The 72,089-nt window shown below is 41.3% G+C and overlaps 3 protein-coding genes across 3 annotated transcripts; 1 reads left to right on the plus strand and 2 right to left on the minus strand.

Annotated features, from left to right (window-relative positions):
• The first annotated feature begins 13,827 nt into the window (after positions 1–13,827).
• Positions 13,828–44,072, plus strand: LOC117483399 (monocarboxylate transporter 1-like). Its single transcript, XM_034131731.1, has 5 exons — positions 13,828–14,021; positions 30,060–30,337; positions 40,033–40,176; positions 40,870–41,685; positions 42,666–44,072. The coding sequence occupies exons 2-5, from the start codon at positions 30,121–30,123 to the stop codon at positions 42,950–42,952; spliced, it is 1,464 nt and encodes a 487-aa protein (XP_033987622.1). The 5' UTR covers positions 13,828–14,021; positions 30,060–30,120; the 3' UTR covers positions 42,953–44,072.
• A 3,305-nt stretch (positions 44,073–47,377) lies between these two features.
• Positions 47,378–58,345, minus strand: LOC117483470 (vasopressin V2 receptor-like). Its single transcript, XM_034131831.1, has 7 exons — positions 58,178–58,345; positions 53,525–53,793; positions 53,155–53,400; positions 51,360–51,506; positions 50,795–51,050; positions 49,756–50,049; positions 47,378–48,423 (listed from the first exon to the last, which is right to left on the minus strand). Exons 2-7 carry the CDS (start codon positions 53,786–53,788, stop codon positions 48,236–48,238), a joined length of 1,395 nt encoding a protein of 464 aa, XP_033987722.1. The 5' UTR covers positions 53,789–53,793; positions 58,178–58,345; the 3' UTR covers positions 47,378–48,235.
• A 2,383-nt stretch (positions 58,346–60,728) lies between these two features.
• Positions 60,729–71,352, minus strand: LOC117483481 (isocitrate dehydrogenase [NAD] subunit gamma, mitochondrial-like). The gene is made up of 12 exons (XM_034131840.1): positions 71,229–71,352; positions 69,653–69,700; positions 68,440–68,445; positions 68,171–68,268; positions 67,821–67,936; positions 67,605–67,665; positions 66,297–66,429; positions 66,059–66,192; positions 65,868–65,970; positions 63,692–63,838; positions 62,788–62,943; positions 60,729–61,186 (listed from the first exon to the last, which is right to left on the minus strand). Exons 1-12 carry the CDS (start codon positions 71,295–71,297, stop codon positions 61,085–61,087), a joined length of 1,173 nt encoding a protein of 390 aa, XP_033987731.1. The 5' UTR covers positions 71,298–71,352; the 3' UTR covers positions 60,729–61,084.
• Between the last annotated feature and the right edge of the window lie 737 nt (positions 71,353–72,089).

Consider the following 72,089-nt stretch of genomic DNA (forward strand, 5'->3'; position numbering starts at 1 on the left):
TAGAGGTTTCTGATTAAAGTCTCAGTCTGAAAAAAGTAATCAGGGTTATCTCGGCTTGAATGTCAGGGTCTAACATGAAGATATTGACACCACTAATTCACTGGAGTGCCACATTTAAAACAGAGTTTATTGCCAAGTCAGCAGCTATGTGAGGTTTCAGCTCATCACCAAGAAAACCAAACTGTTCAAGCTGAGGTTCAATATATTTATGAACTAGACAGTACATAAGAATAACTGTCTTGGTTATACATCTTAGTGTATTAGGTCGTAGAGTATAAAATGGAAATGGATACTTGAGTTGCTGTACTTTACAGGCGGATCATTACATGAGCTCGCAGACAGGTTGTCCTCCAGACTGTGAGACAGGTACTGCTCAGGTGAACTCTGACTCACCATCTTGACTCGACAGGAAGGAGCTGAACTATGATCGATCTTGTTAACACATGTTTCCTCAATTACTTCATTTTTGCACAATTATATGACATCATTGTTAATACTCACCTGAACTGCGACAGGTAGTCTATCAGAACTCACTCACCTCAGACAGTTCATATTCAGCTGTGATTAACTGCAATAATGTATCCTTTTCAATTGAGAGTTGAACTGTATCCCTATGGCAGGTGGTTTTCCGTTAGCGCACCAATACCTTATCCTGCAATTTGCTCATATTTTCTAGATGTTTCATTTATAAAATACAATTCTTGAAGAAATGCATCTAATATTACATTAAAACGTTTCTCCATTCACAGATTCTGCATTAATTTGTAGAATACGTAGGAAACAAGACTAGATTTTATGTGCAAAGGTTTGTAGAAGTGTTTTTTGACCGTTTGTATTCCAAATAATCGAGACACATTTTGAGAGGGCTTTGGTTGAGTGCAGGTAAACACTGTCCATGTGCTAAAGGGGCAGAGAAGGCAGAAAGGCGTGAAATGCAATCTCTGAATCGGCTTTTGTCTGATTGGCTATTGTCTACGATGATTTTGCTTTTTATTATCTTAAAATATGCTACTGTTGGAGCTGTTGTTGTTTTTTTACTCTGACTTCTAATATCCAACTTCCACATTTATCAGAACTTAGCTTTTTTGGTGTATTAAGGTTAACAACATAGTATAGCCTACTTTTCATGTTTTTCTTTTTAATGTGTATGAACTTTAATATCTGATCATGAACAGTTTATGGCAAAGATAGTCAACAAACGGTCAAGTGCCCGGAGTGTGGGAAAACAACAACACGCATGACCAAAGTAGTTTGGTCTGCTGTAATCTGATTGGCTGTGTGTCGATTACTGTTGTCTTTCTTGCAGGGTTCGAGTTATAATCGGAGTTTTATGTTTTGTTTTTTTAAACTAACGTGTGCGTGCAGCAGCAGCCCTCTACTTGCTACAAACTTAAATATGAAAAGGTTCAAATACGCACACACACATCATCTCGGTTTGCGCAGCACGCTCACAGGCATTGCCCAATCATTTATTGCGCAATGCGCACCTTGGAGGTGAAGTGCAGGCATATTGTCATTCAAGAGAGAATACGATGCGTAGTTCTTTTGGAAAACATGATTTTATTTTAGCCTGTATCTCGTTAACATTGACACATGCATTATTTGTGATTAAAATAATGGTTGTTGTTGTTGGTCATGTATTAGCGACCCCCACAGATGTATAATTTCATTGCTTTCATAGGAGCTCAGACCCCTCCTTATGGGAGCTCAGCTCCCATTGGCTCCCACATAACTCGAACCTGCTTTCTTCTTGGCTGGTAGCCGTTGTAAAAAATATAGATTTGGCCATCACGAACAATGTGTATTATCTAGCACACATTTAAAAATCAGTTTTTTTTTTACACCTTGGCTTTCACCAGCTGCAGGATATTTTTATAAATAAACACTTTGGTAAAACATAGTCGCAATTAGTAAAGTGGTAATCCAGGAAACAAGCTAACGGTTCACGTCTGATCTAGCTTCACTACCACATTAGCATGTCCGTAGCTTCATTGCTAAATTAGCATGTCATTAGCTTCACTGCTAAATTAGCATGTCAGAGAAAAACTATGTTTATATTGCCGTTATTCAGAGTAGACGCTACTTGTTCAACGAACATGGCTTTCAGGACACAAACCATCTTTCTGAGAGCAATACCGAGCATGAAACACCAGGACAACAAGATATTTAACCTAGCTAACTGGCTAACAAACTGACAGTCATACCAATGGGGCAGTGACGTCAATGGCAGGCCGAGAAACCAGGTAAGTGTATCTATCACCTGTTATAAAACGGACAAGTCAAATCAAGCAATCTGATCTACTATTTTTTAAATCAATAAATAATTTTCTAAATCTATAAAAGCATTTCAATTAATATTGGGAGTCATATCGTTACTTCGTTGAGAATGTGGCCATGTAATAAGCGGGATATTACATGGCAGATCAAGATCCCACCGCTTCGCGTCTGGATCCTGATCTGCCTGTCAGGTGTTCTTTTACCCATAATGACCAAGTCGCTGCACATTATCCCTTACTGATTAACTGTTTGGGAAATGTGAAATAAATGCATTATGTAAAATTATAGTATATATTTTTTTCAAATTATCATAATTTAGTATAACAACAAAAGACATACCTTCATTTACAAATGGCATACAGTACCAGCTCTTAACTCATTATGGTCACTTTTCTAAAATAAATATTTACCTTTTGTTTTTTACTTATTGTGTTATTAATAACGTGTGCACACTTAATAATGTATATTTCCCCGTTGCGGGACAAATAAAAGATTTCTGATCTGAATTTGCATATTCATGTAACTCCAGTAGGAGGCTTTGTGGCAACAAGATAAAGTTTATATGACGTCGATAATGTAATGTTAGTTCAATGCCACTAGATGGCAGACGATAGCTTCCTTTTATTTTGTGTGCTATCTATCTATCTATCTATCTATCTATCTATCTATCTATCTATCTATCTATCTATCTATCTATCTATCTATCTATCTATCTATCTATCTATAAGCTGTCTTTGGCTCTTTTCTGCTGAAACAATGTAAATGTCCCCTCTGTGGGGTTAATAAAGGTATTCTGATATCTATCTATCTATCTAGTATACAGCTTCCCATTGCACAGTATATTTTAAAGGTCTCCTATTATGCAAAATCTACCTTTTCCTGTCTTTTATACATAAACATGTGTGTCGCTCACCTTTTGTCCTGATCCATTTATATTAAAACCTGTCTGAAAATGAGCTGATCAGATTTTGGCCACTTTATGATGTCATAACGATTATTTGGCTTGTGTAACCATTAGCCAATAACCAACCAAGGTAACCCCCCCACCTTATCACCTGAATCTCCTCCTAGAGCACCATTGTGTTCTTTTTAACCAAATATCTCTCAGAGGGGCGTGGGGAGGGGCTCCTTATTTTCATCTAAAGTAACAGACAGAGAATCAGCACTTTTGAAACAGGGCTGAAACAGAGGGGATTATGGGATGCTGCAATGATCTGTTTGGTGTTTGGAGCCAAACACTTCAGAGACATGTTTTGTATATATCTGAGACCTATAATAAAGTAATGAAAAACAGTATAATAGGGGACCTTTAAGATTATATTGGCTTGTACTCTATTGTTCCACACACATGGTAACCTAAAAACCTACATACTTACATATGTATGTGTGTCCTGCAGCTGCACTTTACTACCACTATATAATGAACCCTTGCAGGTAACGTTTTCACAAGCAGTAACCATATACCAACATTTCAGAGGAGGAGACATGAGCAGTGAAAAAAAGAATGCCCCCAAATTTATGGAAGGGAAATATATAAAACAAAAACTTGCTTTAGAAACAGAGAAAAGACAATGAAAGAGACATGTCACTGTTTTAAAATGCATGCATCCAAATAATACAAATAGATAAGGATTCAATCCCATTTAGTTTATTGTCTAGGATTCTGGTATTATACATGCTTGCTCATTGTCACCAGGTATCTCCCAGATCAACGCTGCATTAGTTGTATTAAATGTAACTCCGTCTGATATTGTTATATCTTTCAAACCAAAACATTTAAAGTAATTACTTAGGACATTTAGAAACTGGATAGGAAATTTTTTATTATTTCTTGACATTTTAGAAACTAACCTATTATTTAATATATTCTGGAAAATCATCGGCAGATTAATCATCAATAAAATGAATCATTAGTTGCAGCCCTTGTAACAGTACAAACATGTTCAGCAGTTGCAATAGAGGAAGTATTGTGAACACGTATGAGTATGATTAGACAGTCATAAAAATGTGTATGGGTATGTACATATTTACATTGCCTTTCATGTTACTGTTTTTTCATGTGGTTTTTCTTTCACTGCAGGACATTCATGAGCAGATGGTAAACAAGAGTTGCATGGCTGCTGGAGATGAAAACACCCTAAATGAAGGTCAGACATATTTGTGGGACGTGAGGTTAAGGAGTCTAAACGTTTTTTTTGCAGCAGGAATTTCACACATTCGCATGTGTGGGGGAATGCACACGAGTCCTTACATTAGACCAGGGGTCGGCAACCCCTGGCACGCGTGCCACCATTGGCACGCGTGCCACCATTGGCACGCGGCACCGTAACCAGTGGCACACTAGGAATAAGTGGAATAAGTGTGCAAAATATTTAAATTTGATTTTCGGATCCTGAACGAGACCACCGCCAGAGCGCGTCTCCCCGTTACCTGCAGAAGGAAGCCATGCACGCTTCGCAGCCCCGCTCTCTTTAACTCCAGGCGACTTTCTGCCGCTTTCCTCCGTAATGCAGTGCTGATATTTTCACCACAGAGGAAAGCACTTCACAAATTGCAGTACCCATAAGGAGCTGTAAAAATGCCGCAGTTTTTGCGTGGCGATCGATATCGGCCGATACTCACTCTCTGCCGATCGATCGGTGCTCTCTAAAAATGCCGATCGCGAGACGTAAAATACATGACACTTTTCTCTGTGTGCGGCAAAACAAGCTCGCCAAAATGGCTTCACCAGTCTGGCAGTATTTTAAGGTGTCCGAAAATGACAATAAAATAGCGGTGCAACGTGTGTGAAGCAGAAATCCTGCAGCTCCACCCGCTGTGACGGACCGGTGAGCGGAGCAAAACACACAAGAGTTAGACCTAACACACTTAGCTATTTGATCTACCTCTGGAACTAGTTATAAATATATGTATTCTTCACTGTCGGGTCACTCATTACTGGATCAGTGAGCTGCATGAGATACTGACAGGCTGTCAGGAGAGAGAGAGAGGGGGAGAGAGGAAAAGAGAGCGCTTCAGCTAATTTCTCCCGTGTTATTATCCAAAGTTAATGTAAACTTGAATAATGTAAGCTACTTCATTTGAATGTAACAATTATGTTGGTTGTTGTTTGTGGAAGCGCCAGTGAATGAGCCCCATTAACTGAGTTTTAAACATTTCTTTAAAGGGGACCTATCATGCAAAATGCACTTTTGTACGTCTTTTATACATGAATATGTGTCCCCGGTGTTCCAGGGAACTCACCAAGTGTCAGAAAACACAACCCTCTCTATTTTCCTCCATACCCAAATCTCTAAAAAAGGGGCTGCAACGGATCTGATAAAAACTGATCCAGATTTGAACACTGTCCTGACGTCAGGACGGTGGCGCTACGGCTATTGGGCCAACTCTCCACCTATCAGGGGAATGTGGGGTTGGGCCACGGCCGGCCATTGCCGCTCGAAAGCGCTGGAGACGCTGTAGTACATATGCCAGGCCTGTAAGTGGCGCTGTAGTCTGCCACAAAAGCAGCGAAGAAGACTTCCCGCCCATAGTTACCATGGTTACCCTTCTGTTTATTCTCCGCTGTGGCTTTTTTTCTCCCTCCCCGAGGCAAGCGTTTGCTCCCGCTGCTTTAATTCAATGCAATCCCTCCCCGTCGAGGCAAGCACGGTAATTCTCTCCGGTTAGTCCACCAGCAGATGACAAACACCCACCTCTCCGCCTCTTCCAAGGAACGAGGGGACCGTGCGGCAGAGTTTCAGTTGCAGTTACTTTCGCCGGTCAAGATGTCCGTTAAAGTTTAAATCTTCCGGACAAAATTAGAAAAGTGCCGGTCAAAGGTCTTCTTTGTTATTTATTGAGCTTTAAAACAAATGAATAACGACTCTATATAATAAAACACGGAGGACGGAGATCTCTTTTTCTCCCCCTCTTCTGACAGGCCAGCAGCTGATCAGAGCACGGCTCACCTCTGCTGCAGGGGGGCGTGGTCAGCAGAATCAGACCCGTAGACAGCAAACAGCACATAGAGCGAAATGAGGCATGGCTAAAATGCATGATCTGTTTGGTATTTTGAAAACAGAAACGTATAAATATACCTTATATAGGTATGGCCCTACAATATATCATTTAAATATAGCATGATAGGTCCACTTTAAATGGAAGATCCCCATAGGACCCGCCCACTCGATCGGATCGGCGATCGGAGCATCCCTAATGTAAGTTGCGCTGACAGGTCCACACACTGCGAGGCTCCCCCGCCCTCCTGTTGATAATTCACGATCGTCGGCACGCTGATAACATTTTTTTTTGAATGGCACTTCTTATCAAAAAGGTTGCCGACCCCTGCATTAGACTAAACTCCACAGAGGTAAATCACAGTTAAAGGTCACCTATTATGCAAAATCCACTTTTTCATGTCTTTTATACATCAACATGTGTCCCCTCTGTGTAAAGAGATTCTGAAAGTTTCAGGAAAAAAGATTCTCTCTCTTTTCTCCTGATCCATTTATATAAAAACCTGTCTGAAAATGAGCTGATCAGATTTTGGCCACCTTATGATGTAATAATGATGTTTTGGCTTGTGTAACCATTAGCCAATCACCAACCAACGCAACCCCCCCCCCCCCACCTTATCACCTGAATCTCCTCCTAGAGCACCATTGTGTTCTTTTTAACCAAATATCTCTCAGAGGGGCGTGGGGAGGGGCTCCTTATTTTCATCTAAAGTAACAGACAGAGAATCAGCACTTTTGAAACAGGGCTGAAACAGAGGGGATTATGGGATGCTGCAATGATCTGTTTGGTGTTTGGAGCCAAACACTTCAGAGACATGTTTTGTATAAATCTGAGACCTATAATATATTGATGAAAAACAGTACAATTGGGGACCTTTAAGATATGTAACCTGCAGCAATTTAGAAACCATCTTTATTCCTAATGTTGTCCACCAGAGAGCACTGCTACAAAATGTCCCCCTCTGTTGGAATTCAAGAGGTTTTTTTACAATAGGAAAATAAACAACATTTATTTATTTATTTCACAAATAACATATAATATTATTTATTTATTTATATGTTTTAATGAATAAACAAATCTCTCAATGATTAAATAAATAAAATAGTAAAAATATACATAAAAACTGAAATGTATTTATTTGATAAATAAGCCACTACTACTGTATTAAATTAGTAAGTCAGAAATCCATATCCGAAATCCTTTATTATTTATTTTAACTGCAGCTCTCATAGGGCACTGTTACACACTACGTGGTGCAGTCTGAATATGCCTGCGTGAGATAACATTAGCACATCTGTGTTCAAATATGGAATTCATATGTGTGCTGTTATGTGCACGTGCAGAGTATACATTTGAAAGCGCACATACAAATAACCTTGACATTAAAGGTCTTGTAATGTCCACATATAGACAGGAAAGACATGCGACCGACTCACATGCACACACACACATGTTCCCACACGGTGCAGTCGCTTTTCACACTGACGTCCTAGTTGGGGGGGGGGGGGAGTTACAGCTCCACCTCTCCTGTGATTTAAGGAATCTGCACATGGCTTTATTTAGTATGGAGTTTGGTCTCTCTTTTTCAGGGTGCAGGAATCATACTCAGTCAGTGAAGCTGAGGGTTAAATGAAATAGAAAGACAGTTTGTACCCTGTGTTAATTCACAGCAGCCCGAGTTGATTACTATACCCTTTTATGAATTGTGTGGCCTGATGTGCACAACATGTCCTCGGCAAACCACGTTCTCATCTGGTTTTGGTTAAGCTTGAAGTTTTTTCACTTCCAACTTTCTGCATCATAACCAGTGTTGACACAATTTCTTCTGCTTATCTTCATTCATTATCAGATAAAGTAGTGAAATAAATTATCCTTTAAGGTACTAATACCACACAAAGTATTGCATTCAAAACCTTACTTAGCATTTAAGTATTTATAGCAGGGGTGTCAAACTCAATTTCATCGCGGGCCACATTAGCATTATGGTTGCACTCAAAGAGCCAGTTGTAACTTTAAGACTATATAAATATAGAATATATATAAAATAATGTATTATATTACATTATTGCCTCTGCATTGGATTATTATCGGATAGGGTAATAACTTCATAATTAACTACGTCTGAAGGCAAAAGTCTAGGGCAAATAATTGCATGTCTCTTCAGTGCGCATGTCACAAAAGGAGATGCATTGTGGGACATGTAGTTTATTGGCAACGTGCTTCTGTAAAGCGGCATGTAACTGTATAATAAACTTATTATATTATTTGCAAGCTCTTGCAGGGCCACATCAAATGAAGTCGCAGGCCGGATTTGGCCCCCGGGCCTTGAGTTTGACACCCCTGATTTATAGCAATATAAGGATTGCTCAAGTTGCGGAAAAAAAGTGTTGATTTGTGCTGTACAATGTTTACTACTATGTGTTGTGTTTGGGTTAATATTACAGCGGCTTTAATGGGTATTTTGCTGTAGATGGTTAAGGTGTGCTTCCATCTACAGCTACGTATCTAATTATATATAATTTTTTGAAGATGTGCATGCTTTCTTTTGAGAAACTTGTATCTCTAAAAAGTCATGGCTTTTTTTTGTTACGAGTTTATTCAAAAAACAGCCCTGTCTTCAGCTTTGTGACTCGGTTTTCTTTTTTGCTGATCCAAGAGGGATTTAAAATAATTTATTCAGGTTAAGATGAAGGAGAAATGTTGTAACTGAGAAAGGAACACTCAAGTTTATCATAAATATTCAATATACACATATGTGGAGATAAATTGGTTTTACTGGACAGCAAAGCAAGTATATTGGAATACAAGTAAAATGTTCACACCTGCATTGTATTGGAGCATGAAGTATCAGACAAATGTAAATACTCAAGTACTTTTGTTTGTACTTAAAACCAGAACTTGATTAAATGTGCTTTCGTGCATTACACCACTACTTTAAATAAACATGTGTGACATATAGAGACAGGAAAAGAGAACGTATAGGTCAAAGAGATTGGGTTTAAAAAACTCCCTGAGCTCATTCTGGACTCTGTACATTCAGGCATGAAAGCACACTGTCATCACTGTACCAAACAAAGCAGTGAACTAAACAAAACAACACACTTACCACTGCATTCCTGTTTTTCTCTCTTTTTTTCCCCTACATTTTTGTATCTGCCCTCCTGAAAAGAGTCCCAACAATCTGCAGCCTGCTCATCACACTTACACTCAAAATACCTATACTGGAAGTTTGACAGTTCATATTTTAATGCTTCTGTCAAGATATTGATTTATTTGAAGTAATTTCATTAGGAATCTGACTTTTATTTAACCAGTAAGGACTTTGAAATAGAGGTAGACGTGTACAAGAAAAAGGGAGAGTGGAAAAGGACGCTGAGTTTAAAAGAAAGTGGAGATGGAGAGTCTCTGGTGTCTGCTGTTTGACACATGGCATTTATATATGTTGGTTGCACATGCATAGATAGATTGGTATGTGGTGCTCAATAATTGAATGGCTAAGTGATCCCGAGTGAACACATGCTCTTCTGCCGTATGGTTAGGAGCTTGTGTTCTTAATGACAAATCTGAGGCAATACGTTCCTTACTGTAAGTATATTCATTTTATGTTACTTTATACTTCTACTCTACTGCATCCAAGAGGGAAATGTTGTACATTTTCCTCTACTACATTTGTCTGACATCTTTGGGTTCTATTTTTGTATGTCTTTCCCATCAACTGTTAAATATAAACTGAAGGATGAAGTGTTCGTTTACTGGCTGAGAAGATATTCCTACCACTTAAGCTAAATCAACTCCCTCTTGGATGGAAAAGACATTGTCTCAAATCGGAAAAAAAAAGTAAGTAAGGTTGTTTTTCTGAGCTCATGAATAGTGCACTTTTGCATGGTTCACGGCAAAAACACTGACAAGAAACATTTGACTACACAATGGGTACTTTAAATCTTACAAGGACTTTTACTGGTAGTGGAATATGTTCAAAGTGTGCTATTGCTACTTACCTTGCAGAACACAGTTGCTGGTCTACCGCTGCCTCGATCAGTAAGTTTGTTTGTTTTATTGTGTGACTTAAGTGTTTAAATTCACTTATGTTAGTGTTCGGATTCACCAAAGCCACACAATAACACAAACTAAGTGATTGAGGCAGCAAAATACCAGCAAGTCCAGTTTCCTGAAGGGTAAACTGATGAGCTTTGTCGAAGAAGTCTGGTGGTTGAAGAGAGCATATATTACAGCTTCAGTTCCCCATTGGAAAGGGCTGTCTGACAGTGAGATTAAGCTGTGAACATTTCTAAATATAGCGTGCTGGTACTTCTGTCTGCTTCTACAAACTGGGGGGCGTGCCGATTCCAATCTACTGTAAAACATTGACTATCTCTAAAAACCTAATACAGCCCAATTCAAACACTCGATGTCCTTTAAATGGAGTTGGATTCATACAGAGTGTACGAGGGGGACAGTGACAGACTGTGTACAATGCAAAGGGGGACAAAGGTAAGAGGACAGAGACAAAGGTTAGGGGAGTCAAAGGGTTCAGCGGAGACACACAGATCAATAATGGGAGTTTAACCAGTTATCAGACCTCCCTAATCTCTCTCACTGTGGACGACACAACTTTTTGGATCCAAATTGTACACATCAAAACCAACATTACAGTGAGTTTACAGTTCAACGCAAAACTGACTGCATTTTGTCCTCTTAAAAAGGAATTGTTCAAGATTTGTTTGTATGCTTTTAAGGAAATGTATATTGTGTAAAGCTTTAACTTCATTCAGTTATGGAAAAAGTGCTTTTACATTAAAAGAAAATAGCAATATTGCCTTTTAAAAGTCTTATATTCAAGATGTATGTGCACCTGTAAAGGGTGTGGACTACAGTACATATGCACTGGGATAATGCAAAAGACCTGAAAAGACAAACATCAGCAAAAGGCAAAAGTCAGGAAAGACATACATGACCAGTGAGAGGGGGATCTTATCTGAGTGTGTCCTACACAGTGGACTCGGCACATCGGCAGGTTTTATGGTCTCAAAGTTTTTCACTTACAATGCGGGTATTGTTCTCAGTGTGCCTATGACTGTAGCAGGAACTGACACACAAGTACTGTTATCGCTCACAGCAAGCATCCATTACGCCCCAAAAATCTCCTGCTGAACCCTCCCCAAAATCTGTTTCTCATTCTCAGTTTTTGCAGCTCCCTTCCCCCTCCTCACCCTTACTGTTTTTCACCCTAAGCCCTCCCAATAATTTCTTTTGTTTTTCTCTCTCCCCCTCTGGGATGAAGCAACACAACCGGAGTGTGAGTGTGTAGCTCCCTTGAACTGTTTGTTGTTTTAGTGAGCCCTATGAACAGAGAGGCACCCATCAGGCAAACAGTGTTGGACATCCTGCTTGTTGCGGAATACGAGGTCAGACAAACATTGGGGAGAAAAGGAGCGCCTGGTGGGAGAGAGTCCAACCGGAGCCTCCTCAAAGTACATTCACACATGTGCTGTCCTGTATCCGACCTTACTTGACTCTTTTCTTTTTGTGTTTTCTTCTTCTCCACTGCAATTCAGAGGAAAGAATTATACTTTTGATCCACTACATTTTTTTTTGTTACTTCACAAAAAGTGATGTGTAAATTGTACAGTAAATACAGTACAGTTGTCATCGATGTAATAAATCAGTTAAATTAAAATGATTTTTTTGCACCATTGTTTTGATCAGTTGTTTTTGTAACATGGGTAAAGATGGCCTTCTCCAACCAAGGCTGTTTGGTTCCAAAATTGGTCAAAAATAAACTTCACGTCGGATGTGCTCATCTATTTTAATTAAAATGGCTCCAACTATTTACTTTTCTTTTTTATTCAACAAGCAATTTGTTGTATTTCAAGCCTACTGAATACAGCAAAACAGACTGAACTGATTACAGATCATTGATTTATCTTTAAGCAGTATATCATCGCATATTACCCTCTATTCTGCTCCCATATTTAGTGTTAATATTGCAATTAAGGAGAGTTTGAACTTCTAACAGACAAAGGTGTCCGCTCTCTCTTTAATTTCCTTTATCAAAACTCGGACACTGTCCTCTTTCCTTTTTATTCCTCCTCCTCATTAGCAGAAACAGTATAAATATTCCAATTAGGCACTGTCACATTGCAATGCCAAAAGCATCTTCACATTCTGTCAGCTGGAAAACTCGACAGTAGATTGGTGATGGTTGCATTAATCAAACAAAAGCACATCCAGGAGGTGGAGAATTCCCAAGCTTGGAGCAAACAGGTCATGGTTTTTTTCTGACAGTATTGGGTGTCCAATTGCATTTACTGTGACAAGGTTAGGAGCATGTGGTCTCTATTTTTTGTGAAGGAATGTTAATTTAATGAACTGTGCTTTTGCTTGACAGTGGTTTTGTTGTTGTTGTGTGCAGTGGGAGTGTACAGCAGGGGCAACGAAATTACTTACATACAAAATTGCCTGTACATACATTTTCTGGTGAAGATCAGGGTCACTACACTACTTGGGCTTTACGTTGTGAAATATATCTACACAGTTTATACATACCTATCTTTAGTGCTCTTGATGATAAAAGCCACAGATATTAGTGATACAAAGGTCCAGAGAGCAGGGTATAGGGGGACGTCACTTTCTTATCTTCTGGTCTGAAGTAGCAAGAAATGCTTTCAAATCTGTGTCGTCCTGCAACAAATTTCAACAAATACTTAGAAAATGTGTTGACCTTGCATGCAAGGGTGGAATGCAATTTTTTTTTTTTAAAGCACAAGAAAATAACCCAATTCAATCATTTAACTAAAGACAGCTACTTGTCATGTGCTCATCACTTTCTGAGACCCTTTAAATACTTCTACTCTTCTTATTGATTCAGATTTTAAATACAATGGTCTTAGGGATTAATAGACTTTGGAATGACTTGATAGCATGCGTTGTCTGACTTTCTTTATTTATTTAAGAACAATGGGATTTAATGCAGGGTTTAATCAGTAATGTGTAACAAAACCAAAGAAGGGTGATGAGGAAGCTATGAATATGGTTAATGTCAACAAGAATAAACAACAGAAAACAAATCTGGGCCAAATTTTTGGGAAGAACTTTCTGAATGTGCTTCCACATATAGGACTATCATGCACATTGGTAGCTGAGTGGTTAAAGCTAATGAGTTATGATCATAATGTAAAGGTTTGATTCCAGCTTTTGGACCTTTGTTTCATATAATCTTACCCCACTCTCTCTCCCCCCATGTGTACACTTTGTCAAACAGAGGTAAAAAGGCCAAAAGGGGGTTATATCTCTTAATTTTCCTGTGTATCTGTATATATATATAACCCATGTGTAATGCAACATGCTGCTATTACAAAAAATACATCTTATCTAATCTAAGAGGTTTGCAGGACTTTTAATTGTACCAGTTCTGCACTACTGTATCAGAGGCCTCTCCTTTATCTAAATTATCTGAGTACTTCCACTAGCAGTTTGACGCCTCTCCCTCATACGCACGTGCTGACTTTTTTCAGATACCTCCGCTGCCACTCACGCTCGTGCGCATGCGTGGTGCCTACAGTGTCATCATCACCATTCCAGAAGTTGTCCAGTCTGTGGTCTATGGTGATACCCCGAGCTGCTGCTGCTGCTGCTGTTGGAGGACCGACGTTCAGCCAGTCAATATCAAGGACACCCCGGGACTCGCCCACTCACAGCCGAACCGAGCCCCACCGGGTCCGGCCGAACCCCCGAACACAGCCCCGGTGAGTGAACGGACCAACCGTCGAGACAAAGAGGCAACCGCTGAATAAAACGGCTCTTTTTTGGGGGTGGGGGGGTTATGTTCAACTTGTGCTGAACGACTAGTTGTGTAAATTAGCTAGCTCCGCTCCTCCATTCGCTTAACCAGTGCATCCTTCTGCTTTCGTTACCGTTTCCTCATTGCGAGGCATGATCTAAAGAGCGTGCTTCAACCTTCAACCGACGTGGTTACATTCATCGGTGCCGTGATGCTGGCGCTATTCTTTTTACATTCATTTAAGTGAAGTCAGGGAGGCTGGCCGGGTGTTTGACAGCCCGGTGCTGCGGGTCACGGGTCGGCCCAGTGCCAGAACCGACAGCTTATGGACTCAAACACGCACACGCACACGCACACACACACACACACACACACACACACACACACACACACACACACACACACACACACACACACACACAGACGAGGTTTGATTCGCAGTCCATTTGACCGCAGCCCTTTTACGTGTTATCTGTATCCTGAGCTGAATGAGCTTCACATGCTGGATCTTTCGAGGGGCTCATCTCAATGGAGAGATCACATGCGCTGCCCACCATTCATCCCCATTGTCTACTGTCTTTTACTGTAGAGGAAAATAATGCACTGTATTTAAGTGCAATATAGTGCTATTTGTACAGTTCTTGAGTAATTTATGGTTTTTATACACTACAATTTAGAGGGTGTGCTTTTTACTGCATTACTGTAATTTTAGAGCTTGTGTTAAAAGCTATTATTAAAACGAAATGTGATCAAAGAAGCATTAACTCAAGTATTTTGAGTTATATGTATGTCCAGTGCTTAAATCTTGGAATTAAAAATAAAACATGATCAATTAAATGTAATATAGAGCACTTTTATACTCTACTTACACTAAGCAGTTCTCAAAAAGAAACTCCAATTCTTTAGATCATGATCTAAAGAATTGGAGTTTCTTTTTGTGTGATTGATTAAAAAAACTCAGTACCAACAGAATTCACACTGTACACGGTAGTTAATAGAACAGGACTAAATACAATGATATTCAAAGCCAACATGAAATGGTGGATCTTCACTAAGTGTAATGAAGTATCATTATAGATAATTATTAGATACTGTGCGTCATATCAAGTAGTTTAAATAGGCTCCACCTTTTGTAAGTGATACACACATTACTACATCAATAGTTATAATCCAATCCTATTATATACATTATTCTGAGATTTGCAAAGTCAGAACTTTTACTTTTAGCACTTTTAGTGCTTGCTTCTTTTTAACAATAACTGTGAAAGCAACTCAGAAACTTGCCATATGATTTTCCATTTTAGGGGTGACCTGCAGAAAGTCAAATCACAGGAGCTGGATTCATGCACTGCTTTCTCTGTGCACGGATGTTCCAGCTCTGGGTGGTTATCCACTGAACTTTGAGTTCTCTGGAAGACTTGCAGTTGAATATTTCCCTCTTGCATTGAGTCATTTCTTTAGACTTTTTGAATTATAGTATAGTGTATTTGAATGTTTCTGTTCTCAGGAATCTGCTGATCAGGTTACTTCTGCTGCTTTTCCAAAACTAACTTACGCAGTTGTGGTTTTCCTCGCGCTAACCTACTAAGGACATTTTCTGGCAGCCAAGGTTAACTGTAGACAGGACATGTACCTTCATTGTGCAATCTTTATGGTTATGTGTTATCATTATTGCTATGACCTGCCAGGAAAAATGTTAAATGCTTATTCAAACTTTAGCGTGTATTCAAATTCTGACTTGTTGCTTAGCTTATTACTGTCTTGGTGATTGTTGGCAGGTATCCATAGAAGGGTGAATATGGGAAGTGGTGAATCACATTAGCAGTTTCAACATCAGAGGAACCTAATGGCGCATTTCCACTACACGGTCGGCCTCGGCCACACTCGGTACGGCTCGGTACGGCTTGGCCGCGTTGGGCCTTAACAGGGCCGACTCACTTCATGCTGCGCTTCCATTACAGTTTAGGAACTGGGGTAGTTACTATAGTAACGCAGTGTAGGCGGAGCCGTGACGTCATCTTCAATGAGAAATCCAGAAACACAACACAACCGTTAGCTGTTAGCACTCAGAGCTCACAGCTCCTTATATATGTTCAGAAACTCGACAAAAGTTAAACAAGTACAAACCACAGACTGCCTGTGTCATGGTGAATACAGTCGCTGCTTTATTTATGTCTGTATAGGCCGTTGTTGTGAGTGTGGACGGTCGGGGCATATACTGCGTTAGCTTAGCCAATCTCCATCTAGAAAAACAAGCATTTTAAAAGGTTTTTCCCCTGCCGTCTGTCTGCAGACTTGACAAAGCATTAATTCATGGTTTTTACTAACCAGTATCAGTATGTTGTTACTTCGGCATCATTTTGAAACGTGTATTACAATTAAATCACGGTCAAATATGTCCATCTTGTTGTAGTTCTAGCCCTCTTGCCAGCGCTCCTCTCTCTAGTTTAGCATACTCAGCCCGACTCAGCCCTGTTTGTTGGCCCCGATAGAACCACAATTTTCTAGGGCCAGAAAAGAGGGGAAAAAGTGGCCCCGCGCCGTGCCGCGCCGGAACGAGGCCTAGTGGAAGCACAACCAAAAAAGGGGACGGCACGACACGGCACGCTTAAAGCGAGCTACGCGCTGCAATGGAAATGCGCCATTAGTGAATGATAGACGTGGTTTGTTGATGATTTACATAAAAAAACTATATCTATTTAGTTATCAGGCTAATGAATGAGGAATGTTGTTTTAGCCTGAGGCTTAATGAGTGGAGACTTGTCAGTTCTGGTTGCTGTTCTTTCTGACCGCATAATGTGAGAAAGACAATCGGGTTGGTTAGGAGGGAAAGCCACAATTGGGACTGGATGTGGATCGAGCTTATGCCTGAGGTTATTATTCATTTGTAGCCCTCGAAAATTCCCAAGTTGAATGGGCTGCAAACAACGATTACTTTCACTATCCATTAAGTCAATAATGGTTTTGTCCGTCCAAAACACAAAGATGTATTCAGTTTCATATGATATAAAATAGAGAACAGCAAGAACACATTCATATACAAAGGGGTTGAAATGGCATCTTTTGAAATGTTTGCATGAAAACTAACTAATGATTAATGGATTATCAACATTTGTTGATTATTTTACGATGAAATATTTTTTTATTGGTGTTACGTTTCCTCCAAATCTAGGGGTACCAAGGGAAGTAAGAAAACACAACGTTGACCAGGCACGAGGAAAAAGAGAGGAAACCGTTCTCTGGAGTCACGAACAGGCCTTTTAATAGTCAAGAAAAGAACACGGGCTGCTCACCAGCTAACTTGCACATTACACTAGTGTCCCATATCCAGGAGCACATCTCTTATTGATCTACAGAACACAGGTTGTACGCATGCAGCCAGAGAAGGAAAAATGGGGAATCACTGCAGTCTTCCTCCGGTCCTATATGGAGGCCCTGATTGGGAATTTGGAGCACCTGGGGAGAGGCTGCACCTGGGGAATCAGAGGGAGAGCAAGAAAGACACACACACACACACACACACACACACACACACACACACACAAACACTACGGCACGTAACAATTGGACTAATCATTGCAGCTCTATTCACCGGCCACATTCAAACATTTCACAGCAATTGCGTATGGGGAGAAGGAAAGAGCCTTCAAACTGAAGTGTTTACTAATGCCCCTTTCACACCGGCGCTTTTCCAGCTCCGGCTCGGAGCTGGAGCTGAAAAAGCGCCGGTTTTTCCTGTTCACACCGCAGCGGCGCCGCGTCATAGCTCCGGAATGCGGTTCACTTCCAGCTCCAAAAAATTGTCGGTCTAGAGGCAAGAGCTTCGGAGCTATGACGCGGCGTCGCTTACGTCTCTCTTACGTCGAGGCGTGCAGGAAACCTTACTTTGACCATCCGTTCGCTGTTATTGATCATTGTGGAGAGCAGGCAGACGTTTTGTTTGTTATTATAGCAGCTATCGGATGGAATCAATACATGGGCTGCACAGGTTGTCATGTCCGACTATCACAAGTAGAATCATAATGAAAAATACGTCGGTAAAATGTGCCTGTAGAAAACGGCTTAGCAAGTAGTCAGTTTAGCTTCGGTTGCTATGCTAACATCACCCATGTTATACCAGAGAAACTTTCATAACAGCGTTGTGATGCCAAACAGCGTCAATTCAGACTGACACACATTTACTTAAGGGGAACTGGGGATATGTACCAGCTGCTTGTGTGACAGTCAGACAGTGAATACTTTAGAGCCGTGTGAGCTAACCCGGAGCTAACGGGAAAATAAACTCCCGTTGAAGAGCAGCCAGCACTGCAGCGGTCGGTAAATGCCGCTGAAACACATTAATAAACAATGAACCACGGCACTCTGGAGAAAAGTATAAGGTTGGAGAAGTCGTTATTTAATTTAATCTGGCTTTGTATGATTAAAAGCAACACGATCATCGACCCGACGCAGTCCCCCCCCCCGTTGTTGTTGTGAGCTCCGTCGGGGAGAAAATCAGCGATGTAAACGGTGACGTCATGACACAGCAGCGGCAGCTGGGCGGTGTGAACAGAGCGGGAGCTGAAAAGGGAAACCGGAGCTGAACCAGAAAAGCTCTAGCTAGGAGCTAGAAAGGGAAAAGCGCTGGTGTGAAAGCCGCATAAGAGACTGGATGATAAAACAATGAAAACACCTGTTGTGGGCAGGGGCCAGTTTAAATGCAAAATCTAGAAATAATAATGGATGCACACTTACACACACTTTTGGATGCACCTGTTGTCCACATCGTCACATGGAAAAAACAATTAAACCTGTGCACTGTGTCCTTGAGCTGTGTGTGTGTGTGTGTGTGTGTGTGTGTGTGTGTGTGTGTGTGTGTGTGTGTGTGTGTGTGTGTGTGTGTGTGTGTGTGTGTGTGTGTGTGTGTGTGTGTGTGTGTGTGTGTGTGTGTGTGTGTGTGGTGTGTGTGTGTGTGTGTGTGTGTGTGTGTGTGTGTGTGTGTGTGTGTGTGTGTGTGTGTGTGTGTGTGTGTGTGTGTGTGTGTGTGTGTGTGTGTGTGTGTGTGTGTGTACCGTGCACCGTGCATAGACCGTGCACACATGTTAGAGTACGCTGAATGAGGATGTATGACATGGGAAAAATACTGAAATAATCACATCCTGTCTCTCAAATGCTTTGGACAAGGTTCAACACTGGCTGAACAACATTTGCTTACAATTAAATGCAAAAAAAACAGTGTGCATGGTGTTCAGTAAACGGCCAGTCAAAATTGAAGGATCCAATGTGTTTTTAAACGGAGCAGAATTAGAACTAGTCCCCCACTTCAAGTATCTTGGAGTCATAATGGACTCGAACTTGACTTTTAAGAAACATATTAAGAAAGTATCCAATACCGTTAAATTCAACTTGCAAAATGTTAAACAAATCAGACCTTTCTTAACTGTCAAGGCTGCAAAGTCATACCTCCACTGTATGATTCTATCCCACATTGAATACTGTTTTACAAACTGGTCGTTTTCTTGTGCCACAAACCTGAAACCTATAGAACAGCTGTACAAGAGAGCTATCAAGGTGTTTGACAGAAAGCCAAATTCATACCACCACTGTACCATCCTTGAAAAACACAATTTCTTGAGTTTTGACAATTTAAAGTCTTTTAAAAGTATATGTTTTTTTTATAAATGTTTACATGGACTGCCCCCCCTCCCTTAGGGGAATTCATCCACAGAAAACACACTGGACGCTGCACTAGGTCAGAAACCAGAGGAGACTGTGAAGTCCACCGCAGACGGACCACTTTTGGACAAAATGTCCTTTCCGTTAAAGGCAGCTCATTCTGGAATAGCCTCCCAACTGAGATACGGGATTGTCCCACTCTCAATAGTTCTAAAGGTCAACTCAAAGAATGGTTGAGAAACAACCAGATGTGCAATCACCGCTAAATGCACTTTAACACAGGGGTATCTCCTCTTGCACTTTATGCATCTCTTGTATCTTATCTTGCACTGTATATGTCGTTGCTGCTACATTGTACTGCCACGTGGTAAATACTTGTGTGTGCTGCTCTTGCTATTTTGCACTTCTTGCATATCATGTATTTATTTTTTGCTATGTTTACAAATGTCATGTTCTTATATGTTATATGTTGTATGTCAGGGACTACGGATGGAAATTAGCTCAAAGCTAAATTCCGGCATATTTACACTTGAAGCATTATTTGTCTAAAGTGTTCATTAAAGGTAGGGTAGGTAAGTTTGAGAAACCGGCTCGAGATCGCTAGAATTTGAAAATACACAAAAATCTGCCACTTCCTTACAGAGCCCCTCCTCCAACACACACAAACGCGCACATGACCAATGAGGGCACGTAATAAGTTTGTGCACAGATGGAAGGCTGACAGGCAGGTAGGCCATCCAGTTATTTTAGCCGGGCCGGCTAAAGTGATTGGTCGTGCTTTTTACAGTACTACGGCTTCCACAGATGAATTTTTTTAATGGATTTTTTGTCAAAGCACTTAAGATATTCATTGCTATCGGGATATTAAAACCTGTTTCACACCTTCCCCCCGGTACCGGGCGGATAAACGCGTCATTTGCAGGAAACAACGTCTAAGGAATCTTAATATTGAATAAAACTATGAATGTGTTATATCCATGTAACGGGAAGAAACTCAGCTAACTGATCTTTTTAATTTTTTTTTTCAAAAAAACCCCACAATGCTAGCACTCAGCCTCTGAATTAGCCTCGATCGAAAAAACGGGACCTACAAAGGCACTTAAACTCACTCATAACTCCCTTATTACTTATCCTAGATGCACAGCCAACCACTCTTTTTTGGTGTCCTGGAGACACTGAATCTACCGGTGCCCACCTCAACACTCAGTGATAAACATTCGCGACGCTATCAACGAAAGCGTACATCATCACATGTGGAGCTAAGAAGCTAAACACGTAAATATGGCTTACCTTGGTCAAAAGTGGTCTTCAATGGCATTAAAACGATAAAAAAACGATGCTGCAGTTAATCCATAGGTTCATCCTATGTGTCTGTGCCTTCTTTGAAATTATTTCTGATAATCCATAAGCAATACAACTGCGTTTTAGTTTCCAAACTCCAGAAGGAGACATTCCTCCAGTTTGGTTTCGTTTTCCACACGCGAAGCGCCCACATTTTTTCTTTACAGCTTGTGTGGGTGTTGTCCTCCCCCTTCGATTCTATTGGCTCTAACGGTCACAAGGGTATGTCAACCAACCAAATCGAGCAAGGGGGGCCAGAGATAGGTCAAATCCACCCAAATGACCCCAGATGGCCCAGTTTTTGGCTAAATCTCTCTAAAAAGGTCAAATTTCATTTGTTTTGCATCAATCTTGATACAGGGTACTTATTATATGTTGTACTTTGGATTCCTAAAGCTTTTAGTCTACTAACCCATCATCCAAGGGTAGTTTTCACTATCTGTAAAAAATAATTTTTGGACGGACACTATAATTTACAGTTTTTTACTATGTAAATCTGAATTTTCTTTAAAATAAAAAACATTTATATTGATTCTGACACTTCTACATCCAACTCACAGGTTTATCATTACTTTGAGAAAAAAGATTATTAATTTAACCCTTTTAGAAGGGAAGATATGGTCATTTGTTCTGGGAATGTCATTTTCGAGCCTGAGACCTGAAAAACAGGCTCAGAGTGGAACAGGTTAAGAGCATTCCATGGAATATAACAAAAAGTGTATCTCGAGCCGGTTTCTCAAACTTACCTACCCTACCTTTAATGTGCATTGTCCCTATTCAAATAAACAATTAAATAAAATGAAAATGATTTATTTGGAGTGCACTCAGAAGTGTTTGAGAGAAGGATATATGAGGCAACAATCATATTAGTTAATGTCTTTGATAATTAAGTGGTCATTAGTTCCACAGAACAGATATATAATGCTTGGTAAAGGCACGTAATGTGTATCAGTTGTCTTGTTTGAGACTGTGTGTAAAACAGGCTTTATGTTACGTTCTCTAAGTAACCCTTGTGTCATTTATTTATGAGTGTTTTAGAGTTTAGTCAAATAAATAGAGATATTCCGTACAGTCACGATGACTTAAAATGTCACTAACTCATACAGGAAAGGATTGAAAAGTACCCTTGCTACCCCCCCTTCTTCCTTCCTTCCCTTCACACTTCACAGTTTTCTAAGAGTTGCTTTAGTATCCTGTCTTTTGTGTGCGCTACATAGAGAATTTCGGAAACCAGATTAGACAGCATCTTAATCATCATTTTCATTTGTCCTGAAGTTGAACCGTGTGATGTTTGGGTCAAGTCAGTTATCCAAAAACCCGGCTTTAGCACATATAGGTTATTTCTAACTTAGCGTCTGCTGAAACTATTATTTGTTATTTAAGTGATTTCCAGGTAACTTCAGGCCCTCAACAGCTTCCAGGAAAGGGAGAGTTTGTAACTGCAGAATTAATGGCCCCATTTATAACTCCTTGAGGAGTTGTCCTGCTTTACTGGTGCACACCCACACAACAAACACACACACACACACACACACATTCACACACCTAACTAACTCCAGCACAGCGCTAGGATCTCAGGAGACAGAGAAACATAAATCCATGAATCCCAGATGCCTGCTTCCTATTAAATCCAGGCTTACAACTGGTTGTATCACATTCCTCCTCCGTTTTTGTTCCATTTTAACATTTGATGTGGGTCCTGGTTGCGACGTAAAAGATCTTCAACAAAGTTTCTTGCTGTTGCCGAAGCTAAGTTCACAATACATGTCTTTCTAAGTGATCAGATCTCTGTACTGTTCACACTACACAACTTGCTGGCTTGAAGGTGTTGTGTTTTCACACGACATCACCAGGGGTTCACACACTACATGCTTTCTCACCAGGAGGAATCCCCACAATGAGTGTCCCCAAAATGTACTGGGAGAAGTACAATTGACTTGGTAAATGACATAATACCATGTGCATGCTTGTTGATGCACACATGGTCACAAAACAGTTTCCACATGTCTACGATTTATCCATTAACCTCCAGATGCAACAACAACTAGTCTGTTTTGGGCAACACATGGCACACACAATTACAGACAGCTCCGCCACCCATTCCTTGCACTTTGATTGGCTGTAGCTCCCTGACAGTCCGCAGATATCTAGCCTGCTAGATATCTGGAATGCGTCTAGGCTTTAAAACGACATAAACACGTGAAGAGAGCCAGGGGGGAATACAGAGTGAGACTGGAGATGTGATAGTGCAAATAGTCACGGTATTATGGGTATTAAGTTGATCTCATAAGTGGGATTTATTGCAGAATGATCCTAATAATATATGGTCCATTTGACTGCTTTGAAGTGTAGACAGGAACATGGTTATATGAAAAAATCATTTTTTACATTTTGATTAACTGATTGATTGACAAGAGTCAAGACAGATAGACTGTTTGTGATCTCTCTATACTAATGTTCTTGTACAACAACACATGCAACACATGTAACAAGGGCTAGTAAAACATGTTAACATGCAACGTTAAATAAACCTGTTTGTGTGTATGCCCTATTTCTTTGTGACCTAAAAAGAGGTCGCATGAATGTGCGTGATCAGACCACTGAGAGCAGCAGTGACGTTGCTTCTTTAGGCTGTCACAGCTCAGGGGGGATTCAGAGAGAGAGAGAGAGACCATGCAATATTTAAAGTCATTTAAACATCGGAAACTAGAGCCGAACAAGTAGTCTTATTGTTTTGCATGCTGAAAATGTCTTTTTAAGTTCCTCTATCGTCACTCTTCCCATTTCCCTCTGGCTCAAGTTGTGTTGTTATTATGAATGATCTATATGCAGATTAATTTATAGAGATATTTTATTTAAAATTGACAGCACATACAATTTAGAAGCTGTCATCTGTGAATGCCTTGTGTTTCTGCTTTTACAAATGACTAACTCATCAACATTTCAAAATATTTGCATATTAGTTTCCTGTTGATGGACTAAGCTAGGGCTGAACGATTAATCGATTTTAAATCGAAATCGCGATTTAAAATGATGCGATTATTAAATCGCAAAGACTGCGATTTTTTTGAACATTCTTTTTTTTCTTTTTGTGTGTCAGTCATCCACACCAATCAGAAGTGCTGTGCTCCACATGTACCAGCCATTGTTAAGCAATCAGAAGTGGCCCATGATAGAAGGTGATAGACAGATTGATCACCTGCCAAGTATTTTTTAAAGTGCCTGCTCTTTTCCAAATGGCTTCCAATGGAGCTCTCCTAGATGGTTTGGTGAAACAAACCATCTGAGTCAGGTTAGTGATGCTCCATCACATGTTTTACATCTATTACAGGGTGAACCTTAAACTGAAGCTTGACTTTAAAGCAACCCAACAGAAGTTTCATGTAAGTTTAGTTCTTTCACTCGTAGCTCGGGCTGCGGGGGTGCTAGAGACGGGAGCACGTTGATGCAACCTTCCCAGCCAGAGATATGGCCGCATTTTACAATAAACCTCCGTTGGGTCGCTTAAAAACAAATATCGCAAATCGAATCGCAATCGCAATATTTGTCAGAAAAATCACAATTAGATTTTTTCCAAAAATCGTGCAGCCCTAAGCAGCCACATTTTTTACTGATCCATGGAATCTAAATTGGTACCACTTCCAAAGGTTTGTTTTCTTTTGAAGTCAATGCAGTCTGGTCCTAAGTGTTTCATGTGAGAACTGAAGGAGGTCTGACTGCAACGATCCTCCTGCAGTCATCACATTCCTCCTCAGCGCAGGAAGGCTGCAGCGCAGGTCAGGACCCGATGCTTAGTTTACTGCTGGTTCAGTTAGCTCTGATGTGTGTGTCACGGCCACTTTGGGACTTGTTTTTGTCTGTAGATGTGCTCTGAAGAGAAGCACATTTAGTTCAGGATAAGTTGGATTTCCCTGAAAAACAATGTATAGTCTGTACTGTTGTCCTGGCGATGGACTTTCTTTTCTTGAATATTTTCTTTTGAGTTAAATAGTGGTGTGCCTTTACGGTCTTATGATGCTGTGTTTTGGTCGTTTCTTGACTTTAACCTCTATAAAATCATAGCAAACGGGTGCCAAGGATGGGGCTCAATGGCAAATACAGTGCCAATCAGTGTTTCTGCCAGACCGGGGCTGAAAGGGCGTCCACCCCGAGAGCGGGGGGGGTGGGGGGGGTGTGACGTCACGTTGTGTCACGTGACTTGAATTTTGAATTGAGCCGTCCCTTAAGTTATAGATACTATCTCTTTACGTATTAGTGATGGGAATTCCGGCTCTTTTTAGTGAGCCGGATCATTTGGCTCGGCTCACTAAGAAGAGCCGGCTCTTTCGGCTCCTAAATGGCTCTTCATTTTACCACAGTTTACCACGGAGCCTCAGTTTCGCCGCTGCGAGGCTCCGGCGTGTGCTCCACTAGTACCCCCCCGTCAAGGTTCACCGGCAGTACACTAATCCCACCAGACTCCTTTGCCCCTCCAACAGAGGGATGTCCTTGTCCTTTTTCCTTTTCGTCATTTCAAGCGATAAAAACTCGATCTTCTCTCGAATTATTATTTTTTTTGGACGCCCTCGGCTCGAGTTCATGGCGTTCCGAGCTTCATATGACGTCAAGACGCCCCCCCTGGCGGAAACGCTGGTGCCAATCAAATGCTACTATAGCTAGATGAAACGCCGGACCTCACTTTGAGAATCCTTGGAGAGCTCCAGTGACTGTTGAAGAGATGAATGATAAATGTTGTCACACCCATGTAGCGGTATGCATGGCTCTGTGTCAGTGAGGGGACTGGAGAGAGGACTATGTGGCAAACAGCTCTGTGAGCAACATGATAGATCAGACAGTCTCTGCCAGGAGTACTTACCGGGATGACCTGTCACTACACAGAATGAAATCTCTTCTAAGGTTGTAATAAATCAGTGGCTAATACCTCAGGGACTGAGCAGTATGCCATTAAGTTGGATTTAAATACCACTCCAACATTTGAATGGTGGTAAATTGCTTGTCTTGTTCACTGGTGTCAGAGTTGAGTGACTTAAAGTCTCACAGCTTACAAACTATTTACAGAAACATTTACTCCTGAAACAATACTTGTTTGGTTGTTTATGCAAATGTGTGTTGAATGTTGCCAACAGAGAGAGACAAGTATAGGAAACGAAACTGCCTAGTTTGCATTACCGGATGTGCTGACTTTTTCTGTTTCTGTCATCATCTGTTTGTTGGTTGGTCCTCACGTCTGTCATTTGATGTCAGGTAAAACCAATCAGTTTCCTTTTCGGAAACTGTTGCACAGATCTTATTTAAAGTGTGTAGTAATGTAACCATTTACTAAGATCATAAGAGGAAGCGTGCCACATGTTTGCAGATATCAGATCAACAGCGCTGTATGTCTATCTAATAGTATTCCTCTCAAGCTCCTGCAGTCTTAAAGTGGAGTTTAAACATTAACAGTATGTGGCAACTCTAGAGTGACAGCACCCACTTCAAGAGGTTGATGTATTTGTTTGGGTGTGTGCGTGGTGCTTGTTCACTGTGCTGGCTTACCTTTCTTAAGAACACTTCTGGCTGCTTTCAATAATTGTTTAAATGACCAATATGGGGCAGATACACAGTCCTGATCCATTAGCTCATGTATCTGCTATGCCTAATGTGTTAGCATAAGACAGCCTGCCTTTACATCCTTTGTGCACACCTGATACATTTTCAGCAAGTCCAATATTCCCTCACCTCTGTAAGGCTGGTTTCATCAACCGACTCGTGAGAAAATGTTTTCAGGCTAACAAGCAGCTTTTGTATTGGGTGTGTGCTTCGCCCTAAATAAACTCTGCCCCAGCCAATGGCAGGGAGAAAATTACACTCTTGGGAAATGTAACATGAGCAGAGACGTTACATCACAGGCAAAAACCTGATTTCATAAGTGGGATTGAGACCTGCATCTCGTGACTTAATTGAGATGAGATGTGCACACAATCCTGAATCTGTGTCACACAGCTTGGCTAACCTAACTTCCCTGTTTTCAGGTTCAGTTTTGTATTTAGTGTCTCTACTCCGACATGTCTCCATGCTTTAATGTTCAAAAAGCTCTTGATTTTTCTCATACTGCCTGTGCTGCAGCACCTCTTTTCACCCTCTGTCTGAAACCAGAGCGCGGTCTGCTCTGATTGGTTAGCTGGCCGGCTCTCTTATTAAGCCCACTAGAGCAAATGACAAACTAGCCTCTCAGATTGTAAGCTCTCCAAAAAGAACCCCACAATGAACGGAGAGAAAAGGAAGAAACCTCACGTACAGCAACTGAGAAGGGATCCATCTCCAAGGATAACGTTAACATATTTGTAAAAGATGGATCTAGGAGGATGTCAACGAGCATACAGTGAGATCCTGTTGGCTGTAATCGGCCGACTACGGTCATAGAAGCTGCCAGAGTCATGGGACTCAAACATACAGTCTGTGTGCAAGCTGAAAGGAAAACAAAACAACTGAAATCTGCCTAGAGGTCGAGAGGTGGGTTATCGTGCTCAGTGGGTTACTGAGTGGTGGTGTAAAGCAAAATGGTGTGCTGGCATGACCTATAACTGCTGTAGAGGAATGAAATAACAAAAACACACATTTGTCCCACGGTTTTCTCTAACTGTAGACAAACACACTTAACATTTAGAGGAGGACAACCAGAGAGTGACAAGGAGTAAAAAGTTGTGTTTCTTCATGCATTTGTGTAAATATGTTTCATACGTTTTTGCCCTTATAATTGTTTGCAATATTTGCTCTTTGTGGCAAGGAGATATGATGAAAGATACAAAGCAGAAAAAAAGTAAAAAACAAACTCATTTTGAGCTCATGTGATGAGCATCAGCTGCTTGCAGGCACTGTGGCCTCAGATCTGAGTTAACCAGTTACTGTAATGTAACATGCTGGCAGTGTAATGATTGTCTTAGCATGGTTGTTTACAGCATGGCTCACGCTAATGCCATGTAACAGAGCAAGACGTCTGGCTGTTCATTAGCACAGTCATTATGTTGGCTCAGTGAATCTCAATATTTTAGGACATACCCTTAGGGTTTCATCAATGCTAGTTTCTTATATTTGTCTCTTTATGTTCACTTACCACGACATCATTAGTACCCGTTTCATAGATTGTATCCCAGAGTCCATTTAAGGTAAATGGCCCAAACTGTAGCAGAGTGGATATGAGAGTCGACCATAAATAGCTCGGCTCTGTGTGGACTAAATGGGGAAAAGAGGACATTGGCTTACTCAACACTTACAAGGGTATTTTTGTAAACTTAGCTACTTCTCTGCGTTTCTGTTTTATGTCCACATCAAGTGCTGTTTTAGGAAACAGAAAACAGCTGTTGTAGAGCTCAAACCAGGGGGAAAACAACTCTAAAACATCAGGAATCTGAGTTATAAACCAGTCCATAATGCGTGCCTTTATCGCCTTTGTGTGTTGTCACTAGGGATGTCCTGATCACCTTTTTTTGCTCCCGATCCGATTCCGATCATTTTATTTTGACAATCTGCCGATACCGATTTTTCCCGATCCAATCTTTATGCAATGCATTAAGAGAAAAAAAAGGTAACAGATAACGGCTGGTCATCCAACGCGATGAATTCAGGCTGTTATTTTTTTGGCCTTTTCACTGTTCTGGGGCAGTTTCTCTTTCCTTTTAAAAATCTCTGAAAGTGTTGGTTGTTTCAGTGCCGTTACCTGAGTGGCCGCTGTGTACTCGTCGTGTTGTTGTTGGTGTTTGTATTAGATTGGTCGTGTTGAACGTAGCTCTGTTCTTTCCACCACGCGGAACCTCCGCCTTGCAAACATTGCATATGGCTGTTACACTGCCTTCGCTTTCAATTTTATAATACTTCCAAACTCCTGACATTTTCTCTGTCCCGACTCCCGAGGCACCAGCTGAACGTAGCCTCTTGTTAGCTTACTGCTACTATTAGACACTGCGCCCTGCCCACTCTGTTGCCAGATTTGAGAGAAATAAGCAACCAGGTCTATGAAAACAAGCCCAAAAGAAGCAACACATACATGATGTTGTGTAATTTTAAACCAAAACTAAGGCCTCAGGATGACTTTAAGATGTGAACATGGTCATTTTTGTTTTGTAACATTAAAGAAAAAAAGAAAAAAAAATTATAAAAAAAAAATTAAAAAAAAATCCCGATCCCCGATTTTTTTCTCCCGATTCCGATCTTTTGAAAATCACGTGATTGGCTCCGATCCCCGATCACGTGATCGCATCGGGACATCTCTAGTTGTCACTGATGGATGAAAAAAAAACAATGTGAGAATGAAGGAGGAAACAAAGAACTTGTACATTCTCACTGGACCTGTTTTTAGATGGATGCATTCACTGAGGAAGCCCGGGGACTTCCATTTGTTTTGGCAACATGTGTCACTCAAACTCATAATCAAATTCTGTAGTAAGTTTGGCATCAGACAAACCAACAGTTTGTTGCCAGTCCTCATTCCGATTCTTCCATAATTACAATGAAAGAACTGGTTTATCTTGCCACTTAAATATGCAGCTTGGTACGTAACATTCCTGCATCAATTAAAAAGCGTAGGCAGTAGTTTGGTGTCATGACCAAAGCGGGTGCATGGACCGGTTCATTTGGTAAATGTTCACAAGATGTTTAGTGTTAAGCTGCTCAAATTACAACTGGGGAAATAAACATTTAACACCAACATTCCTATAGTCTAATCTTGTTAAGATACCCACTCTTTCGCTGATGCTTGTATGTTGGAACGCGGCCCGGCACATCTGCTCTTTCTCACTATGACAGCACTTGGCGATGCTGGTTGAGAAATAATTACAAAATCATAAATATTTTGTTTAGAAGTTTCCCTTACTGCACTACTGTCCTCCCTGTGTACTTAATCCCTCTTTTCTACATATTTCATGTTGTAGACGCCCACAAATTAGATACAAATGCTAACTAAAGGTCAGAATGAGATATGTGTGTTATATCTGTCCTTACACCAGCTCTCTCTCCTCTGTTTCCCCCTTAGGTTTTGAGTCGTGACCTCAGTTCGCCTCCTCCACTCTTCTTCTTCTTCCTCGGCAGCAGACATGCCTCCAGCGCTGGGTGGGCCTGTGGGCTGCGAGCCTCCTGAAGGGGGCTGGGGCTGGGCGGTGGTGGTGGGCGCCTTCATCTCCATCGGCTTCTCCTACGCCTTCCCCAAATCCATCACCGTGTTCTTCAAAGAGATCGAGGTCATCTTCGACGCCACACCCAGCCAGGTGTCATGGATCTCCTCCATCATGCTGGCTGTCATGTACGCTGGAGGTGAGTGGCAAGTGTGTGTATTAGGAATGTCTGTTTCACTGTTTATTTATACCTATTACTGTGTTGTTCTAGGGGGCATGTCTAATTATTAGAATCGAATAGAATCCAGTTTGCCTTTCACCCACAACATGAGTGTCCATGTCAGAAGCGTTCTCACTTACTGCAAAGACTCCTTAGCTCTAATATCAGCAGCCGTTATCTCTGAGCTGTTCAGTGATTCATGTCGGTCTGTTTTTGCGCCCGTTGAAAGTGTTGAAAGCCCCGACTGGCACAGTGTCGGTTTTTTCCCCTCTACATTTCAATGTGGAAAATAACAAATATCCCACACACTGTAGCACATTCTTTCCACGTGATGCTTGTTTGTTGTTTGGTTTCACTTGACCTGGAAATTAGCAATTCTAAAATTCTAAATAACCAGCAGCACTTTCATAATAACTGACATTTGCAGAAACTCTTAACAAAAGCTCTAAAGATCAACCAGGAAATGGCCATATAGTCACATGGTACTTGAAGAATGTGTTTCTATAATATTCTCATCACCACATCACATAATTGTAGTTTACATTACAAAGCACACTCTGCAGACTGAGCTATTTAACGCCGCCCTTTCTCAGGTGGGTGCTTGTTGTAGTGTGTCTTCGCCTCCAGGGAGAAAAGGGGTGTTTGTTAATACAACTGGTTTGCTGGTGGAGTGTTTGTGTGTATATATTTGCGGTTGTGTTTCTTTTGTCAGGACTGTAGTGTGAATGTTTGGCTCCAAAGAGGCTCTGCCTTCTTATCGTTCACCCTTCACTGAAGCAAATCAAACACACACCTCTTTTTATCACCCTCTCTATCTTTCTCTCAATCAGTCTCAGATTGGGTTGTGCTGAAGCGAGAGCTAAGCACAACGTTAGAAATGGATACTTTAGTGTGAGTTCAAACTATGAAAAACCAGCACATATTTGTCCGGCTGCTGAATATAAACAAGAGCAAGCAGATGTTGATTGAATGAAATTATGTTTAAATGAATGCTTAAGCAGAATGATTACAAACAAATCATAACTCACCATGTTATATAGTGCAGAGATTCTCCCCTTATGGTCAAATGTCACAGTAGAGGCACAACAAAAAAACCTATACCTGAAGATGAGCATATTAGGGCCGCTTACATGAGTCATCTGTGCACAAAATGTCATGTTTATTCATCTGAAGGTTGTTGAGATATTCATAGTGTTGTCTCTGCAAGCTGAGCAGCTTCATACTTGTTTTGGCTCAAAAAATAAATATTTTGAATACAGTCAGTTCTTTCTTACGCTTTACGCTGTAATGGCTCTTTCACTGCACTGCTTCAACAGGCTTTTATTTAGATGTTCATTCAGGATTCAGGCTGGAGAAAGACTCCCAGGTTCAGGTCAGGTTTCTCTCTTTCTGGCGCAAGACACAAAGCAAATTCCTTCCTATGCAAACACTCTCTCTCTCTCCTTCTCCACCAGTGTGTTTAATAACCAGCACACCCCACATGTGAGACTAGGGCTGTGCGATTATGGCAAAAATCATAATCACGATTATTTTGGTCAATAATTGATATCACGATTATTAAAAAACGATTATCCATTTACTTTGAAAACATCCATTTATTGAAAAATAAAATTGGAACAGTATGTTTTTAACAGTTGATTACCCTGAACTTAAAGTATAATTCAACTGAAAAACCAATAAAAAATAAAAAAATAAAAAAAAATAATCACATTTTTTAAATTTTTTTAATAGAAATAATAATCGTTTTATTTCGATTACGTTGTTTTCGTAATCGTTGCAAGCCAAAATCGTAATCGAGATTAAAATACGATTAATTGCACAGCCCTATGTGAGACACCATCATCTCCCTTTCTCTCTCTGTTCATCCATATCTAAAAATGGTATCAGCTCCTTCCACTTCATCTGCGCGCCAGCCTGCGTTGCATTCAGGCATTTATGAGAGGAAACTGCTGTGGGGGAAACAGGGGAGGAGAGAATTGCATAACAGGAGCCAGATGTTAACGGTTTTTTTTTCACAACTTTTTATTTTCTTCCTCCCCTATTTCAAAACTCAGCCGGCTCAACAGTTAATAAAGTCACAGTGCTTGTACAGCGTTAAGATGTTGGACAACGGTTACCATCGCCACATGACTCACTGTTTACATCCGTGAGGCAGCGCACGTCCTCACACCCTCTTCCACAGAAACACACGTATTCACTGTGGCTGCACTACGTCACTGAATGCTGACTAATAGTGGGAAACGGATTCAGTGTGAGAAGGAAGAGGGAGATATTTAGAGCATCTGGTTATTAGCGGTCAGGCATACAACAAACAAAAGAATGGCATCATTTTCAGCTGCCAGTGTATAGTCAACACTTACAGTACAAACCACACAGCTACAGGATACATATGAGTCATTGCTTGTTGGGGTTTGTTTTTGTTTCAGTGGTGGTATGTAACAAAGTGCATTTATTTAAATTCTCTACTAAAGGCAATCAATATTTTATTTGGCTAAAGAGAATAAGGTGATCCAGAACAAACTGAGCTCAGTCCAAATGATGATGATGAACAAATTCCATATAACAGCCCTTGACAGTTGTTATACTCTCTCAATAAGTACAAATCACTTACTACTACTGTATGTTGTTGTCATTTAGTATCATAATGGCTCTAAAGCTTCTTCAACTGGAGTGTTTTTCTCAGCTAACATTTCAGAATCATCATTATGCAATACTGTAATTTTATTCAGCACCTTTGTAATAACCTTTTGTTGTAAACCCTTAATTTCATTTGAAAGGAAATAACATTGTATGTAACTCCAGCGAGGAATCATTTGGAAGTTTTGTAAGTGAACTTTATCTCACACTTTATTTAAAGAGACAAGGAATAAAAGAGAAATAAAACACATGTTTAAAGAAGTCAAAACAAATGAAAATGTGTCAAAATAAGTTAATTAAAAGGCGCTTACAGTTCATCTTGATTTAGTTAAAAAAAAGTGACACTCTTTGTAATGTCCCCCTGAACGTCTTAATCCTCTTTTCCATGAGGAACCTGGTTCCAAATACAAATCCCTTGTGACTGTAGACAGTGCCTTGGAAAAAGAAGTGACAGAAACCACAACAATGGACCACAGACGAGTCCTTTGGTCTGTCCTCTGTCTCTCATTAGACAGCTCTGGGCCTGGAATGAGGAAGTATATGTAAAACATCCAATTCAGCAGCAGTGGGAATCACTCAGTTAAGCAGTATAGAAAAACTCAACAACTTGCACGTATCCACACGTATCCTAATCCTCATGGCTTTAGTAGTTAGGCGGAATTACAAACATGTTTCTTTCCGTTTTAAATTCCTGTCATTTCTGGATTTCATGTTTTTCAAAGAGGGCCTTTTGTCACTTTATGTTACTCCAGTCAGTGTGTGAGTGTGTGAGAGTGTGAGTGTGAGTGTGAGTGTGAGTGTGAGTGTGAGTGTGTGTGTGTGTGTGTGTGTGTGTGTGTGTGTGTCTGTCCAGGAGCACATCTCTTATTGATCTACAGAACACAGGTTGTACGCATGCAGCCAGAGAAGGACAAATGGGGAATCACTGCAGTCTTCCTCCGGTCCTATATGGAGGCCCTGATTGGGAATTAGGAGCACCTGGGGAGAGGCTGCACCTGGGGAATCAGAGGGAGAGCGAGAAAGACACACAAACACTACGGCACGTAAAACAATTGGACTAATCATTGCAGCTCTATTCACCGGCCACATTCAAACATTTCACAGCAATTGCGTATGGGGAGAAAGAAAGAGCCTTCAAACTAAAGTGTTTACTAAGAGACTGGATGATAAAACAATGAAAACACCTGTTGTGGGCAGGGGCCAGTTTAAATGCAAAATCTAGAAATAATAATGGATGCACACTTACACACACTTTTGGATGCACCTGTTGTCCACATCGTCACATGGAAAAACAATTCAACCTGTGCACTGTGTCCTTGAGCTGTGTGTGTGTGTGTGTGTGTGTGTGTGTGTGTGTGTGTGTGTGTGTGTGTGTGTGTGTGTGTGTGTGTGTGTGTGTGTGTGTGTGTGTGTGTGTGTGTGTGTGTGTGTGTGTGTGTGTGTGTGTGTGTGAGAGCTTGTTTTAATACAATAAGTGTTGGGGGCTTACAGGATATTGATATGATTAAGCAGGAGAGTTTAGATTTAAGCCGATTTAGCAAAGGAAAGAAAAAAGACAAGAAATGATTATTATCAAAGTCAGCTTCCCTGAGTACAAAAGACACAACTCTCCATTCAAGGGACATATATAAGATCTGATGCAACACACTACCATATGAAGCCTTAAGGTTTTTGCCACTGCTATAGTCGATTTGACATGTTATTCCCTCTTTCTTTCCGTCTTCTGTCTATCTTCAGCTGTACTCAACAATAAAGGGAAATAAAAAAAGAATAAAGACTGTTGTAAAATGGCATAAGTATTGTCTTTTCCTGGTTTTAAAGTCTGCCATACAGTAGAGTGATGTGATATTATGAACTTACCAGACTGTGTTCTAGCTATTCTAGTATTTTCCTTATTCCTTCTTATATTTGTATAACCACGACTGATGATAATTTATCTTTTAATACCCCAATAGTCCACCCTACAAAATCGTTGCAATATCCATATCAAGGTATTTGGTCAAAGATATTGGGATATTTCAAAATATCACTCTTAAAATCTAATGTTGACGGATGCCTGGTGGTATCAATCTTCTATCCAACTCCGCAAGAAAGGGATGAATCCTAATTCCCAAACTGTAGATATTTTCTTTCTAAAGCTTCGGTCCTCTGTAATGGATGTGTCCTGTTAGCTATGTGATGCATTTTAAATGTTTGCGGCAAACCCAATCATCTGTTTCTTCTTTCCCTCTTCTATTTTTGGTCACTCTGACTCATCACCAGCTGATGCTCTCCGTCTCACTCCTCAGTCGGCATCTAACTCCGTGCAGTTGCTCTCTAATGAATGGCTGAATCAAATAAACAAAGACAAGTAGATTGTTATATAGATTGAAATCACTGAAGCACAGCAAGAAGCAGAGCCTACATTTAGACGGGGGCATAGCTCGTCACAGCTGGGTTCACTCCTAACATCCCCTTTTTTTCACTTGTGGATGCTGTGTCAGAGTTAAGCTGAGGTCAACTCCTCTCCTTCCTCCTCTCTGTGTTCTTTTGGTTCACAGAGAGAAGGAGAGCAAAGGATGGAGGGAGGGGGGGGGAGGACGAATCGTTTATATAATGTTCCTGAGAACACCACTCACTGCCCTCTTTGTGTTTGGGAGAAAGCAACAAAGACTGTCACTACTGATTTGTTTATGTGAGTGTCGAGGGGATGCAAATTCATTCCTGTCCTTGTACAGGTTCGCTTTTGTTCACGGCGAAGTTCCACACACAATCAGGTTCATGCCGGAGTCTCAAGGGTACGCCGTGTGTTCTGGTGGATTCTCTGTGCCCGCCTCTTTCATCTCAGACTGCATCATGGAAACCCACCGACCCCTCGGACACGGCGACCCACCGAGACGGGCGTCGTGCCAGACCCTCAGCGACAAGACAGACACAGCACGGAAACCGGAGAGGTATTCAGTGCGTGACCCTGGCCTGGTCCGCTGCCAAGTTTTCAAGGGCAAATCCACTGTGGTCTGAGTGAAGGGCCCTCTGTGCCTGAGGGAACATATTTTAGCTGAGAGGACCGCGGAAGTGATGTAAGACTGAGTGTAACTTCATTCATATTTAACACAACTTTTAGGGGGTTGGCTTTGTTTATTCGCACAATGAAGACACAGAAAACGTACAATCGGGAAAGAATGTCATCACAGTACAGGAGAGTAAGGAGGCAGGCTCAGATTTAAGCTTGTTTTAAAGGACGCTAAGATTGCTCGACATTAGATAAGATAAAATAAGATAGTACTTTATTGATCCCAATTTAGGACATTTTTAGGAAGTCAGCTGAAGCTTAAGTTTTGATAAGATATCTGCATACCTCTTGCATTGATTCATTATTAAACACAGTGGTATCTCCACTTCCTCCTGCTTCACTCATAAAACTAATCTTAACTTCATAAGAACAGCTGTACCGCTGTGCTGTTTAATCAGGTTTTAGATAAGCACATCAAACCAAGTTTTTGCTTGTTAAAATCATTTATTAAAAAGGTTCTTCGTGCCAAAGACCTGACGTTTAATCCAGATAGTTTTAGTTTGCTAAAAGCATTATTTTACCAACGTTTTGTGGCGAGAAATTGATGCTATATTTCAGTTGAGTGACTGCTTCTTTGAAGATTCACCACGATCGCCCTTTCTCATCAAGACGGAAATAATGGAAAGCTATCAGCACACAGGGCCCTGGATTTTCCTGGAAGGAGTTTTGTACACACACACAACCTTATCAGACTGGGGAGACGGAGAAGGCTCCTTAATCTGGTCAGTGAACCCCAAGAGGGGGGAACAGAGAGGGGGGATGGATCCTCTGGTACGGGTAGAAGGGGTCAAGGTGGGTCAAAAAACCTCCTTTCTGCTCCGTAGTCTCCCGTGATTTACACCTTGTGTCAGGTGGGAGCTGTAGTGGTTACTCTCCAAGGTTTTTGCTGCAATTTCTTATGTTTTATTACTAATTTGATTCCTCTTGACGCGTGTCCTTGGCAGAGGGGTGACACAGGAAGCATTCTAGGTTAGATGTATACAATATTACTGAGACAACATCCATCTGCCCTATAGGAAGATGTCTGCAGTCCCAGACAAAAGTGACATTTTCATTACAATGGACGGTATATGCAGATGAAAGCCATGTGCTCAGTGCCAACAGTCTGCTGAATACTCTTAAATCCTCAGTGGCTCAGTATTCAGAGAACATGTTCAACAGATCAAAAGTCTCATTTAAGCATTTTCAAACATTCTGCACATTTGACCCAATGTGCAGAATGATGTTTGTTTTACAGTTTGGTGTGCAGCCCAGATATGAGAGACCTTATCCTTATGAAAACAGAGTATTCTGGCGTTGTCTTTACTCCACATGTTTTTTTACAGATAGACAGCACCACAATCTGAGTCTGAGGCCCAGTCGTTTCCCTGCTGGCTTTTACTTCCTGAGACACTTTCACTTCTTACCCTGCTGTGTGAACGGGAGAGACCATCTAGTGCCTCAGAAAGATCATTTGTTTGTTGCTAGCTCTCCTTTTAGAAGCTGTCCACGGCTTTCCTACTTTGTACAGGGTTAGAGAGAGGAGCTCTGCCAGCCGGCCACATCATAAATCTCAGAGGCAATGGGATTCCTCCTGCTGCTTGGTGGTCTTTTTGATTCTAATTAGCCCGCGTGTTAGCTTGTTTTTGTCCAATGCTTTGAGCCGTTTGTAAAGTTGTGGCCTTTTCATGTAGTCCAATCACTTCCAAGTTCACTTCCACTGGTGCATTTAGGTTTTCAGCACTGCAGACTTCGTAGAGATTTGCAGTAATCACTCTTGATGAAAGGGACATCTTGCTGCTTATTACTGTAGCTAAGTTCAATACAAATATTAGCCGGAAAATGCAACTGAGACAATGTATGGGTTCTTTAGGGAAACTGACAATAAGGGGATGTTCTGAGCAGTTTTGAGACATTGCCATTCAATTCCTGAACGATGCAATTATTTTACAAATATCTCCAAATGTCAAAAGTTGTTGATCCTAAATCACAGCATGAATTATTATATTGTGTTCCTCATGGTCTTATTGTGGTATTTGGGAAGGGTTTGTAAACATTATGATCAGTTCTTGAGTTGTCAACATGTTTAGATCTGCCCATAAATCTGTGTACAAAATGATACCAACACAAACATTGCTGCAACAACTTTTGAGACTGAAGTGAACCACCTATCAGAGCTTTGAGGAATGATCATCTCTCTCACTGAATGTCCTGCCGTGCAGTCACACACACTGTAGGTTCAGCAGTCTTTGTATTCACATCCAGAGAGAGCCAGTCTGAGCCCATGTGAGGCCCATTCATAGTGAGGCTGGCACGCAGGCTGAGGCACGTGGACCGCCTTCACCCGTCTCTCTTCTTACGTTTCTGTTCTCTTCATTTCTCTGCTGTCCTTTTCCTCTCCGAGTCTGAGGATTCTTAAGGTTGTTTCAGGGAGGGTCTTATATGCAGCGCTAATAGAAGCTAACAACTTCACAGCACTAATAGCCTGTTTCCACTTTCCACCAAGCCAGTTCCAGGGTCGGTTCAAAGCTGAAGCCCAATTGCGAAACCTTTTTTAATGTTTGGACTGTATCGGCGACTGGTTTGAATCAAGCACCGATTTTCTGCCCAGTTAACACCAATTGCCGAGAGCCATATAAGTCAGAGTTGTTGTCAGAGACTAGGGTGGGATTTGGAGACATTTTTCGAGTCCAAAGTAGCGACGTTAACTGTGAAGTCATGAGTAGTGTCCTATCTCTCTGGTCGGTGGAAAGCAAACTGGTTCTTATGAGCTTTGCAACCTGAACCAACCCCCCAAAACAAGCACTGAACTCAAACAAAACACATTTCAGTGAAAACATTTAGTATGGAGGAAAGGGAGCATTAGTGTTACAAAGTATGGCAGGGTTTAGGTACGATACAAACGTCCGTCTTTCCATGAGATCCGGGGCGTTTTCAGTAGAGTTTCTCCCAGAGGCTCCCAGTGCGTGGGATGGATCAGTATTCAACATGCCTCGGTCCCTACATCATAGGTTGATTTAATATCTTTGTGTGTAACCTTCATTGTGTTCTCTCCCTGCTGTCTGTGGGAAGATGGAAGGGTTCTGAGGGGCTCTGGGGGGGGTTTTCTGGCCGGACAAAGAGCTGTGTGGTTCGGCTGTCTACGGGCTCTCAAGGCCAAACGGTGCAGGCCTGATGGACCCTTTAATAGTTATCTGTCATCCATCATTAAATATGGATGATCAATAAACCCAGGTTTCATTGGAAGACCTCACTGTAAATACTGTTCATTATCGTTTTTAATGTGTTGTATAGTGCTGTACAGTAACTAGTACTTGGTAGATGTGTTAGAATAAAGGAGGTTACAAATGTAAGTCCTCCCTACTTCTTTGTATTTTCTCCTGTTCTCCCCCCCTGCCCGTTTTGCATTTGATCTCCTCCATAAACTCTCACTCTGACGTGTGCCATGCCATACCTTGCACTGCATGGCTCCATCCCTCCCTCCCTCCCTCCCTTCCTCCTTCATGTAACCTCCATGCAACCACTGCTGTTACACAATCAGCCATTGACTATCTTTTTCAATGTTTGCCATCATAGCTCCACCTGTTGGTGAAAAGTTGAAATGTTATGTAAATGCATTATACTTGCATTTATATTTCTTTGTCACTTCCTACATCTCCAGATTAAATCCTTTAGTGTTTGGTCGATTACAGTTACATTCTCCTTAAGCCCAGGTCTTCCAATTTCTTGTTTTGTCCGACCCTACAAAGATATTCAATATGTTGCAATTTATTATTTTTACAATAGATGAACTGTTGTTGTTTTTCGAATCATTTATGATTTGTTGATTGTAAGAAAAGAGTAAAATATTCACTTCTGCATACTGAATCCACAATGATGTATAATTGTGAATTCCCTGTTGATCATCTAATATTTATTATGTTATTTTAAATGGTGTTTCTTAAGATGCAATACTTCAGCACTGCTTTTGTATTTTCTTTATATGACATCAGTTCTTTCCCTCCAGGTCCAATCAGCAGCATCCTCGTGAACAAATATGGCAGTCGACCAATCATCTTAGTCGGAGGCTGTCTGGCCAGCACCGGGCTCATCTTGGCGTCATTCTGCAACACGGTGGGGCAGCTCTACTTCTGCATAGGAGTAGTGGGAGGTCAGTGACAAAACTGCAAATATAACCAGAAGTACTTCAACTCAAATCTGTTTCGAAAACAGAAAGTTCTGATCCTTCTGATTGGCTGAGCCGCATTCCAACCTCCTCAATACTCTGAAAACATACAGCTGTGATTGCATTACAATATTATCACTGTGCCAATAAGTCACCTATTATCAGTGGTTTGAAGAGATGGACCGGATAGAGGAGAAAGGGATACATTAGTACAACAAATATAATAACGAAATTATATTGCTTGGTGGAGACATTTCATTGAATGGATTTTTTATCAATGAAATATTGATTGTATTTCTTTAAAAATACAAAAAGTGAAAGGTGTATGTAAAATAGTTTGTTCTATCGTTGTTATTATTCTGTCTTTTAATGTATTATTTTTTGATCACTTTTCCATTTCTCATCTAATTAATAAAGTGTCCCCATGAACGATATGATGATGACGAATCTAGTGGAGACGGATTAGATCTTATTTTATTTTGCATGCTTGTTTCTTGTCTTTCCCAACTTTATTTTTATAGGATGTAAAATTGTAAACAACTGAAATGAGGTTATGTAGTTATCATTCTCTTTTGTAATGACTTTGGTTGGCAGAAAGAAAAAAAATGTACACCCTTTCTTCTCCTCAAGTAACCCTACCTTTCTGTCCCCCCCCCCCGACCCTCTCTCTCCCTCCAGGTTTGGGTCTAGCGTTTAACTTGAACCCCGCCCTCACCATGATCGGTAAATACTTCTACAAGCGCCGTCCCATCGCCAACGGCATCGCCATGGCGGGCAGCCCGGTGTTCCTCTCCACCCTCGCCCCGCTCAACACCTGGCTGTTCGACCAGTTCGGGTGGAGGGGCAGCTTCCTGATCCTCGGGGGACTCCTGCTCAACTGCTGCGTGGCCGGCGCCCTCATGCGGCCCCTCAGACCCTCGCCCCAAAAAGCCAAGCCCGACGCAGAGGCCAGCGAGGTGAAAGCCGCGGAGCCAGTCGCGCCGCAGCAGAAGAAGACCGTCATGCAGACCATCAACTCCTTCATCGACCTGACGCTGTTCCAACACCGCGGCTTCCTGCTCTACCTCATGGGGAACGTGGTCATGTTCTTCGGCCTCTTCGCGCCGCTCGTCTTCCTCTCTAACTACGCCAAGAGTAAGGACATCACCAAAGAGAAGGCGGCCTTCCTGCTGTCCGTGCTGGCCATCGTGGACATGGTCGCCCGGCCCTCCATGGGCATGCTGGCCAACACCAAGTGGGTCCGGCCCAGGATTCAGTACTTCTTCGCCACCGCCGTGCTCTATAACGGCGTGTGCCACGTGCTGGCGCCGCTCTCCGTGGACTACACCGGCTTCGTGGTGTACGCCATCTTCTTCGGGTTTGCGTTCGGCTGGCTGAGCGCCGTGCTGTTTGAGACGCTGATGGACCTGGTGGGACCGCAGAGGTTCTCCTCCGCCGTGGGGCTGGTCACCATCGTGGAGTGTGGGCCGGTGCTGCTCGGACCACCGCTGACAGGTAAAACACCCACAATGCATCACAGGAAGGGGGGAACTTCACTTTTTCACTTTTTTGTTGTTGAATTATATAAAGTACAGGACAATTTGTCTGTTAAAGGAAATCCCCACCCCTACCCCATTAGGTCATGGTCACAAAACAATAATAATACAAATACATAAAATAATAAATACAATAAAATAAATAACTCACATCAAAAAGTCACAGGTAACAGGAATACAAACAATTCACATTGAGTAGAATAGTAAGTAACTAAATGAAGACATGGGAGAACAATAAGGGATACACTGAGTACCGGTCAATGTGAAACAGGAAGAAAGAAAAATATGGGGCTCTCTCTCTCGCCCCCCCCCCCCCCCCCCCCCCCTCACTCTTGTATACGTTTGAGTTTGTTTATTATTGTGGATAAATCTCTGCAAACAGTACATTAGTCAGACTCTCGATACACTGAGCATACACACATTGTTTCCTACCTCAGATGTTTAAACTTAAAAAGATAAAATGTCAATGGTAACATGTTGACATGTTTCCCACGTACAGGCTCTTTCCATTGTTCTGTCAGCATAACCTTCTTTCACTTCACCGCCCATACTACACACCTCTGAAGTTGTTTAGAAATAAGAGCTGCAGTTGTAAGTGAACACAATTATTTATCCATCAGGCAAAAAATAACAGTTTTTATAATGGATTTATAGCAAGAAATGCTCTTTTTAACTTCTCAAATGTGACCATTTTCAGTTTTCTGTCATGATTGATGATAAGCTGAATTTATTTTTGGTTTTATTTTTGATGTTGAGGGAAAACAAAGACAGAAGTTAATATATAATGGAAAAAAAATAACTGTTGCAAATTTGGAAGTGGAAAAAAGTCAGGCAGCTGCATTCCTACTTTAATGTCTGTCAGTTTGGTCGTTATCGATGGTGAAAATAGCAGAAAATGAAGATTAAATCTGAATTGTTTTCATTCTTGTCCACCTTCAGGAAGTTTCTATAACTACTACGCGCACTATGACTACACCTACATCTCCTCCGGCATCATCCTCATCGTCGCCAGTGTGATCCTCTTCGTGGGAATGACCATCAACTACCGCATGCTGGCGCGGGAGAAGAAGGAGGAGGAGAGGAGAGAGAGGGACGAGCCTAAGGAGGAGCTCACCGCCATGTTGGCGCCTCCTTCTCCGTCAAAATCTGACGAGTTGGCGGAGAAGAAAGCACCAGAGGCCGTCGCGCTGGAGAACGTGGCCAGGATGGACGAGGACACGGTGTAGATTTTTTAATTTTTTAAAACAGACTCAAGAAGGACGCACACGCTTCACAGAAACCGAAACCCACGCCGTTTTTATAGAGAGGTAAATCCCTGAAGCCATAGACACCTAAGTTTATCTTTGGAAACAGAGACAGCTGCTGTGACGTGAGCTCGCCAAGGAGCTTTCACCGAGTCCTTTTGGCGCCTCTGGTGACCTCGAGTCCTCCAGGAGCTCACAGACTCTAACACACCAGCTAAACGTTATACGAACACCTGATAGACGCACAGCAGACAGAATGACTGTAAGATAACATTTTAGGATACTAATCTCAGGGTGCCATTACGGTTTAGAACCTCACACACAAACATGCATGATATCCACACAAACTTTTTGGTGTAGTTTCCTGGCATTGCTTCACTCCTGCAGGGCTGGACATAAATGAAAGGACACGTTTATATCACAGTAGAGCTGTTCAAAAAATTTACAATTTGGGAGAAATACGTCCAGAAGTCATATTTTTAACTCTTAGAAACAAATAAATGGGAAACTAAGGAGGTTAAATGTAGGTACATTGAGAGGTCTGAAGGGTCACACTGATAGCAGTTTAGGAGCCACTGTTAACGGTGTGCTTGTACTTAAATGTGTGCACTTTGTGTGTGTGTGTGTGTAGTTTTGTGTCACAGCCTAGAACCGGAGCAGCTCATCATGCGTTGCCGTATTGATAAAGACACATTCGAACAAAGCGCTCACACAGTGGCTCCCCGCAGACTCTCCTGCCGAGTGACCGGCACTCACAGTATTACATGACATCTCACACTGTTTTTTTGGGGGGGGGATAATGGTTGTGTGTATTCCAGATCTATTGGTTTACAGGGTGTGTGTGTGTATCTGCCCGGTTGTGCTGCCAAAATAGGAAAATACAATTATGGAGATTATACACAATCCTATTTTTTTATCATTGTGAAATAAAGTAGTACCGGATAGCGTTGTTTTTAAAATGTGAATAACACTTTGTAGTTAAATCAACAAACCTTTGTAATTTTAAAGATAATATATGTTAGCTTACTGTTCAATACAGCGGTGTGTTAGGGCCATTGTACGTAAATAAACAGGAAATAAATTCAGGTATTTTTGAAGATTACATTTGTAAATGTACAAGAAAAAAACATGAATATTCTTTGAGATTATTTACATTTATGAGAAGAAAACGGAAATGTGATTTTCTCTGTTTTCTTTAGTTTTTTCCCCCATGTAAATGAACCACTTTTTTTTCTTGAAATGTACTACTTATTATCGCCAACCCCAGTTCTGTAATATATACATTTTTGACATTCAATGGCACTAATACGCCTGTGTGTGTGTGTGTGTGTGTGTGTGTGTGTGTGTGTGTGTGTGTGTGTGTGTGTGTGTGTGTGTGTGTGTGTGTGTGTGTGTGTGTGTGTGTGTGTGTGTGTGTGTGTGTGTGTGTGTGTGTGTGTGTGTGTGTGTGTGTGTGTGTGTGTGTGTGTGTGTGTGTGTGTGTGTGTGTGTGTGTGTGTGTGTGTGTGTGTGTGTGTGTGTGTGTGTGTGTGTGTGTGTGTGTGTGTGTACAGACAGTTGAATCTGTACCCAGGTTTCATCATTTCACTTTTTTATATCTATCCGCTGCAGTATCAACCGTCTCTCAGTTTGTCTCTGAGCTGTGCAGAACGTCTCATATCTGATTTCATGTTTCAGTTTGAAAAATCGATCACAGAAACTTCATAATGAATTATGCATTAATCTCACTGCCAACATCTGTCAGAGGTTTTGTGTCCGGATGAAAGACAGCAGGAGACGTGGGACCTCTTCAGCCTGAACAAACTTTCCTTATTTTCTCTAGTTGGAAAATAAATGGAGGTTTCAAACAATTCACTAATAGCTATAAATGTTTCATGTAAAATTATGAAAGCAAAATATACATTTAAAGTAAAACTGTTATCTTTTGCTGTGATCACTTCTTGAAGTATTATTTACCCTGAGCTTTATATAAAATTCTATAAAGGATTTTAAAAATATTTTTCAAGTAAACAAATTACACAAAAGACCAAAAAACACTTTTTGTCTGTGATCCTGAAACCTGTTATATTTTATATCTAATAATGTTTACTCAGCATACACATTACTCAATAATGTATTCATCCACAGCAGAAAATAGACCCTAACTAACGCCCTGTTATACTCCAGCTTGAGAAACATTTGCTCTAAACCTCAGTCCGGCTGTACGGGACACTCTTTGTAAAAAACTAATGAAGTGAATGAATGTGTGAGCCGTTTAAAGAGACTTACAAGTGAAGGACACCAGAAAGTATTGAGAGCCAGGCGGACATTTTGGAACCGTGTAAATTTAGAAAAAGTCCTGAAATATAAAAAAGAAATTACACTTGGCTTTAAAAGTATATAGAGAAAAGAAAAATGCTTCTAAGTGCAATGAAAACAAGTTTCTGCTCCGCTGAAGAGATTCATAAATATATTACTTTGCCGTCAAGTTTTCTAAATGTATTGCATTTTTCCCGAATGGAGAATTACCGCCACCTACTGTTGGTTTTACTAAACTACTACTCGTTTATCAAGATTGTCTTTTGCCCATATTCCTGAATTTGGGTTTAAATGTGCGATACGTTTGGAAGGAAACCCCGCGGTTGTTACTTTGTCGTTTTAATAACATTTGCTGAAATTACAATAACATATTATCCACTTCCTCTTTTATAATCTGAAGGAAAATTAAACCTTTGAAATGTTTCTCTGCTTAAGTAGGAATGTGAATAAAGGTAATGGAAAGGGTTTACTCGTGTTTGCTTCGGTGCCCGGTGAGGTGGTTTTCTTACAGTATCTTTGTAATTACATTTTTTTATCATTTCATATTCCAGCTATTCCTCAAAAAACATGTTTTGAATATCATGCCATTCTAATTTTAAATTTAAATTTTAAGAAATTGTAGTTTTTGTAATACTACCCCAAGCTTCCATAAGTGGGTCTTTTTTGACCCGGTGAGGTGGTTTTCTTGAAGTACCTTTGTAATTAAATTTTTTTTTTTCATTTCATATTCCAGCTATTCCTCAAAAAACATGTTTTGGATATCATGCCATTCAAAAATGTTATTTACATTTTAAGAAATTGTAGTTTTTGTATTACTACCCCACAGCGACGTGGAGGCAGGGGAGGCAGAGCCTCACCTGTCATACTCCAATGTAACGGAAAAACAATTAAAGAAAAACGAAATAATAATAATAATAAAATGTCTCCACTGATCTTGTGTAAATGTGATTTCTGTATGATTCCAATCGCATTTTATAGTCAAAATCAGCTAATTTGCCGAGCTCCGCTACGGGAGCGATGAGAAGTGAGGCAGGGACGTGCTCTGCCTCTCGTAAGCCCACAGTAAATTGCTGGAGCGCGGGCACTAATTTAGCACGGCCACTTATTTTGTGAGCGCACTCAAGCCATTTACTGTGGGGTGAGGTGAGGCACAGATGAGCACTGCCTCACTTCAGAATGCGTCACCCCACAGAAACTGGCTGGAAAGCGGGCCCTAAGCGCATGCCTGTTCCCATCTCACTGTAGGTCACCAATGTAATGTTTGTAGATCCCTTTATTACATTTATCCTCGCCATCCATAGTCTCTAAATAACTTATTTCACGTATATGATATTTAGGCTCGCTGGTCTCATCGTACAACGGCAATGAAAAAAGCACCAGGAGAGGCAGCCATAACCTCTGCCGCACTGAAGGGGGCGCACGTGAGCCCACAGGTTCTTGTTGCTACTGTTATTCTACGCAGAGACGGTAGACGCAAACAACAAACTAGACTTTTGAAACTACAGGAAGATAAGGAGGACTTTTACAAAACAGTAATAGAGATTGTTGTCCAGAAGGATAGCATAGACTTATATTCATCTTCAAGTCAAGGTAAGACCAGAACTGTAATGAAAATGGGATCTTACTTAGAAAGAACAATCCAATATTTAGATTTTGGGTATCCTTTTGTTGATCGGTCTGTTTAAAATTAATCATAGCATCAGACTAAAAAAGCTTTTGAAAATAACAGAATATTTCGATTAAGGTCAAAATAGGCTATAATATTTGTAAATCTGACTCTGAAAGAGTCAGATTATCAGTGGTGGGGAATAACTAATTACATGTATTACAGATCTGTGCTTCCTTAGCGTGTGTAGGCTGTTGTCTAAACGTCTGTCGGTACCAATGGGAGTTCCCTCTCCTTCTACAAGTATCCAGCTGTGTCGGGAAATTGAATCAAATGTATTTTCTAAATTTTCTGCAGACCTCCAAACTGATTTCCTTCAGCTAGAGTGCACCGACACTCAAGAAAAGCTTATTCATAATAAGTTGTATTTACTTTTAATATGAATTGACTAAAACCTTCAATTATTTCGCTTTTTCACGAGTATTAGAAAGAAACGTTGACACTTTAAAACAACTAAAACATTTTATTGAAACATGTGAATGTTAGTTTTCATCCGGTGCAAGTTTTCTTTTTAAACGGTCCTGCAGCAGCACATTTTCGTCTTTACAAATAAATAAATACAAGAACAAATCATTGTGTTAAGTTTGTAGAAAATGTTGTTTTTTTCATGGAGATGTTTTTCTGTGAATTTGTATGTATGGACTGTTTTTAGGACTTTTGAGGGGATGAATAAACTGTTTTTAAAACATATCTCATTGAATTTGTTCTGTTCTGAAAGGGAATGTTGTTTTTAATCAAAAGTCACCCGAATATGTGCATTTACTATAACTACACTTTATAAAAATGCATTACAGCAGTTTGTATCTAAACTATCTGTTTCTTTCAGGCAGAGTTTTAAATGTGAAATATATAACTAGCCTTATTTTCTATATCAATGATCAAGCAGTTCTCTAAATGGCTACCTTAACACCGTGTAAAGCACTTAAGTCAATCTTTTCCAAAGGGTTAATCTGACAATTAGTGTTTTTATATGTGGGTTTGTGCCGGACTGAGGAAGCAGCGGTGAATTCCTGCAGGAAAACATCATTCATTCTTAAATTAAAGCAGCTTAGCAAACAGGATTTGCTTGTCAGAACCTCTAAACTTCACTTATTAAGATGTTATAATGTACAAATGACTTTATATTAATCTGTAAAAGAAACAAAATGTATTTCCCTAACTATTATTTAAACAAGAAAAAGGAAGCTCTAGTTTTTGTAGAAAGACAAGATAAAGACTTTGCAGGATTTGCACTTGACTGTGTCGTGTGTGGTGTGTGTTGCATTTGTTGTGGTGTGTGTGGTGTGTGTGTGTGTGTGTGTTCAGTAGTTGGAGTTGTGTGTGGTGGTGGTGGAGTCGCTGGGCAGGGAGCCGCGGCGCTGCGAGGTGGAGCGGCAGAGCAGCAGCAGGCGGAGCTCCGGAGAGACGCTGCTGGAGAAGGCCGAGTAGATCCAGGGGTTAGTGCACGAGTTCAGACTGGCCAGCAGCATCAGCAGGGTGAACACCGCATCTACACACACACACACACACACACACACACACACACACACACACACACACACACACACACACACACACACACACACACACACACACACACACACACACACAACACACACACACACACACACACACACACACACACACACACACACACACACACACACACACACACACACACCACACACACACACACACCACACACACACACACACACACACACACACACACACACACACACACACACACACACACACACACACCACACACACACACACACCACACACACACACACACACACACACACACACACACACACACAGAGCGTTGATCAAATTCAGTATTATTATTATTGCAAAGTCCTCATCATCCAGAAGGGCTCCATACCACTACGTTTTTTTTTGCACTACTAAATACTGTTAATATGTACATTAATTATGTGACCATCTACATTTCCTGTAGTTATTGAATTGCTCTTTTTACTGCACTGCTAGTGTACAGTTTTATTATTATGCTGCTGTGTTAATTGTATTTTTGTAACCCTGGCACAACAATTTCCTTCGGGATGATTAAAGTCTTATCGGAAGTCGTACATTATTATAGAATGTTATTTTATTCAGATTGTATCACCAATGAATACCTGTAAGAGTATTTTCATATAGATTTGAAATGTGGAGTCAACTTTAGGTACCTTGTATATTACTGGGTAGATTACAGCACTGCATCTCATCAGCTTAATATATGTGGTTTTTGTTTGTGTGTGTGTGTGTGTGTGTGTGTGTGTGTGTGTGTGTGTGTGTTGTGTGTGTGTCCAACAATGCAACATGAATATATATATATAGGACATAGAACAAATAAGAGATAAAAAGAGCAAGAGAATGTTTTGAGATGTGCAAGTAAATACAAATCAAATAGAAATAGTCAACATAGAAGTAAATGGAATGATATGTTAGATGCATCATTTGCTAAATGCAATCAGTTGAATGTTTATGGATGTTCTTTAAAAGGTGCAGGTGTTTAATGGTCTTATGGCCTGTGGAATAAAACTGTAAGGCAAGTTTATTTTATATAGCTCTTTCCAACACAAGGCAATTCAAAGTGCTTTACAAAAATGAAAGACATTAAGAGCATAAAACACATTCGAAAGCAAAGATAATAAAACATGAATAACACAGGCACATGAATAACACAGGTACATGAATAAGTTACAGTGCAGTGTAAGATGTGAATAGTTCAATTAAAAGCAGCGACAAAAAGAAAAGTATTCAGCTTGGATTTAAAAGTAGTAAGAGTTGCAGCGGACCTGCAGGTAGTTTGTTCCAGATATTTGGCAATACTGTACCGTTCTGAGGGTGGTGGGGGTCCCAGGCGGCCCACAGCTGGACGCTGAAGAAGGGGGCCCAGCAGAGCGAGTAGACCAGCACGATGACCAGCGTCATCCTGACCGTCTTCGACATGGCCGCTGATACCCCCCCACTGCGGGCCTTGGGCGGGGGGGATTTGAGTGGGGGGGCTGGGAGTGGGGGGGCTTTAGGCGGGGGGGCTTTGGGGCCGCAGGCAGCAGGGGGCGCTGCAGGGCCCGGCAGCACGTCAGGTTGCAGCTCCACAGACAGGAAGCCGTGGTTATTAGCAGACACTAAAACAAACACAGGAGGTCAAAAAACATATTGACTTAAAAAACTGTCACAGCGAAACAGTCAAACTGGTACAAAGTTAAAGGTCACCTATTATGCAAAATGCACTTTTTCATGTCTTTGTCTCTGTGGAAAGAGAGTCTGAAAGTTTCAGGAAAAAAGATACAACTAAGAACTGCCTCTCTCTTTTTGTCCTGATCCATTTATATAAAAACCTGTCTGAAAATGAGCCGATCAGATTTTGAGGGGATTATGGGATGCTACAATGATCTGTTTGGTATTTTGAGCCAAACACTTCAGAGAAATGTTTTGTATATATCTGAGACCTATAATATATTGATTAAAAACAGTATAATAGGGGACCTTTAAAGAAAGTCAAATGTAGTGTCTGATGGTTGTTCCACTTGTGCCTACCCCTAATACTGCAGATCAACCTGGCAGAAATCCTCTTGTCTTTTTCAGATGTATATTCTTTTATGCGTGCTCCTTGTATAAACAAGGATTCATAATAGTTTTACAATAAGTCTTGTTTACTGTAGTGTTAATTGTGATGTAATGTTATAATCAATAGAATAATGATAGTAATAGTAATAATAAATGAATGTATAATAATGTTTAGAATAATTGTGTTGGGTGTGCCGTTTAACAATATTATTTCTAAAATTGCAAATACAAAATAAAATAATAATAATAATTATAACCTTGCAGAATTAGGATTTATTAACGGAAATAAAAAAACTAACTCACCATAGTCAGCAGTGTAGGTGTTGTCGCTGTGTGAGGTGACGCTGTTGGGCGGCTGGTAGACGGGGGCGGGGCTAAAGCTGCTGTCATTCAAGGGGTTTTTGAACACGAGGGGTGAAACATACAGGGGGAGATCTGACCTCCTTCTGACTCCTTCTCCTCGCTGGCTGTCCCGCCTGGAGGGGGAGAGGGAGGCGGGGGAGAGGCGGCGGTCCGACTTCAGGTACAGGTTGTTATGGATCTCCTTGAAGATTCGTACCTGAAGGAAAATGTTGTGAAATAAGAACAGTTCAGAATCAGAAACAGGCCAGGTAGGTTTACACGTACGAGCATACATAAAAGTAAAACAAGAATTAAAAACACAGGTAGAGTACTATAAAAATATTAAGAATAATACAAATATAGTAAAATATAACAGTATTTACAATACAATGGAATGGAATAAAAATCGGCAGTAATACAAAAAAGAAAACAGTCCAACATCCAAGATCTAAAATCCCATCACAGAAGATGGTCCCTGTTGTTTTGTGTCTCCCTGTAAATCAAACTCTGGCTCGCCCCTCTCTACCTGGCAGACGGTGATGATGAGGACGGGGAGGATGAAGACCGCCAGAGTCATCCAGGTGACGTAGGCCTTGAGGCCCCACGACTCAGCAAAGTTCCCCCAGCAATCGTATTCTCCTGGAGACCGTTCAGAGCGGGAGAAGATGAACACCTGGAGGAGCAGAGAGGAGAGGGCGGACATCTTATTCTGATTTTAAAAAGCTCTATTAAGATTTTTGGGGTGTTCCCTTTCCTGTCGTGTGCTATATAGGTTTTTGTGCATGTAAATGGTCTGCAAAGGCTAAAATCCCAAACGTCCCTCGAGAGGGAGTTTCTCTCGCGCACACTCCCTAATCTCATGTTTTAGGATTTAAAATTGTATTAATATATAAACTTGATTCAATTGATTAGCTTCAGTGAAATAGTGTGCCCTTCTTATGAAAAGTTTTTTTTAAGTGCCTTTCAGAAATAGCAAAGGGCTTAATAAATTATTATTAGTATTGAGAAGGAAAAAGACAAAAATGCTGAAGCCACTCATTCATAAATCACACAATTATAAAAGAGACAACCCTTAATCTTAAAACAGCATGAAATAAATCAATACAATAAGGTCCAAAGAAACAGCAGATATAAAACATCACGTAAGGAAATTAAAATATTTTACTGTTTGTGACAAATAATTGATAGATTTTTCATTATTTAATTTAATTTTGTATAACGGACCGTCCACACAGCAGCGTTAAAAAATCTTGAAACGCTTCTGCCCATTCACTTTGAATGGGGTGACGTCACTTTTCGCCGAACTGCATTGTGGGCAGGCGAGCGGAGATTTTCAGGATTTTCAGGATTCAAAAGTTGAGCAATGTTCAACTTTTGAAGCTAAGGTGGAAGCGTCAGCCAATCAAATCCTGTGTATGCAAATCTGACAGTTCAAGCGCTAGCCAATCAAACCGCGTGTATGCTGGGAGAGACATACCGCAGGTCATTTCCTCATATTCCAAAACATGGAGGAGAAATTAGCGGTAGGGAATCACCCGGTGCTTTATGACCAGTCCCTATTTACCTACCGGGATATAAACCGGAGGAGCCAGGCATGGAGGGAGGTGGCAGAGACAGTGGTAGGTTTTCGCCTGTTTGGGGAGTTTATATCCAGTTTACTTCGGGCTTTTTTGCTTCGTATGTCGGGGGCAGGAGATTCATGTGATTGGTTGTTGGTGTCTTGCTCGCAAAAAATCCCCAAGCTTCAGATACGCCCACCTCCAAGATTTTTTTAACGCTGCTGTGTGGACGGGCCGTAAGACTTCCTTAAAGGTGGGGTAGGTAATTTTGGAGAAACCAGCTCGAGTGCGCTAGAATTTGAAAATACACAGCTGGAACAAATCTGCCACTTCCTTACAGAGCCCCTCCTCCAACACACACGAACGCGCACATGACCAATGAGGGCACGAGATAAGTTTGTGCCCCGATGGAAGGCTGACAGGCAGGTAGGCCATCCAGTTATTTTAGCCGGGCCGGCTAAAATGATTGGTCGTGCTTTTTACAGTATTACGGCTTCCACAGATGACATTTTTTTATGGATTTTTTGTCAAAGCACTTAAAATATTCATTGCTATCGGGATGTTAAGAGCATTCCATGGAATATAACAAAAAGTGTATCTAGAGCCGGTTTCTCAAACTTACCTACCCCACCTTTAAGTCAGTGATATTTCCCTGCAAATAAATAATAAACTTAACAAATAATCAAACCCTTAGTGTATAGTCTACCTGTGTCTCCCTCCCTGTATCTCTCCCCCCTCCCTGTGTCTCCCCCCCCTCCCTACCTGTGGCAGGCTGAGCACCAGTGACAGCCCCCAGGCCAGCAGGATGCAGCTGTTCCAGCGCTGCGTGGCCCCGCTGCGGTGCGCCAGCAGGGGGCAGCAGATGGCGTAGTGCCGGTCCACCGTCATGGCAACGATCATGTAGGAGGAGGCGAACATCCCGAGGACCTGCAGGTACTTCACCAGCCGGCACAGGAAGTCCGGGCCGGGGAATAGGCCTTTAGCATCCCACACCAGCTGGGGCAGCACCTCAGAGGGGGAGAGCAGGGGGAGCAGAGTGAGATGCAGCCAGTGTGTGTGTGTGTGTGTGTGTGTGTGTGTGTGTGTGTGTGTGTGTGTGTGTGTGTGTGTGTGTGTGTGTGTGTGTGTGTACCTGGAACAGCGCCACCACCAGGTCAGCTAAACAGAGGTTGATCATGAAGCGGTGCAGCGGGTTCTGTTGGCGTCTCCGCCTTAGCAACACCAGCAGCACCAGCCCGTTACCGAGCAACGCCATCACCAAGATCACCGCCAGCAACACGACCTCGGCAACCGCCAGCAGAGCGTCACGCTGCACCTTTGTGACGTTACTGTATACAGGAGTCATGGGGACCACCGACCAGCTGAGGGACGGGTCTGTTACCGGGGACACTGACATGATGACTGCGGCGAGGAAGAGGAGGAGGAGAGGAAAGGATAAGGAGAGGAAGTGAGGAAGATGACATGAATAGGAAAGAAGAGAGTAGAGGAAGAGAAAAAGGGCAAGTTTAAGCAACAATTAAAGTCTAAAACATTTAACCAATTTGTTATCTGCTGTGATTGGTCAACCGCTCAGAGATGTCCCGCCCCTTAGCCCAACAAAATGTGTTGGAATGCTAGACTATAGAAGCGTGAGTTTTACATAGTGATGTCACTATGTTCAGTAAGTAAACAAAGGAGTCCAATGGAGGCGTTTCAGGCATGGGGGGGGGGGGGGGGAGTGTGTGGGAGAGAAACTCCCTCTTGAGGAACACAGGGATTTGAGCCTTTGCACACCATTTACATGCACTAAAACCTAGTTAACACACTGCAGGAAAGATCAGGTAATGCTCTTTTCAAAAGCTAAAAAGACACCAGAGCCTGTTTTAGAAATTGTAACTACGCAAGGAATAAAACTTGAAGTGGTTACCTGTTACACATACCTTGGTATCTGGCTTGATGACTGTCTCACTTTTAAACGTCATGTCAATAACCTGCTTAAAAAGCTGAGGGTTAGGCTAGGTTTCTTCTACAGGAACAAGTCCTGTTTCTCGCTCGAGGCCAGGAAAAGGCTAGTCACTGTGACCTTTTGACCTGTGCTGGACTATGGTGATTTGTTTTATATGAATGCACCTGCCCATTGCCTGATCAAGTTAGATGCTGCGTATCACAGTGCACTGAGAGTTGTGACAAACTGTAAAGTATTAACCCATCACTGTACCCTGTATGCAAGGGCTGGTTTGCCTTCGCTAACTGTACGGAGGCTCAGTCACTGGTACATTTTTATATACAAAGCCATGTTAGGGAAACTTCCATCCTACTGTACATCTGCTCCCTGATCTCACGGCGAATTGGAAGTGGCTACTGCCTGAGATCGCATGCTGTGGTTTTATTAAATGTGCCAACTGCTAGGACTGTCTTAGGGAAGATAGCTTTTAGATGCGCAGCTCCACTGTCTTGGAAAAGTCTGCAAATTAAATGGAAACTGAGCAATCTGGTGCCACTAAATGTTTTTAAAGCTCGGTTGGATGCTACTCAATCGGTTGCTGTTGGTACCTGTTCATGTGGATAGTTATGTAAATTGTGACCCCTGTAATGATGCTGTATGATGTCCTTTTTGTTGTTGTGTTGTTTTATGTTTTTATGTGTCATGTGGAACCTACTGAGCAGGTCTCCCTTGAAAAAGAGATCAATGATCTCAAGGGATACACCTGGGTAAATAAAGGCTTGAAATGAAAGATGAGGAAAGACAAAACCCCAAAAAGCATAATAGGGGCTCTTTATATTAAATAGCAAAAGTGTATATGTTATATGTATATACTTTAAGAAGTAACTATAGCTCTCAGATACATGTCCTTGAATAAAAAGTACAATATACTTCTGAATTGAAGTGGAGTAGATGTGAAGTGGCATTACATTGAAATACTGTTGGAAATGGTAGATAAGTACAGCACTTGAGTATCTCCTTTTGACCATTGCCTGTGAACTTATAGCGTGATAGTTTTCCCAATTAGTGAATTCAAATGAACAGTTCCCATGTTTTCTCTGCAGTCCTCGAACATATTGCCAGAAACCCTCAGAGGACGTATTGTGACCCCAGTTATGAAACGTTATTCTATCCACAGTTTATTTATAATGACCGTCGACTCTGGTGTTGTGTGTTTATTATTAATCTGCTTGTTCGAGGGCATAGCTGTTACAACGTGTATTGAATCTGACCTCTGCCGCCCGTTAACAAACACACACAGCTGCAATTCGCCGGAGTGTGTGCGCGGGGTCAACCTTTACGTTAATTGCAAAACAATGGGATGTGTGAGCATGTTTATAGCAGCTCCTTCACACACTTTTACACTTCAACACACACAATTACAGAGCATGCAGAGAGGGCCCCTCTGAGGGACAATGTGCACGCTCTGATGGAGTCACAGTGGTTTCACCAATCTGCAGCAATCAACATTACACACTAAGTGGCACCTATTAGTTGTATCTCTGTTTAGTTGTTATTTTAGTATTTATTATTATATACTTCAGCTCATATATTACCTTTTATTTTAGTTGTATTTCTTTTTTGAAAAGTGCTATTCAAATGGTTATAATTATGATCTATTTTTTGTATTATTATTACTTTATTTAATATTATTTTGTATTATTAGTCGGTTTACTGCATAAAGAAGCACATTGTAATTGTTATATTTTAAAGGTTGACAGCCGTAGTTACTATGAATATGAAAATGTTGCCTTTCCAACAATGGAAGTGGTTTTCATTCATAAATCCCCTCTAAAAACACTTTATTGTTATTTGCTAAGAGGCCACATAACCAATATTTTACAAAACAAAAAGCTAAGCAAACATGTTTCTTCATTTTCCATCTCTCATTTATCGTGTTAAAAGAACTGTATGTAAAGAAGTGAAGCTACTACAATCAAATGCTGCTTACATATTGATGTATAAGTATACATAACATCTATTTGTTAGATTTGTTTGGACATTCACAGCAGAACAAATACTTTTAGTTTTCAAACTTTAGGAACATTTTCGCTGATAACACTTTTTGGATGCAGGGCTTTTTTAGATCCGAGTGCTTCTTCCATTACTGCAGGAACAAAAGCACGCCGCTGACAGCCTCATCCATCTGTATTATCTCAGAACAGCTTCCCAGTGCACTCTGCAGTCCTGTGATGCATTAGTCTTATCTTGTCAAATAGCCTTTAACAGTAATTCTGCCTGTAAACATAAGGCTGGAAACACAATGCAGTAAATTAAGATTAAGCTCTGTAAAAGCATCTGTCTTCTTTGCATTTCCTTTGAGCTTAGTTAGTTACAGTTAGAACGTTTAAGTGACACTCTGTGGATGAAAATATGTCATTTTAAGGCTCCACATTTAGCAGCAGAAATCCTTTTGCTGGCGTTAAATACAAACTCTACTTCAGCCCATAGAGCTGATGGCCTCACTTCACCTGGGTCTAACTTTGTTGACATCTTTTGCCGATTTTAATCCAATTACAAGACCGGACACCTGCCGGGCAATACTTATTTTCTTTTCTCAAAACAAAAACCTCAAGTTAATCCTTCTCATACCTCTCAAGAGTATTTCGTTTTTTTCCTTCCTTCATCATTCCCGTCGTCAGAAATAATGAACACCCACCTGTAACTTCAACTTCAACTTCTTAACCTCTGTATAAGAAATCTTTACTGAGAATATAATCACTAGCTCATAAGGTTTACTGTTTATACAATCATTACTATAGACCATAGCCTTTGTTTCAGAACTGTCTTTCTGTTTAAAGTTTGTTTCCTGCTGAAGAAACCATTAATGGTTCAAATGTCCAATGCCTCAAACGCCTCCATTGGACTCCTTTGTTCACTTCTTTCACATAATGACACCACTATGTACCACTTGCGCTTCTATTAGCATTCATTGTCCAAATGTTCCAATGCAACATGGTCAAATGAATGTTTACTTTTGGTGAAAAAGAGTATAAAAGCTATACGAATATCTCCTCAGATACATATTGTTGGCTGACATGACATAAGTTGTACAACAATATAATCTTTCATTTTAATAGCCAGTATTTCTGTTTTACTATTCTGATGTCCTCAGTGTTTAGATAACAGATAGGACACCCTTTCAAAAGTAAACAAGTATATCAGAAGAGATGAGGAAGTAGAAGCAAACAGTAATCATTGATGGTCAAAATGCCCAATTCCACACTGTCAAATAAGTATTTTATTTTTGCTAGAAGCTGTAAGACTCTTGGCTCAATTAACACAAGTTTCTGATATTGTACAACAATTGCATTTTTAACTTCAATAGCCAGTGTTTATGTCTTTCTATTTTGTGATATTTTAATGTCCTGAGTGTTTAGTCAACAGATCCACGACACCTCATTAACAGTAAACTAAGATTGTAATTTAGTAAACAGTAAGCTTTTGAGGCATTTAAAGTCAAAATGTCCAATGCTACATCGTCAAATAAATGTTACATTTGCGAGTATACAAAAATCTTAACTTCTTTGTTTCTATTCCAAAGTCCTGTGTATTTAGGTAATGGATCCACCGTACCTCATTACAAGTGAATGCACAGAGAGGAGGAATTACAAGCACCAAAGTAATAAGCAATGAATATCCGATGCGACAAATAAATAATAACTTTTGGTAAAAGAGAGTACAAAAGCCTGAATATTCTCCCAGTCTTCAGACCCACACTTTAGGCACAGAAGTCTCTTAACTGTTGTTCAACAATATAATCCTCATCAGGTCCAGGACACCTCATTCAAAGAAAGACGTTTGAAGTAGACCTCAGCTCACCTCTGTCGTCCTCAGCGTCCCATGAAGCGTCTGTAGGGTCCAGGACAACCTGATCTGCTGTAGCAAACACAACCGGCGTCCATGCTGCGTCTCCCTCCTGCTTTTTACTCTGAGGTGACCTCTGCCCACTCACGCTGCTGACTCCTGTCTCCCTATCTCCCCCCTTCCTCTTTTAACACACCCTCCCTCTCTTTCTGTCTTTGTTTCAGAGTGTGTGAAGGGAGGGTGTGTTGATCAAAGGATGTGATCCGCAGCGGTGAATTCATGTCATTCTGATCTTTTTTTTTTACATACTAACCACATTAGCCCTACTTTGATCCACATTGGGTGCAGGACAGCAGATCAAATCAGATTTCATTGTGTCGGATCAAAGAGCTCTCCCACACACACACATTAAACTGATATGTGTACGTGTGATATTGCCACAGAGGGAGGAGAGGGATGTTGTGACAGATTGTTTGTGGAGAGAAATGAGAGGCCAGAAGCGAGAGCTGTTTCTTTCTCACCCCTGTTTCTTTCTCACCTCCTCCCTGTCTCTCGCACTGTCTCCTGCATTCCTCTCCTCTTTCTGCTGTGGTCTGTTTGCCTCCCCTCTGTTGCTCCCTCTCCGGGGGCAAGCCTCTAATTATCGAGGGGCCCGCTGAGCGACATTAAACACACACACACATGAACACACACTCACACACAAGCTGGTCATGTTTTGACACTATTATGAAACTGATTTCCAATTGCGTTGTTACGTTTCAACATTTGTTGTGGGGACAAATTAAGACTCCTTAATCAAATGAAAAATCGAATAAATACAGTACATCTGTTGGGACGTGACAACATGAAATAAAACATGCCTTCCCCTGGAGACTTTTATTTTTATGTAATTATGCTTTGACTCACAAAGCTGACTGAAAGTGCTTTTGACAATTTTTCTGCTCATGTTCAAAACATTTCCTGCAAATTTGTGTTTGTAATATGATAAGAGAAAGTCAAATGATGAGAGTATAATTGTGACGTAATGAGAACAAAGTCATAACATTGGAGATCTGTTCACCGTTTGTGATTAAGTGCATGGACTGGACGTTGACACACACCAGTTGTTATATTTGTATCTTTGATCAATATTATTGCAAGAGACATCTAAGTGGATGACATGTCCCAATGAGTTCATTAGTTGAAGCTGATACAAACTCCAGCACAGATTTATTTCCTGTGAGATGGCAGTGAAAGTATAATGAAAAGGATTCAATGGTACAATTAACGGTAATTACATTTTTGTTTGTGGAATATAAGTGATTACTGCAAAAAAGCTCAGGCATTCCTTCCCTTAGAGCATTTTTTATTCTTTTAAGATTTATCTTTTGGCTTTAAATGAAGCGCAATCTTGCTTTTTCAGCTCTTAAATTATTATACTTTTATATTAACGTAAAAAAGTATAATGCTAATGCAGTAGAGTACAAGATTAAAGCAGCATAAAATGGAAATACTCAAGTAAAACACATCAGAATGAATTATTACTTAAAGGTAGGCTAGGTAAGTTTGAGAAACCGGCTCGAGATCGCTAGAATTTGAAAATACACAACCGGAGAAAATCTGCCACTTCCTTACAGAGCCCCTCCTCCATCACACACGAACGTGCACATGACCAATGAGGGCACGAGATAAGTTTGTGCACAGATGGAAGGCTGACAGGCAGGTAGGCCATCCAGTTATTTTAGCCGGACCGGCTCAGATGATTGGTCGTACTTTTTACAGTATTACGGCTTCCACAGATGACATTTTTTTATGGATTTTTTGTCAAAGCACTTAAGATATTCATTGCTATCGGGATGTTAAGAGCATTCCATGGAATATAACAAAAAGTGTATCTCGAGCCGGTTTCTCAAACTTACCTACCCTACCTTTAAGTCCAGTATAATTGAGTTATTGCTTATTGTTTATTTTGATTCTCAATCCTTAAACTCTTTGAGCGGCAACTTTATATGAAAGGTACAGCACAAATAAAGTCATTATTATTACTGCTAAAAACCCTCATAGTCTGAATGCTCCTGAAACTCAGTCATAACAAACTGAACTCTCTCCCCCCCCTCCCACCTCTCCCCTCTCCCCTCTCTCCCCTCTATCTCACCTCTCCACCCTGCCCCCACTGGACCGGGACTTTAACACCCCCCCCGACACACACACATTTTTGCACTCCCATTTGCACTACATCATCTTTTTTTATATATATCCTGCTTACTTGAAGTAAACGGTTATTTTGTGTTTTTTTTTTTATTATTGAATGTTCTTGTATTTTAATGTGTGTTTTTTTATACCTCGGGACTGTGGGAAACAGTATTTCGATCTTTCAGTGAGTACAAACATATTTTGAGATTGACAATAAAGTTGACTTTGACTTTAACTTTGACAACAGACTGCATGTGGAGATACGAGAGACGAGGGCGCCCCCCTGTGGTCTGCACCAGCACTGCTGCATGCACTCACGTGTTGGAATCAGCACAGATCATTCTAAAAACGAAATAATGAACTCCAAAGAAACAGGCTTAATATGTATTTCCCATTTATTAAAACCCAGCACATTCAGTAGTAGGACAGCTGAGTCTCAGTAGACAAGCAGCAGCTGAGTTTGGGTTAAAATAAGTTATAAAGATTACCCTGTTCTTAATAATAAATAAAGTAACCAAACTAATAAATATGGACAAGATTGTAAAAGGAGTTGTTTTGTGTTTCATACAGTATTATGGTATGGTGGTTGTTTCAGGTAAACAGGAAACATTTCTACAGAAAGATGAACTATTGCATAGATCTTTGTGACAGTTTCATTTCAGTATAACTATCAAAACAACTATAATATTATGAAATTGCATAGAGGACCTTCTGAGGAGAGTCTTACATTCACTTCTCTGCGTGTTTGTTCTAGATGCTGAGGGTCCGGGGCCCGGTGCTCTGAACGGCGCTCATGATGGAGTGCACCACCTCGGAGGTGGAGCCGTGGCCCCCCAGGTCCGCCGTGTGCAGCTGCAGGACAACACAAGTGTGAGCAGAATAATCTCTATGCAATGTTCAATCTCAATCTCAATCTTTACTTATTTATATAGCACATTTAAAACAACCTCAGTTGACCAAAGTGCTGTACAGGGAATAAATACAATATACAAATAACACAATGGGAGTAAAATAATAAAACAATAATTAAAAACATGATAAAAAGCACAATAACTAGAAACAAAAAAACACATACAAATGTAAAAATGTTATGTTCAACTAGTATTACAAGCCAGTGCAAAGAGGTGAGTTTTCAGCTGAGATTTAAAATGTCAATAGACTGAGCAGTGGATCTGCTTGACTAGCAGACATCTCTCAGTGGATGTCTGCTCACCACCTCAAGCTCAACCTTGACAAGACTGAACTGCTTTTTCTTCCGGGAAAAGATTGTCCCACTCTTGACCTAACAATCAACATCGGCCCCTCTGTTGTTTCCCCGACTCAGACTGCAAGGAATCTGGGTGTGACCCTAGATAACAAACTGTCCTTCACTGCAAACATCGCTGCTACAACCCGCTGCTGCAGAAACACTCTTTACAACATCAGGAGGATACGTCCCCTCCTGACCCAGAAAGCGACGCAACTTCTGGCCCAGGCTCTCGTTATCTCACGCCTAGACTACTGCAACTCCCTCCTGGCTGGTCTACCTGCATGTGCCATCCGACCTCTGCAGCTCATCCAGAATGCAGCGGCTCGTCTGGTCTTCAACCTTCCTACATTTTCCCACACCACACCTCCGCTCACTTCACTGGCTTCCAGTAACTGATAGAATCCACTTCAAGACAGTGGTACTTGCGTACCATGCTGTGAATGGATCTGGCCCTTCCTACATCCAGGACATGGTTAAACCATACACCCCAGCACGTGCACTCTGCTCTGCATCGGCCAAACGGCTCGCTGCACCCGCACTGCGAGGGGGACCCAAGTTCCCATCAGCAAAAACACGTGGGTTTGCTATCCTGGCTCCAAAATGGTGGAATGAGCTCCCCATTGACATCAGGACAGCAGAAAGCTTACACATCTTCCGGCGCAGACTGAAAACTCATCTCTTTCGACTCCACTTCCAGCAATAAAATGAAAAACAAAAAATAAATAAAAAGCACTTATATACTAATAAAGGACTGGCTTATCTAAAGCCAGTTGAGTAGCACTTGAAATGTTTTGGTTCTATGAAACCTGATGTACTTATATGATTCTGTTTTCTTCAAGTTTGTATCTTCTTGGTCGAATGCACTTATTGTAAGTCGCTTTGGATAAAAGCGTCAGCTAAATGAAATGTAATGTGATGTAATATGCACTGGGAGGCTGTTCCACATCTGGGAGCTGCAACAGCAAAGCCCTGTCACCTCTGGTTTCTTTCGTGCACAGAGGAACCACCAACAGGTTCTGCTGAGCTGACACATCGCTCTAGCTGGAGCAGGCCGGTGCAACGACTCAGACAGGTAGTGTGGTGCCAGTCCATGCAAGGATTTAAAAACAATGAGTATGAATGTTCGGTTTGGTAACTGCCCTCAGTGAGAGGATGGAGCGTGTTGTTTGTTTGTTGTTTGTTTGTTGTGTTGCTGTGATCGTACCCGGGTCTCGGTGAGGGTGCAGAGGATGGCCCTGCGCAGCATGCTGGCGTAGGCGTGCAGCTTCAGGTGGTCCAGCAGCAGGCAGGAGGCCAGCAGCATGGCCGTGGGGTTCGCCGTGTTGCTGTTAGCGATGCTCTTCCCCGTGTTCCTGGTGCCCTGCACAGAGAGGGGCATGTTGGGTAGAGAGGTGCATGTTGGGTAGAGAGGTGCATGTTGGGTAGAGAGGTGCATGTTGGGTAGAGAGGAGCGTGTTGCACAGAGAGGTGCATGTTGGGTAGAGAGGTTAGCTTTGCAGGGGATCCCTCGACCAAAAGCCAGGGCTTTTTTCCACTGGACTTCAACATTGTTTTTATTTGTCAGACCGTTTATAGATTTTCTTTTTCATCGTCTTGGTCATCTGTATATTTTTCTTACTCTCTAATGATGGTTTATTTCTATTTCTATTTTAATTTGTTATTATGTGCAATGCCTTGTTTTGTTTGATGCTGCTGCAACAAACATATTGTCTTTCCAAAATGGGATGAATAAAGTACATCTTATCTTATCTTAATATTGCACCAAATCATATCTCTGTCAAACACATGTTTATGCTAACGTATAACGTATGAGTTCATGTGAACTACATCACAGTCGCATGGCTCCACGTCACCAACGCTAAGCTAAAGGCAGTACAGAGGTCATCCACCAATCAGAAGGGCAATGGTTCGATCCCCAGCCCCTGCAGTCAACATGTGGCAGTGTCCTTGGGCAAGATACTTAACCCTGTACGGCTCCTGGTGGCAGGGCCTACGACGCTTGTTCGTACGTAAATAACCAATCGGAGCTGAGGAGTTTCTATTTGCAGTGTCAACTATTGCTCTTCAAATTCGATCAAACTGTCAAACTAGGATGTGAATCCTCTCACCGTCTCGAACACGGCGTAGTCCGTCCCGTAGTTTGCTCCGGGCACCAGGCCCGGCCCCCCCACCAGCCCGGCACACACGTTGCTCACCACGTTCCCGTACAGGTTGGGCATCACCATCACATCGAACTGCTGGGGCCTGGAGACCAGCTGACACACACAAATACAGCATAGTGTCAGGACATTCACCAACCAGTATTAAAAAGACATTTGACAAAGATTGTGATTTGCCGGTTCTCCGTTCTCTTCAGACCTTTGTTTGATTGAGATCTCTCAACCTTACTTTGTAATTGGGAGCCCGGAGTTTACCGCTCAGCTGATTTAAATGCTTACAAGATAAAGCTTAAAGGTAGGGTAGGTAAGTTTGAGAAACCGGCTCGAGATCGCTAGAATTTGAAAATACACAACCGGAGAAAATCTGCCACTTCCTTACAGAGCCCCTCCTCCAACACACACGAACGCGCACATGACCAATGAGGGCACGAGATAAGTTTGTGCACAGATGGAAGGCTGACAGGCAGGTAGGCCATCCAGTTATTTTAGCCGGGCCGGCTCAGATGATTGGTCGTGCTTTTTACAGTACTACGGCTTCCACAGATGACTTTTTTTTATGGATTTTTTGTCAAAGCACTTCAGATATTCATTGCTATCGGGATGTTAAGAGCATTCCATGGAATATAACAAAAAGTGTATCTCGAGCCGGTTTCTCAAACTTACCTACCCCAACTTTAATTGGCACACGATTGGACAAAAGGCAGTGCATTTGTCCTCACATGACAAACAATGATGATTTCCACACACTCTGTTAGGACAGCTGTCTGAGGAGCTGTGGTGTCAAGGTCCTGCGGATGTAGGCAAAATAAAGGGAGTTGAGCCTGTAAAGATAACACCAAAAGGGAGTTTCAGACCTTTCCAGACAGTATCCAATTAAACCTGAAGCTATAACCGGAATAGAGCCCATCGTTGAAGCATTATTCAAATCAGGCATGATAAGAGAATGTCCAGATTCACCAACACTCCTTTGTTCCCCGTCAGAAAGGCCCCACCATCAGCCGGATGGAGGTTGGTGCAGGATTAGCACTTTCCTTTGGAAAAGGATAATCTGACCCTTTTAGTTTTCACCGAAACTATTCCTCTTTTTTATTTTAAATGTACATAGTTAAGTTGACCTTGTCTTTCTAGGACTTTTTTGGTGTCTGTCAGAGAATCATTTGCCCTGCATGTCCTCCTTCGCCCTCTGATGCAGATGACCAACCTTGACAGCATGCTATCTCCCTAAAGGAGGGGCTGCCCTAGCATATTGTTGATGTTACCAGTTTATGACCGGGCAACTGTCGGTCAGAGATAGTTATTGTTGTGGGACACCTGGAACACATCCTTCTCGGGGTGTAGATGACCTCGAGACATAAGCGACAACACATGTGATTCAGTGTCCTCAGCTGTTTAGTCTATCTATTGAAGAATGTTGATTATTACACTCTGAACTAGTTCCAACCTGGAGCTACAGGAGGGGTCTTCAGAATTGATTGTGGCATCTCAACCGTGTGGTCAGACCGTGGCCCTTTGACATGTCTTGTGAATTCTCCGGCCGAAGCTCCAAATAAACCGTCAGTGAGCACCTACTCTTGTCTCCCACCCTTAGAGGATCAAAGAGCAACATCATCCTAAATGGGAATACCTGCATGTACGGGAACCTGCCGACACCAAACCGATGTACGACTGTGTGCGACTGCACTTAGAAACGATATAAGCTTGATGTGATTTCCTGTTCCTTTGAGCAGCATACCTCATGTGTGTGAGTTGAACCATATTCCTGAATGTGATTAAGCTCCTTCTTGCAAGAATAAATGAGTTCCTGATTATTGATTCTCAAACCGGTGTCGAGTGATATTTTTCTAACACTTTGCAATTGTTGCGTTTGCACACAGCCCTGCAGTCTCTTGGCCTTTTATGTGCATTTGTGTGGTTTACCTATTTACATAATATACTAATTAGGATTTATTTGCATGTGCTTTCAATTCAAAAGGACAGTGGGATTCATCATTATAATAACATATGTGCAAGGAAGTTTGTAGTTTAAGAACATACCATGAATGTCACTTTTAAAAACCAACAGAAAGCGGTAAATGACGCTTATTGTATCATCAACTGTGGCAGTGTGAAGAAATGGCGTGCTTACCTGCATGGTGGTGTTGTCCACAATCATGCTGTCGAAGGTGATTTCAGGGTAACCACTAGCGACCTCCTTGCAGCACTCCAGGAAGAGGCCGTCAGCTAACTTCCTGCTCCAAACACACACACACATTAAGATGTATCATGTGTTTTTATAGAAAACGGTGAATGAAAACTGGTCTTTGAGACTCAACTGACATGATGTTCGCTTTGTGTACAGCAGTCACTCGTCTGCGTCCTTGAGCGCGGGCAGTTTTAAAGGCGTAGTCAGCGATGCGTAGAGATTTGGTCCTGGTGATGATCTTCAGACACTCAACAACTCCCGGTACATTCTGCAAAAGCAAAGAGAGAAACATTTGAGATGCATGTAGAACAGATTTAGTTGGGATGTTGTGCGTTGCAGCATCAGAGCGATTATGAACACACACACACACACCTCGTGCTCCAGGCTGCTGTACTCTCCCTCTGTGTTCTCCCTGATGATGATGATGTCGATGTTGGTCTGGCGTGACCTCACTCCTGGTAGAGACTGGCAGTGCATCACATTGGCATACAGATCCAGAGTGGTGCTGCAGAGACAAGATGGTAAATAATGGATGAAGAGGCAGATAGAAGGAATAGACACAAGAGCCAAAGATTTAAGACTGGTTATTTTAAAGGTCACCTATTATGCAAAATCCACTTTTTCATGTCTTCTATACATCAACATGTGTCCCCTCTGTGGAAAGAGATTCTGAAAGTTTCAGGAACAAAGATTCTCTCTCTTTTTGTCCTGATCCATTTATATAAAAACCTGTCTGAAAATGAGCTGATCAGATTTTGGCCACTTTATGATGTCATAACGATTGTTTGGCTTGTGTAACCATTAGCCAATCACCAACCAAGGTAACCCCCCCCCCCCCCACCTCATCACCTGAATGTCCTCCTAGAGCACCATTGTGTTCTTTTTAACCAAATATCTCTCAGAGGGGCGTGGGGAGGGGCTCCTTATTTTCATCTAAAGTAACAGACGCTGGGTGTTTCTCAATCGCGAGTACGCTTGCTTGGTAGCACATGTCTGCCGAGCATCTTGCTTCAGAAGCGAGTCAAGAATACTTCCTGACATTTGGAAAACAAAGAGTGGAACAGGCTAGCAAGTGTGCAGGTGTGCGTCATATGAGAGGCCCCGCCTTACATCTTCCGCCACAGATTTGGGGAAATTGGTCCGTGCGCAAAGCATTGTGGGGATTTTAAGACCGCGGAGTCTACTCATGTGCAGACTCGATATTTCTCCAAACGGAGTACGCCGGGCTCGGTAGATTTCCAAGTATGCTGGAGATTGGAACAGTACTTCGGCGGCACTCGATGACGTAGTATGCTTGAAATAGTGGCTCTGAAGCAGCTTTACTCGCGATTGAGAAACACCCAGAGAATCAGCACTTTTGAAACAGGGCTGAAACAGAGGGGATTATGGGATGCTGCAATGATCTGTTTGGTGTTTGGAGCCAAACACTTCAGAGACATGTTTTGTATATATCTGAGACCTATAATATATTGATGAAAAACAGTACAATAGGGGACCTTTAAATTGGAATTTGCCAAATGTTACGCGGGTGTTTAATCAGTGTTGATGGTCAATGCATTTGATTGAAGCAATACATGCATTAGTGCAAACTATATTGAAAGAGAAAGATGAGTTTGAAGCTGTAAATCTGATTAGACTATGAAAGGAAAAGGGGTGAAAGATGAAATATGGAGGACTTACCGCAGCAGGTTGTTTCTGGACTTGTAGGATGGCGGCAGGTTGTGGTTGGTCTCAATGTTTCCTGGATGAACAAACAAAGTAACAACCTGAAGAATGACAACTAAAGAAGAGACATAACACATCTTGATATAGCAGAATGTCTACAGTCATGTTTGGAGTTACACTCGTTGCTTTCTTTGTATCAACATGTTTCATGGACATGCAAAACACACGTACCTTTCAGAGCCACTCCATTGCGTCTGATAGCCATGATGGCATTATTGATGTCATCTTCTGAGTCCTTCGTTGAGTCCACATTGACAACCTCAAAGTCCACGGGCACACAGCAGAACCTGAACATAAAGTAAAGTAAAAATAAATCTCATGTAGAATCCAAAATGGACGAATAACGATGATTTTTCCATTAAAATTGTTACAAGATATAATATTTTCTATTGAAAGGTAAGCTCCATATGCTTGATTTGTTTGTCTCCCTTTGTGTTTTCCGTCTGTTTTTATGTGTTTTTATTAATTCTGCGTCGAGGTCAAGTCTCCCCTGAAAAAAAGAGATTCCTAATCTCTCTCACCGGAACAGTTCACACACGTGTTTGCTGAGCTCTGGTCCGATGCCGTCTCCTGGAATCAGAGTCACGGTGTGCCGGCCTCCATACCGCGCCGGTGGAGGCTGTTACACACAAACAGGAAGTCAAACTCCCCCCAATACAACCCAGTAGATACAACTCCTATAAAACTACTGATTGGACTCGACACTATTTTAAAAGACGGTAATCTTTTTGCTATTTTAAAACGTTCTATTAACACAACATGTGTCTCTGAAGTAAGCCGCCATACTCACTATGGCCTGGTGAGGGTGGATGGAGGATGGAGCAGAGAAAACAGGAAGGTTAGTGGGACAAAGTGGAGGGGGGGAGGGGCTGAAGCACGCTGATCAGCAGCTTCCTGGTGACATCACAAGCACATTGATGAGACAAAACAGTGTTGGTACTCCTGTGCACATGCATTGTTCCTCTTACAGTTGGTGCTTTTATCAATGTAGATTGTTCAGGAGTGAGTTGTGGAGAGTTGGAGATGCAGGCGGAGAGATGTCTGCTTTCTTTAGAATATTATGGAACTAGATGGCATCTACTTCTACTAACTTAACCCTTGTATGGTGTTCGGGTCTGTGGGACCCGTTTTCATTATTTAGCTAAAGAAAAATGATATGATCAATTATTTTTTCAAACTCACACTCAATGGCCTTGGCTCATTTTCTGTGAAGAACATCTATCAGAACACATTTTCAATGACCACCCACTGTACCCCCCCCTACACATTTACATTACATACAGAATGTTCGGGGAAATTGTAGGTAATGTGCACCTGTCTGGGCCTTCTTAGTGTGTGTGTGTGTGTGTGTGTGTGTGTGTGTGTGTGTGTGTGTGTGTGTGTGTGTGTGTGTGTGTGTGTGTGTGTGTGTGTGTGTGTGTGTGTGTGTGTGTGTGTGTGTGTGTGTGTGTGGACCAGGACCAGCCGGTCAGCGGGCGAAAAAACAAGGAGCACTTTAATTCATTAATGTGGTCTAACAAATGTAAAAGGGCAAATATGAACCATGCTGTTTATATTGCTTGTAAACAAGTCTGTTGAGTATTTTAACATAAAATAGTTTGATTGTGTTGAATTGAAGCCCAAAAAGGCAGTGGGTCCACCTGACCCACGAACACTGGCTGAGTAACACAAATATGAACACCACACAAGGGTTAACAGCAGTGTGTCTTTCAAAAATCATTATCTGGTTATTCAATATAATCCACATAACTTGTTGCGAGGAGTTTCATAAAGGGTCTATTTTCTTTCTACTAAACTACACCCATCAACCGCGTCACATCTGGTCCATGAGTAGCCGTGTGTGTTTGGCAACTCACATGAGAACAATCAAGATTAATAAATAGCATTACAGTTAAGAGGGAAATGTATTTTGATTGTGGGGTTATCCAGTTGGGAAGGTCACAAGGTAAACAAGGTATGCGTGACAGATTTGTTAATGTTTTCTTGTATCCTGAACAACTCACAGTGTAAGAGGACTTGTTTCTCTGAGTACATGTTGCTGCACCATAAACCTGTGAATACAGACAGAAGTTAGTTAGAGGCAGAAAATATGTATTAGTTAAAACGTATACAAAAAACCAAGTCTAATCTATAACACTGTCCTCAATTGTTGTGTGTGTGTTTATTTCCTCATATAATGGCAGGAGAAAACATTTTTAAGCTGAAGTATTTTTGATATTTCCATGTTTCTCATATATTTGATTTCAATTATTTGTTAGTGTTATTTTATGCTAGTTTGCACGTCTACTCCACTACATTTGGTTGCGTTGCATATACCAATTATTAAAGGTCCCATGTCATGCTTTTTTGGCTATTACCCGTCCCCTTGTGTGTTATGAAGGTTTGTATGCATGTAAACGGTCTGCAGAGTCACAAACCCTCAAAGTACACCCTGTAGTGAGTAAAACTCTAACACAGAAAAGACCTGTCTATGCTGCCCCGGAACGCCTCGTTGGAGATTTCTCTTTTTCCATTGTTTACTTATTGGGTATAGTGACGTATTTCAGGTATAGTGACGTAGCGTAACGTCCGCGGAGCTGTTACGTTTGGACCAATCCGCGGACTTCCTCACACACACACACACTCGGCGGGACGTTGCGAGGCTCGCTGCTGGCTCACTGGTGTGGGGTCGGCGAGACAGCGAGACACCGCGGAACTCAGCCTGGGCACACACACACACTCCCAGCCAGGCTGTGTGTGTGTGTGTGTTTCGGGCTGGGTTTCGCTGTGTCTCGCTGCCACTGGGCACACAGGGAGGGGGGGGGCAGGAGCTCCAACAAGCCGTTTAGGACAGAGAGTGAATACACATACTATACAGAGATGCTGTATGAGAAACCAATGTGAGTTTGGAAAATTGCACAATATACATTTATTTTAGAATACCTCAACAATGGAATTATGATTAGTATGGCCATGACATGGGACCTTTAATAGAAAATAGAAAATAAACCCAAAAAACTGATATTTATTATAATGAATTGAGTTGCAAGCTTAGCCTACAGCATAAGAAACGAACACATTAATGCATCAATAATCCAGTGATATATTATAACAAATATTGCATACTGAGTACTTTTACTTTTGGTTCGTTGCTGATAATACTTGTGTACTTTTAGCTTTTGAATGCATGCCTTTTATGTGTAGCAGAGTATTTCTACACTGTGGTTTAGCTACTTTTAATTAACTAAAAGCTCTGAATACTGTCTCCAGGGTTAGGGTTAATACCTGTTGTATTACTGCCTGAATAATTTATGAGTGCAGGGAGCAGATGGAGTATGCATTTACAGCCTCATCTCGCTAAGTGAGAAAAGGAGGAATGCTGCATAAGTAGAATTACATTTTCTTTGAAGGGATCACCAGTGGTGCTGAAGGACAGCGACATTAACAGTTGGTTAGCCTAGTTAGCTAACTAGGCTAACCAACTGTTAATCAGCTTAGCTTCACACATCGTTGTTTTACCAAAACAAATAGTGTTAAACCACGTCAAATGTTTTAAATTGTATTTAAACAGATGACTATGTTGTCAGAGACTGATCCTACCCTGGTTAACTGGTTGTTGAAGAGGAGCTTCAGGGCTCCGGAGAAGGACTGCACTGACCGGGCTGTCATGGTTCTCTCTCCACGGGGAAGGATGGACGACACTGGGGCAGCGGGGGCGTGCTGCGCGCTCCGAGGTAATCTCTCTTCATCTTCATCTCTCTCTCTCTCTCTCTCTCAAGAGAAGAGAGAGAGGGAGAGCGAGAGAGAGAGAGAGAGAGAGAGAGAGAGAGAGAGATCTCTCTCTCTCTCTCTCTCTCTCTCTCTCTCTCTCTCTATATCGCTCTCTCTCTCTCTCTCTCTCTCTCTCTCTCTCTCTCTCTCTCTCTCTCTCTCTCTCTCTCTCTCTCTCTCTCTTTAATTCAAATTTGCTTTCTTGGCATGGTGAATCAAAACAACTGTTTTGCCAAAACATGTGGTAAAAATAGTGGCAATATTGTAATATAGGCATATGGTAATGGTAATAGTGGTAATAGAATAATTACTATATCATTGAGTTAATAAACATTCAGTTCTCGGTTCTGTTAGCAGAGCACACAAAAACAACAACAAAAACCTCATAACAGTGCAAAAATAAAGGACTAAAAATATGCTTTTTTGCAGTGATGAAGAAGGTAGAGTGCTACTGTCATACGTGTGAGCAGACAATGTATGCTTGCATAGGTGCAAGTTAACAATAACCTTTTTTGCATTTTTGCAAAGCATAGGAACAAATGGAAATTTGAATCTACTGTAGTTTTCCCTCTGAGGGAGGATGATCTAACAATGTTTGACAGGCTGTGTTTTTATATTCAGGTTGCATAGCAGGATGAACATACTTCTCATATCCCTCAAAATGTACATATTCATGAGATGCATTCTTCA

The sequence above is a fragment of the Trematomus bernacchii genome, unplaced genomic scaffold, assembly GCF_902827165.1.
Source record: "Trematomus bernacchii unplaced genomic scaffold, fTreBer1.1, whole genome shotgun sequence".
NCBI lineage: Eukaryota > Metazoa > Chordata > Actinopteri > Perciformes > Nototheniidae > Trematomus > Trematomus bernacchii.

What these genes read in the sequence shown, in the direction of transcription:
- LOC117483399 (XM_034131731.1), top strand. Translation starts at nt 30,121, where the DNA reads ATGCCTCCAGCGCTGGGTGGGCCTGTGGGCTGCGAGCCTCCTGAAGGG. An exon ending in GGCTGTCATGTACGCTGGAG is followed by an intron (nt 30,338 to 40,032) that starts GTGAGTGGCAAG and finishes CTTTCCCTCCAG; the next exon opens with GTCCAATCAGCAGCATCCTC. An exon ending in CTGCATAGGAGTAGTGGGAG is followed by an intron (nt 40,177 to 40,869) that starts GTCAGTGACAAA and finishes CTCTCCCTCCAG; the next exon opens with GTTTGGGTCTAGCGTTTAAC.
- LOC117483470 (XM_034131831.1), bottom strand. Translation starts at nt 53,788, where the DNA reads ATGTCAGTGTCCCCGGTAACAGACCCGTCCCTCAGCTGGTCGGTGGTC. An exon ending in TGGTGCTCAGCCTGCCACAG is followed by an intron (nt 51,507 to 53,154) that starts GTAGGGAGGGGG and finishes CTGCTCCTCCAG; the next exon opens with GTGTTCATCTTCTCCCGCTC. An exon ending in TCATCATCACCGTCTGCCAG is followed by an intron (nt 51,051 to 51,359) that starts GTAGAGAGGGGC and finishes ATTTTCCTTCAG; the next exon opens with GTACGAATCTTCAAGGAGAT.
- LOC117483481 (XM_034131840.1), bottom strand. Translation starts at nt 71,297, where the DNA reads ATGACAGCCCGGTCAGTGCAGTCCTTCTCCGGAGCCCTGAAGCTCCTC. An exon ending in ACAGCAGCCTGGAGCACGAG is followed by an intron (nt 66,193 to 66,296) that starts GTGTGTGTGTGT and finishes TTGCTTTTGCAG; the next exon opens with AATGTACCGGGAGTTGTTGA. An exon ending in GCACCCTCACCGAGACCCGG is followed by an intron (nt 61,187 to 62,787) that starts GTACGATCACAG and finishes GTTGTCCTGCAG; the next exon opens with CTGCACACGGCGGACCTGGG.